This window comes from Capsicum annuum, chromosome 10 (genome assembly GCF_002878395.1).
Source record: "Capsicum annuum cultivar UCD-10X-F1 chromosome 10, UCD10Xv1.1, whole genome shotgun sequence".
Taxonomy (NCBI): domain Eukaryota; kingdom Viridiplantae; phylum Streptophyta; class Magnoliopsida; order Solanales; family Solanaceae; genus Capsicum; species Capsicum annuum.
Genome location: NC_061120.1, coordinates 70,842,062 through 70,907,770, shown reverse-complemented (window position 1 = coordinate 70,907,770; position 65,709 = coordinate 70,842,062). Strand labels below are relative to the sequence as shown.

The window sequence follows — 65,709 nt, the reverse complement described above, 5'->3', positions numbered from 1 at the left end:
AAAAAAAGAAAGAAGAAAACAAAAATAGGAAAAAAAGAAGAAAAAGGGAAAACAAAAAAAAGAAAAAAACACAAAAGAAAAGAAATACAAAAAAAATAAAAAAAAAATGGTAAAGGAAAAAAAGAAATAAAGAAGAAATAGAAGTTAGACATAGAAGATAGAAAAAAGTGAAAAGAAAGAATCAAAAGAGAAAAAAGAAAAAGAAAATAGAAATAAAAAAAAAAGCAAACTGCAAAACAAATGAAAAAAAAAAAGAGAAAAGGGAAAATAAAAAGAAATGATAGTGAATATAAATACCACGGGCGATTATAATGTTTCATTCATCACTCAGGAGTAAATTTCACGGGTGGTCATCCGACTATATGTTCATTACACAAAAGTCATTATTCTTTTTTTTTTGTTACACACAAGCCATTCAACTTTGGCTCATCTTTCACAAAAGTCACTTTAACAGAATTTGTTTAAAATCCTACCTAAAATGTGAGATGAAATTAAAAAATAAGATTCCTTGTATTTGAGGGTAGGTTCAAAATAACCCCTCAAATATACTTTTGATAAGTTTTGATGCTTTAAGCTTACTATATGCAAGTATATTTGACCTTTATGAAATACTTAATAAACTCTAATTGTTAAATTTTACAAAACTCTAGAAAAAAATTAATATCGATTTACATTTAGAGGTTTATTATCTGCAATTTTTTTTATTTATCGTAGGATTTGGTGTAACTTGCTACATTAATTTATTTATTTGTAGAATAATTTTATAGACCCCTTTACAAGTTTCGCTTTAGAACGTTGATCTCTCATGTTACATATGATGTCAGACTTACTTGGATTGTTTTGATTTCTTCGTAATAATTCTTTTAATGCATTTATCACTATGCAAAACTGTATACTTGTAATTAATTATTTTATAAAATAATTGAAATACTGAGGAGTGCAATACTTTTATAAATTTTTAAAATTTTCATTATGCCACCATTATCAATTTTCTACAAATCTTTCAACTTCGCCCCCAGACCCTCCAAAATATCTCTCATTCAAAATTATTCATTTTTTTATTTTATAATAAGCAACATTATTTTATTTTTGTTTCTTTTACTCACTCTATTTACTAAAAATTATTGCAGTTTACTTCGCATTGTCAATGTATTGAAAATAATATTCATAGAAACTATTACAAAATAATTTGAAAATCAGATCTATTTATTTAATAGTATATTAATAATATGAACAAAATAATATGTAGCAAAAGTAAAAAAAAATATCTATAAATTAATCAAACAAAATAGCATATTAGAAAAGTAAGTGAATGAAAATATAATTATTGTATATTTATGTTAAATAGATTTCAAGACTTTTTTTTTCAAATCTTACTTTTGTGCAGTACCGTTAATTTAGTTGGTAGAGTTTGTCAAACATATGGAAATAAGAAGACTCATTATTATTATCAATACAGTGGATCAAAACTGCTTAAAGTTATATTTGAGGGGACATTTTGAACCAATCCTCGAATATAAGAGATCCCTTTTTATTTCATCTCAATAGGTAGTGTTTTAACTAAATTTTGTCAAAATGACTTTTGTGAAAGATGAGGCAAAGTTAAGTGACTTTTGTGTAACAAATTGGATGACCACCCATGAAATTTACGCCATCATTCATGATTTGTACTCGATGTATCCATATTTTTTAAAAATATTAAAATATTATAAAATATAAAATACAATCAAAAAAGAAAATGAGAAAAAAATTAAACAAAAAAGGAAGAAAAGAAAATATAAAAAAATGAAAAAGAAAAAAAAAGAAAGAGATGTAAAGGTTAGACATAGAAGAGGGAAAATGAAAAAAGAAAAAAAAAGAAATAAAGATTAGAGATGAAAGTGAGAGAAAAAATTAAAAAGAAAAAAATAAAAAAGAAGAGAAAAACTATGAATTGTAATTTTGAAAGTAAGGCTAGGGGCACTCTTATTTTGTTGAAACATCGGCTATTTTCCGCAAGTGCCTCATAATAATATTATCTTTTTATTGGCAAATTTTTATTTTTATTTTTGTGATATCTAAGTTATTTAATCTTTAATTAATTGAAATAAACATTTTCAATTCTTTAGCTTGTAAATATTTTCATATTATACTAGCGATTTCACAACTTACTTATTCACACAAAATGTTGATCTTGTATTCTTCATATTTAATGATAATAAATTCCAAAAATATTTAAACATGTGTTATTAAGAGAAAGTTATGAGAAAATATGGGAATAGTGCATGGATATTGTTATGAAATATAAAGCAAGAACAAGAATAAAGAGAGAGAAGAAAAGAAAAGAGACTTCTTTATTTCTCTTAAGGGATGAGAGATCATCTTGAGTAATTTATGAGAATGATTTACAATGAATAAAACCCCTCTATTTATAGGGAAACTTACTCCAAGTTTCTCTTTAAAAGATAGATATTTTAAATCCTGATATATATCAACTAGATCTTGATAGATCTTATCTATATTCTTGATAGACATTCACTATAATATAAATGCATTTATAACACTCCTCCTTGAATGTCTAATTAATAGATGTGTGCCTCGTTAAAATCTTACTAGAAATAATCCCCTGGAAAAAAAATCTAGTGAAGAAAAAAGAGTACACATCTCTAATAATATACATTTTGGTTGCCTCATTTAAACCTTACAAGGAAAATCCAGTGGGACAAAACCTTGAAAGGAAAAAAGAGTACAACGCGTATTTGCTCCCCCTGACGAGAACATCTTAAGTTGTGCTATGCATGCTGCATTATCTTCATATAATATTGTGGATACTTTGTCATATTTCAAATTACATTTTTCTCGAATGAGATGTATCATGGACCTTAACCACACACACTCCCAACTTGTTTCATGAATAGCTATAATCTCAGCATAGTTCGATCAAGTGTCTATGATAGACTACTTTATGGATCTCCAAGTTATGACAGCACCACCACATATGAATACGTAGCATGTTTGAGACAGAGCTTTATACGGGTCAGATGAGTACCCAATATCAGCATGACTAATAGATCGGGGCTACAATCTTTAGAATAAAATAAGTTCATGTGTTTGATCTCATTCTGATGTCTCCTATCAGGGGAAGAACTATACCTTGCTAACAAATTAACTGAAAAGGCTATATCAGTCCTTGTAGTATTTGCAAGATACATTAGTGTTGTGCACCAATTACACCACGACATGGTACTTCATATTTCTCATTTCAGCACATAATCTATTGCTTTTAAAAACTCTCAAAGAGTTTCAATAATATCTAGACCATCGATTTATCCACTATAAAGATAATAAACAAGTTTCCCAGAAACTTTATATGCTTCAAGCATTTTGAATCCTTTAGGAATTTTCGTATATATTTCTGTCAAGTGACAATATTCAACATTTCATGTGTAACATCTTCTAGTGTCCGAACTGCAAATCAAATAAGTGTTATGATTACGAAGATGCATCCTTTCATGTCACTTGATAAATATTTCTACGTCAGCATGCTTAAATAAATGTAGAATTCAGATCCTCGTAATCTTTTACAATATTGCGCTAATATTTTATAAAATAATCACTGATAATCTATCATTTCGTATCAGTTCACAATATGAAATAACATTTTGAGATATCATAACTTCATTAGTTTTAGGTATCTGGACCTCTCATAAGGTTTCATGAAGTGCTTTGTCGTAGGCTCTTCAAGAGCACATTATCTTTCTATTATGATTATATGCTCCTTATTTTTCAAGAATTATTTCATTTGGAATTGATTGGTCTACCACGCTTCATGCATGCGTTGACTTTATCCTTTAGGAACATAAAATAAGAGCACTTGCAGCTTAAATATGAGATGCTTTCGTGAAATACCTCAAATTTCGGCCCTTGAATATTTTTTGAGTTCGAAGCTTTCTGCCCTAGTAACGACTCACCTGATAAGTCGTAATGTGTCCTTACAGGTCATAGGACCCAGTCGTAATGATCCCAGAAGGATTTGCCTAAGTCACTGCTTTAATAACAACTGAACTTAATGAGACGTATAGACTCCTTACGAGTCATAAGGAGGGTATTTCATAATATGTCCAGTGTAGTGACTTCATTAAAACTGTTAAGACTACGACTTGACCCTCTGAGCCATAGTGTCTCATTACGAGATGTAGGGTGCCAGTCATCTGATTCACAGTGAAAAGCCCGAGGAGATTCTGGTTTGGTTACGATTGGAGGGTCCGGGTCGTAAGGTGACCCTACGAATCATAAGGTCATCCGTAATGACTAACAATTTAATTTCTAGCTTTTAATAAGGGTATTTTAGATATTTCTCTCTTATCCTAAACATAATCAACGACCTATAAACCCTATTGAGACTTTATTCTCACCTATAACACAATCAAAACATATCCTCTTCTCTCTCAAATTCTCTCAAGCCAAGTAATCTAGGGTTTCCCTAAGGTTGAATATCCAGGTCCATTCAAGGTTTCTTCTCCATAATTATGAATATTTCAGGCATGTGACTCTTTCCTCATTATTAATTTTGTAAAAGCATATGTATTAAAGTGTTGTTCACATGAAAGTATTTTGATTTTAAAAATAGGGTTGTTAGTTCTAAATGCTTATTGTTGAACAATATTTTTACATGATTTCATTTTGATTATTCATGCTTTAAATATGATTTTGAACTTGTGGGTGCATAAAAATATGATTAAACTGAGGGGTCATGGGTAAAACCCCCAACTTGTTGATTTTTCCTTTATTATGATTTGGGAAATTGTATGCCCTCAACATGTTTGTGAAATTGTCAATGAAAAAGGGCTTCTTGTCACAGAGTTTGGTTTGTGCACTTGTAATAATGCATTGGCATAAAAAGGATAATGAAGTATTTATGTTTTCCTTGAAAGGCCTTGGTGGCCATGTATTAATGGTGGAATTGGAACCTCATGGGTTTGGTTGATTAAATGGGTTTGAGTCCCAAATGATTGATTATTTGAATATCTTTTGACCTATGGGTTTGAGTCCCAGTTGGTCGAATAAATAACATAGCATGATGATATTAGCATACAAACGATGTTGGTATGATGATACAAATGAAGTTGGTATGACAATACCAACGAGAAACCTTAGTGTGTAATTGGTTTAATAAAAATGAGAATATGTTGTAAATATTTTAATTAGGCTTAAAAGAGGGTTGTGTAGCTAACCGTGAAAGGTGGAGGTCCCGGTGGAATGATGATATTAGCATACAAACGATGTTGGTATGACGATACAAATAAAGTTGGTATGACAATACCAACGAGAAGCCTTAGTGTGTAATTGGTTTAATAAAAATAAGAATATGTTGTAAATATTTTAATTAGGCTTAAAAGAGGGTTGTGTAGCTAACCGTGAAAGGTGGAGGTCCCGGGGGAACCGATACTGGAAATTGCGCTAGCCGGTGCAGAGGTCGTTAAGTCTTGAGGGTTCGCGTCCCCTTGCTAAGACCAGGTGGTTCGAGTCCACCTTATTGTTATCATATGATTAGAGGGTTTGAGTCCCTAATATCACATTTCATGATCGGGTGCTTAAATGACCTAAGTATATTATTGGAGGGTTCAAGTCCCCCATGCATATATGTATGATCTTTCTTCGATTCGTGAGGCTACACGTACTGAAGCCCGACCAAGGTGTGAGAACTGAGGCACATATAGCCCGTGGATACTATCATTATGACGGTTAAGCTACACAATCCAGGTTAAGATTTTCAAACGTTCATGTTAAGCCTTGTTCTCTATCCCGACATGTGATACAATATATATGTATGTGAATTTGGTTATATGCATTGGATTTTGAGTGATGTTAAACTGTTGATCAGGGTATGATGTTATCCTTATCCCTGAGTATCATGCTAGCGTTTACCCTGCTAACTATTTTTGGTTGTTGTATCCACAAGCGATGCAGGAATTAGCCATACTTTTACTTCTCCTGCACAGTGATTCGGATTCGGGGTTAACTCGTGAGTTGACGTTGAAGTGGTGAGTTTCCATACATTAGAAGTCTACATTTCATGTTTTGGTCTCTTATGTCTCAGATTATTTAGACGTGCTTTGGCTATAGTCAGGGGAATGTCCCGATATCTTATTGGTATTTAGTTTTGGTACTTTGTTTAAAAGGCCTTGTTGGATTGATTGATTATAGAAGTATCTTTTATTATCTGAATTTATCTTGTTATACGTTTGAAATTCATTCGACAGGGGTGATATTGTGGTGATTGGTTAGGTGCAAGGGGGTGATCTCTGGTCCCTAGTGGACTTGAGATACCCGTAAAGGCTAGACCTTAATTCGAGTCATGATATTTCGGCATTTGACTTGAATTATCTTTTGAATGAGGATCTGATGATAGTTCCTAACTTATTTCATAGCTTCTTATAATCTCCCTTTATGTTAGAAAAACTAGTATACACCTCTATCTTCTTTGAGGAATCCATCTTTGTGCATCATGATATATTCATTAATGGTATACAATACATCAAAATTATTAGATGGACAATGTGTGGTTCCTGACTCAGAATCAACTTTGAGGGGGAATTAATCATAAATTATTGATTTGATACATACAAGTACTTTTGAATATAATATTTCAAACCAACACATGAAGTTTTGTTCTCATTAGCAATGGTTCAACTATTTATCAAAAGCATTTATTCCCAAACCATCATCATCAAGATGAATTGTCTTGATTATACAATCTAAAAATTATGCTCTTAACTTAATTCTGTTGAGCAAACAACTTTATGAATTTCAAACTGCAGGTTGACAATAAACGTACAAGTGATCATCTTATATCGATGCATCTTAACAGATCACATGACAAGTGAAGGTGCCCATATTCACCTTTTATACTTTCTAGATTTTAAGGGATCAAATTCCAACATTAGTTGGTCTAACCAGCTTATCATGAAAACAAGCAACATTAAAAGTTCATGAAGAATTTTCTAATTCTTCAATATATGTTCAATACTCACTATGCATAAATTTTTGAGATGTCCCAATCATTCATGTCAATTTATGAACTTTTAATCTAGTAAACTCCAAGTTTACCATGACATATGCTTTTACTTTAGTAATTTTTAGTTTGACTATGACATGAATAGATTTTAGATTTACTACTTCAGAATTAGATTTCAAAATTATTCAGCCTCTTTCGGAGGTAAGATGTGATATCATCACAATCAAGTGCACGTTTATATTAATAAGCTTTACTAAATATTATCACATTCACCTTAGGGTATGGATTTGTACTTATAATAATTGAAATTCTTATTTTTCGGGAATGGAATAGAATTATGCCATAAGCGTATCAAATTATAATAGCTTAGAACCTCTTTCAAGATCTAGGCATGCAAGTGTGTGAAAATATTATTATTTTGTCCCTTTTCCACATTTATGTGCATTCATTCAAATTCAACTGTTTGTCTTCTTTTAGACATGTTATATACTGCTACCACGTTCACTTTAGGAATGAAACATATGCAATAGGACATGTTTCATGACTTTTCATGAAATACACATTATTTTGCCTTAACCATCATTATATTATCAATATAGTGTATTAAGATTTGAACTCAACGACTTATCCATATAAAGGCGTCTCAGGCCACAAATCGATGGAGCTTGAACCCAACATATTATTTTCATGGTGCATCTGTTCATATCGTGATTTTGGGAGGATGACCATTTTCAAGCGCTCAAACTATTTCTTAGGCTATTCCACAAAACATGTGGTTCCTTAGAATTTCTTCAAGAAGATGACTCAAGAAAATCATAGCCTTAGCATGATTTTGGTTAGATGTTGTGTCACGACCCGAGCCGAGGCCCTAGCTGTGAGGAGCATCCCAAACCATGGAGGCCCGGACACCTTTCTATTTCTGGTAATCATGCACAATACTCAATAATAAAGAAAAGAATGCAGAAATGAAATAAACAAAATCATGGTCATACTCTAAATTCAATTTAACAATACTGGAAAGAAATCCATCAACATCTAAACAACATCTATTTCAGTCTGCGAAATTTCTAGTACATACGAAAACCAATACAATTGTCTAAGAATGGCCTTCCGAAGTAAGGAAGGCTCACCAACTGCACACTTCTGACTGTAAACTCTACGGTTTAGCAGGACCTTTAGACTGATCCTCAGACCCTGAAAGATAGGGGGTCAATAAAATTGTATCGGTACGCAAAGAAATCCAAAATAATGAATTTATATATATAAAATATGTGAGAGCAGTTCATTTAACATCAAGCATGATAGAGTTTAAAATAAATGGGCAAATCATTGATAATCATAAAATATTCTTGTCAATGCAGTTCTAATCTTTGTATTACTTCTGAGTTAGGTGGTCCACCCTACAATTCTACAACCCCACGGGCTAAATGGAGTCCACCCTTAACTCGGCGGCCAAGCCCTCAACCCAAGTTTGCCGCAAGAGTTGAAGTTTCTGATTCTGATACGCCACAGGGCACTAGGCCAGCGTATAATCCCTCTAGGGGACATAATAATCCCGTATCGACAAAACATGATTTCAGTCAATGAGTTTTCTGGACTTGTGCCTTCTTCGGGTAACCACATAACATCTCTTTATGCCTATTTTTAGCTTTTTCTGAACATGTATCACTCTAAGTTCAAAATCTGAAAATCTGAAAGAAAATCCACATTCAGTTTTGTTCTGTGCTACTATGGCATTATCTGAATTGATATTGTCATACCAAGACTTGAAAGTCATGTTTTTGAGCCATAAAAATCATATCACAGTTCTCTTTTTCAAAACATAAAGTTTAGACCACCACACTTCAAACAATTCAAGAAGATTCATTCTTCAAAAACATTTATCAAATCATGCAAAAGTCATTCCTTTCAATCATTTCAACAAACATGTGGTGGCCATGTATTATTGGCAAACCATGCAATTCTTTAATTATATATATTCAACATTTATCAACATGCAAACTCCCTCTCATCAATTTAAAGATCAATCTTAAATCATTCAACAATATTCAAGAACATTGATATCATGCTTCTGAATAACATTCTAAAATCAAAAGGTGCTGCAACATGAGAGGGAGCATAAATAGTTATGTTCTCAATTAAATTATCAACTTCAAACACTTACATGCATATATACGATTACAAATCAATTTGGGGGAAAGGCCTCAAGACCAAATCAATATCCTCAAAAGTTTCAAAGCATGAATCTAATTATAAATCTCAAATCCCCTTTGAAATGTCATGATTTCTAAACCTTTAACATGATTAAGAAGAATTTACTATGTCCATGTAGTTTTAGGAAATCCCACGTACCTTAGTTGCGAAGAATTCGAGAAGAGATTTCGAAAAGATTGGACCTTTAGGCTTGATTGTTCAAATCCTAGTTGCTTTCTCCCCTTGTGTTCTTGAAAGATGAATTTTAGGGATTTTTGAGGACTTAAAACGTTACTAATGACATTAATTTCATTAAAGGATGATTAGGGATGGTTTTGGGATGTGAAAAGACTTGGTTGCCCTTAAAATGACTTAAAAATAAAGTTTTTACGCCCTTGGGCCATAGGGCATGCGACGCATTGCTATGGCCTAAGTTAGACAATGCCACATATTGTTTATCACCCAAAATAAGATGGCGTCACATTACCCATCGGCCAAAATGGGTTGGGCGACGCATTGCCCATTGCACAATAATTTCAGTAGCCTTAGGTGATTTGCTAGGTGACACACTCAACTTTGTAAAGTCATAACTTTTCGCTCGGGAATCATATTTAGGAAAAATTGATATCGCTGGTAAGTTACTTCGAAGACCTTTCATTTGATATATAGTAGGCCCTCTAATTCGTTATATATAAAAAGTTATAGTCGATTGAAGTTAACCCAAGTTTCGACGCTCACTAAAACTAAAATGATAGGAAAGCTTCCAACTCGTCCTTAGGTTAAGGGACCTCTATGATCTCAATTCATGCTCAACTAGATTCCCACACTACATTGATCAATACACTATATTTGCATCGAATTTATAGCTTTTGAAACCTTTACGCGAAAAAAATGACGGTTTACGTTCTAGCCCAAAATGTGGGGTGTTACATGATGTATTTTCTTTCTTTATGGCATATCCAAGACCCATAACATCTAGGTCGATTTCAGAACCCAGAACCCATGAAAGATAGTTCTAGTCTGAACTTTGAAGGGCAACGAACTCATGTTTCATAAACCATATGAAAAGGAAGAAAAATAATACTTTAGTCTTCAAATTGTTATGAACTAATAAAGAATCAAGAAGAATAGAAAGAGAATAATTCTTAATTTATACAACCCGTGAAAATAATAAACTGCCATGTTTCTGAGTTGTACCAATCATAACAAAGAAATCTGGCTAAGTGCCCATGTATAAAATCAATGACAATTTGTATCAATGACTCAGCTATAATCATAACAAAGGAATCTAGCTAAGTGCCCATGTAAACAATCAATGACAATTCGTACCAATGACTTACTGATAAACCACACTACACTGAGATTATACCACAAGCTAGACTATAATTTTAAATCGTTGAAACCAACTTGGCAAAAGTTATTTGCTTACTGTATGCATCATTATCAAAACCATTGTGTGGGCTAATATTTTTTTTATAATTTCTAGTCAATCCCGAAGTGGCCATGTGATACTATTTTCTATCATATTTTTAAGACCTAAGTTACTGTCAGTGACACGAGAACATCAACAACAAAAGAATAATTTACAATAAATTTGCTTCTTATCGTAACACACAAATAATGGGTTAAAACCCTCTGGCAGCCACTATGATTTTTGCTGCCATATTGTTCATGACAAGCGTCACTTATCCTTTTTTTTTATTTATTATAGTCATTGTGATTTTTATCACAATCCCCAAAGGTCAAGATATAAAAGATTGATAATTGCAATAATGGCTTTTATTTTATCTAGATGGTCAAAGATCAAATAAATTTGGTCTTGCCTCAATTATCCAAAAATAATGCGGTCAGAAAGTTGCACCACCTTTTAAATTTTGCAAATGATTTACCTTATCATGAATTACATATATAATAACACTTTATCATCTAGGTTATCCATTTAGATGCAACAAAGCTTGTGATGTCAATTATTGGAAAATCAGAAACACACAGTGAAAGCAAATAAATAGGATCACTTGCATCTAATTAGACAACCAACACAAACACATATTTCATGGAAAGACTAGTTAAAAATAATCAGAAATACCTCTTGAAGCGTGAGTAGACATCTTAAAGCGAATCCGTCTTTAAATCTTCTTTCTCTCAATTAATTAGAGACTCATGTTGATAACGTGTTATGAAATATAAAGCAAGAACAAGAATAAATAGAAAGAAGATAAAAGACTTCTTTATTTCTCATGAGGGATGAGAGATCATCTTGAGGGATTCTTGAGAATGATTTACAAAGAATAAAACCCCTCTATTTATAGGGAAAATTACTCCTAGTTTCTCTCCAAAAGATAGATATTTCAAATCTTGATAGATATCAACTAGATCTTGATAAATCCTATCTATATTCTTGATACACATTCACTATAACGTAAATACATTTATTAACAGATATTCAATTTTAACGCTATCACTTAACTTATATGTTTTTTTTAAAAGCACATAAATATACTCTCTTAACAATTTAGACATTATCTCGTTTATGATTAGTTTGACAAAACTTAACTTCAGATACAACATCTAAATTTTTATATGGCCAAAGTTTATAAAAATATTATATATATTTGAAATTTCATATTTTTTTTGTTAGTAAAATATTGGAGGGTAGGGTGAAAAAGGACTTGGGTTTAACGTGGAGAAAATCACATGATCATAATAACTCAACCCATAAGTAGAAGTGTGCGCCCTCTTTTACGATTTCCATTTGAATAATAACCACTTTTTGCAGAGCTCTCTTCCTTCACATGTTGACAAACAATTTTGATGTAGCTAGATACAACCTCGTGCTAGCCCCCAGCTCATCAAATTATATTAAAAATTTCTTATGTACTTTAACAAACTACACAGATGGTGCATCAAGAGGTAATCAAGGTAAGAGTAGTGCTGCGGTGGTGTTTAGATATCAACTGAATCACTTTTTTGGTCTAGTCGGTGGAACCAGTGAACCACACAAGCCGAGGAGATTTATCATCAATATGATCATTGGAATGAAAATCAGAAGCACGATTGTTTGATTGGATCCACTCAAGGGTTGTTTGGTTGGAGCCAAATTATTTCAGGATTAATTAATTTAAGGATTAGCAATTTCAGATTAGTTATTTCACTCTCAGTATGGGATAAAAATAACTCTATAATCTCCAAATAATTAATTCCAAAATGAGTTATTCCAAAAAAATATTAGATAAGTTTATCCTAAAAGTGATCTCGTGATTAGTTATCTCTTATCTATTGTATCAAACAAGGCCTTAATTTGTTATAACATAGACACTAAAATTTTAAAATATCCTTGACCAGTCGACATAAAGCAGACATACGTCGACAACGAGGTGTCTGTTTTTATATCTTATTAATATTGATAATGTAAATGATTTATGAAAGGATCAAATTTACCGTTCAACTATTAAAAGTGGATCAATTATACCCTCCGTTTGTAAATGGAACCAAATATACTCCCTTAGATAAAAAATGGACCATTTATGCCCTTAAAAACTAACAATTTGCCATGTCATTTGTTGACTCATCTTGAGCTTATATACTCGCTGACATGGCTTATACATCTGCTGACATGATGTTACTATAAAAATAAAATAATAAATTATAGTAGCAACAAGTCAGCAGATATATAAGCCATGTCAACAAGTATATAAGCTCAATATGAGTTAACAAATGTCACGATCGTGAGTGACACCCGCATCAAACTTTCTTGTGAGAAGCAACCTTAATCATCAGTCAATCAACACTTAGCCAAAAAATAAGCAACTAAACTCAATTTTATTGAATAAGAGCAATATTTAATAACATAACAAAAACTAATGCAAAAAAAAAAATCCCCTAGGGACTAACAAATACCGTACCAAATCTCTATCAAATGTCAAAAGACGGGATGCAATCCCAAAAATTAATAAAGTTTCTGAGCCTGAAACAAAGGGACTCAAAAATAATAGAAGAACCCATAATAGCCCGAAAGATGCAACTCACACTTGAGTCCAGAGATGATTCAATTACAGTTGATGTTTCGAAATAGTCGCTGGAATATGATCTGCACTCGACAAAAATAAGAGCACGTGTAGTATCATCACACAAGAAACAACATTGTGTCGATAGGGTAATCAACCAACCCAAAATAACAAATATGGATACATAACCAATAAATAGTACAACAAGACAACCATGAACCCTATCATGCAACTATCTTTCAAGTTTATATTACTTAACCTTGAAAACAAGTACAACATGAAGTCTAGTAAAAAAAGTCAACAAGGATAACTAGTCAAGTCAACTAGACCAACAATAAGATTTCAAGTCAAAAACCATGACGCAACTATCACATATCTACGTACAAATCATACAAGCAATAGACAACATAAAATCATGTCACAACTTGCAAGCAATCCGGATCACTCAAAGATCCTTAATAGCAACAACAGTAGCAATACCATGTATTTTGATTTACACAAGAAATCACCTTAGCAATTAAGCATACAAACTCGGTTCACTCAAAAAACCAATGAAAGTAAGAAATACATAATCTTTGGTTCACTCAAGGAACTGTTACACCCACATGTACCTTGTACAAAGATGTTAAGAATCTTATGTGCGCGCCCACTAGCCATGATCTATAGGGGACAAGTCGTTGTCCATGTATAAAATTTCTGACATCTAGTGTCTGCCAATCTTATATCACCAATCCCGTGGAAATATCTAAATACAGATAAATTCCACAAGATATCACAACAATCATAATCATAATGAAAATAGAAAAAATACTTATAAAAAACAACAAGCTTTCATGTAGGTTCATTGCAGGCGATTAACACTTATGATATTAAACAGTCATTCAATTTCCTTGAACGTGTATTGTATAAGAAATACTAAGAATTAGTTATCATGGACGTACCACATTGAATTTCAACTACATTAAAATCATCACCTACCTTAATCCAAGCTTGCACCAGTCAATTAAGCCCGAGCCTTATCTTTCTGTGTAATTTTCACTTAATCGGGGTCTATAAACTTGAACATAACAATAATCAATCAAATGACCTACTATGTTAAGGATTGCGTTCTAATTCCTAACTCCTAAGGCCACATTATGGTCATCCCACCTATTTTAGGATTTTCCACCATCAGTTTGTCCTAAAACTATCGATTTCATGATTACATTAGTAAATTAATGGCATGCAAGAGTAAATTAATGATTAATAAATAAAACTTAAGGTTTTACACCTAATTTTTCCCTTGCACCAGAAAATTCGTTAATTCAAGCCTAAACCTTTCCCATACCTGTAAACTAGTGATTTTAAGGTTAATTAATCAAAAAAATTAGTTAATGTAGATAAAATACTTACCCTTACGAAGAAAATTAATGAAAAATGAAGGAAAATCACCTATGAACTCCTCCAAAAATGAGTTTAAAATAATGATTTATTTTTGAAGAAATTTTTGTATTTACAGTGATTTACCAGCTATAGCGGCATCACTCACTATAGTGGGATTGACTGACATTGACTTCCGCTATAACGAGAGTCGCTATAACGATGTGCCACCTGCTATAGCAGGAGTGACGAGGTAGAAAATCAAAAATTCTTTAAGTTTTACCTTTTTTGCCATACATCCTTAAACCATGACATCTCAAATTAACCCCTTTGCATCAAGTTCGGTATAGGATGTTCAACTCAACCGAATTCAATTTTGAAAAGTCCTATGAATTTCTTATTGAGTTAGATAACATAAAATTAATCTAAACTTTATTAAATTTACCCAATCCCTTCTTGGATTGTCCTAGACCATGCCTCACTCTAATTTCGTTTGAAACTGGTCTAGCTTAAAATTTTTAACTTTTCACTTTGGAAAAAATCTTGACTCAAGTTTTTGCACAATTAACTCACCCGTAACAATAAAAAAGGTCATTACAACAAATGACATTGCAAAGTGTTACTTTATAGGGGTATAAGTGTTCCATTTTTATAACGAGGGTATATTTGATACCATTTATAAGCAGAAAGTATAATTGATCTATTTTTAATAGTTGCGATTTGGCCCTTTTTTCTTCCAAAAAAATCAAGCGATAACTACATCAATTAGCACATCAGCTCCTAGTTACCCTATTTAGCCTAAATTTAAATTAATTATAATCTATAGCCTCTCTTGCTAATTAAATACAATTCATAGCCTCGCTCCTTTATTTTATCTCTTTCTATATCTTTTGTTTATTTCTTTTTTCCAGTTTTTTTCTTATCCTTTTTTTTCTTTTTCTTCCCTTTTTCCTTTTCTTTTTCTCTTTTCTAGTTTTTCTTCTTTTTGTTTCATTTTTTTCCTTTTCATTTTTTCTCATTTTTTTTATATTTTTCTTCTTTTCAAATTTTTTCATCTTCATTCTTTTTTTGTATTTATTTATTTTTATCTTCGCAGTCTTTTTTTTGTATTTTTTTCCCTTTTTCATTCTTGTTTCATTTTTGTGGTTATTTTTTCTCCTTATTTTTTTATATTTTTTCCTCTCGTATTTTTTATTATTGTTGTATTTTATATTTTATATATTTTTTTATATTTTATATTTATTTGTATCATGCCATATATTTTAAATATATTAATTATTTATATTGAAATAGTTTAGCCGTGAATATATACAATTTATCATTTTATTTATTTACAAATAAGTATACATGTTAATTGTATTTTGTTTGAGACTAAAATATACAAATATTCAATGTGCCATTCAGTGCACAATGTATCGTTAGTATTTATATGCCAAATTTATCATTTACATTTGTATATAAACAAGTATCATTTGTATTTGTTTGGTTCAAGTTGTATAAACATGTATCATTTCATATATATGTAACATTTGTATTCTTTGTATAATTTAACAATTTTATTTGCATAATTTATCATTTGTATTGTTCAATTTGTATCAATAAAATACAATTCGTATCAATGAATATAAATACAAGTTTTCATAGAAAGAAAAATAATATTTCTTTTTTATTTCTTTAAAAATACAAATGATACTATCAACTACAAACAAATAAAATTACAAATACAAATACAATATGTTGTCAACTTACAAATACAAATGTAAAATAATTCTTTAAAAATATATGTGCATCGACGAAAATAGAATACAAATATATTGTGTCCTACCAGACACACAAGTGACGTGATCGTCCAAGTAATGAAGTGGTCCTTACGAGCCGAATATCGATTCCATAGGGACTTTATGTTTAACAAGCAGTCCATAGTGTTACTATTGTGATTAAATAAATGTGAGTTTGTAAGAAGAGTATGGGCTTTGTAACTATAACTAAGTAACAAGAATTAATAGAAGTATGAAATTTGGATTGTAAACAATAGGGGAGAGTTCCAGGATTGAACCATTTACTTTTAATTCATGCATATCTATGGTTTTTAGCTGGTGTTGGTGTTTATCGTGATTGTTGATTTACGGGGTTGATATTATAACTTGAGAATGACCCTCCTCTAAGTCATCTACCTAAATTAATCTCACAACTACATTGTTGAGCGGGATGTGAGTCTTTAATTTAGATGCATTAAACTATCTCCCGATTTATTGACCAAGTGGGGCATCTGGGTATATCCTTATCCTAACCACGAATCATCCTTTAATAATTTATACCTAACAATTAAAGACATGATCCATACTCTTTACATTCTTCATTCTGTCCCTCTACTCCTATGACCAATTCGTTTTGGTACTTATATTTATCCAAAAGCTTATGACGCTTTAGAATAGTAAAACAAGAATACAAGAACAATCACATAACTTAATAAACATATGAACCAATAATCAAACCATAATTACACAATCATGTTTGTAGCCTCAACCTAGAATGAGAGTGATTAGACACTCATATTTTTACAACGAGTCATAATAAAGGAATTCATAAGTAAAACCACAAAGAAACTAAGTAGAGAAGAAAAACCTTAGTATAGAGCCCCTTTGATGCCTTCTCCTCCCTCCAATCTTGTGGTGTTCCAAAAGTGTCGTGTAATTATAACTAAGCACTACTTTTATAGTGCTTTAGGTCATCATGGAAAGCCGACACAAATTTATGCATTAATTACAACATTGCCCCTCACTTAAAAGACATAAAAATCAACTTTTGAATGTCCCGAGAGAAGGCTCGCTGCAAGGCCAAAAGAAAGCTTTAGGGGGTTCAGTGACCACCCAAAGTAAGAGTGAAGCAGTTTGATTTTTACCCTAAAGGGTGCGGCTCACAGGCACAACCCATCATATGTTTTGGGGGGTGCAATATAAGGCACCTCCACAAAGGGGAGATTTCGCTTCGTTTTTGCTCTTATCTTCTCATGTGTTTAGTCCTTGTTTTCCCACTTCTTATGACTTATTTGTAGGATTCAATTAGCTTTCAAAAAACCTTCAATGGTCTCCTACAACATCATATAACAAATATTAGTTTATACAACACAATAGAGCTCATCAAAGTACACTAGAATAAGTATAGCCCTAGCTAGCACCACTAATTTTCTTATCTAAACTTTTTAAATCATTTTATCTCTAAAATTGTTTCAAATGTACCATAGACACTCTAAACTTATAACTTAACACATAAATACACAATTACACCCTTAATATCTCATTAAGCACATCAAGAAGTCCTCAAAACTAAGCTAAACATATATAAATAATGACATCTAGGTGTATAAATACACCTAAGATCAAAATACAAATACAAACAGAATGAAACTACAATTTACAAATACAATATGCAGTCAATGATAAAATATAAATACAAAATAGTTCTTTAAAGGATTTTTTAGTCCTTCAAGCCCACAAAGCTCCCGAGCCTGATGAATTTCACCTAATGGTGTTCCAAAATTATTGGAATATCATGAGTCTATCATTGATCAAAATATGCAGTGACACCTTCTCCAACTGCTCAATGAATGAAAGGGTTAACACTGTCTACCTTTTCCCCATTCCTAAGTATACTAATACCTCCACACTTGAAAATTTCATACTTATTGGCCTTTACAATAATCAATATAAAATTATCACTAAAATCATGGCCAATAAGATCAAACCCTACCTAGCCCATATCATTGGCCAAAGTAAGGCCAATTTTTTTTTCAAGATGAAAGCTTTTGACAATGCTATAATTGTCTAAGAATACATCAACCAGTACTCCATAATAAAACGAAAAAGAGTTAACATGATTCTTAAGATTGATCTAGAGAAGATCTTTAATAGGTTGGAATGAGCATTCATAATATAGGCTTACACTTCTTTAATTTTCCTATTGGTGTTACCAGACTCATAATATCTTACATCTTAACCTTGACCATCACAGTTCTTATTAATGGTAGCAAAATTAACCCTTCAAACCTACCAGAGGTATTAGACATGAGGACCCTATCTCTCTTATATCTTTATTCTTCGCATGAACTCTTTTTCATGAGAATTAACCATAAAATAGATCTACTAAACTAGACTCCTGTGTCTATTAGCTGAAATAATCCCAAACTCTCTCTTTTTTTTTTTTTACTAATGACTCACTCTATTTGCTAAATTTGATATGAATAATTGTAGGACCATCGTAAACACCCTCCTAAGTTTCCATCTTCACTCTGGCTAGAAGGTTAAAGCCAAGAAGTCTAAAGGCATCTTCTCTAAGTATTGCATCAATAATGAGGATTGAAAAAATATGGTTGATCTCTTATTCACTCCAACCCTGACTTCCTTCAGGAAATCCCTTGGATTTTCTATATTTCACCAGAGACCCACTAATAGTGATTTCTTAACTATAAAATGATAGTATGAAAAGTTAAATTCTCAAATGTGGATGATACGACTATTCTGGCAAAAACTTCCTTTAGTAATATCCCTAATTATGTACTGTAATACATCCTTCTCTATAGAAAAACCTATAAACTCATTGACAGATTCCAAAGGAACTTTATATCTAGCACCGCTGGTTCTAGAAAACAGTACACCTTATGGGTTGGAACACCACCATAAAGCCTGAAAGAAGGTGGTTTAGGTAAGCAGAGAACTGCTATAAAAATGACTTTATGCTCAACTACTTAGCATTGAGGTTTACTAACAATCTCTCTTTCTTTTGCGATGAAGTCCTGTACACTATATATGAAAAGAATATTTCCTGGTTTATAAATTCTTCTTCAAGAACATGGAAAGGTATTTATAAAGGCTAGGTTTTTTTTGCAAGAATGCTTCTTAATGGACTATCCATAACGAAAATAAGATAAGCTTTTGGATGGATATGGATTCTAAACAACCTCCTCTGAGCTATCTCATCCAAAGGATTTCCTAGCCCTACAACTCCCACACTAATCTTTCAGATATTTGGCTAATAATTCTTTAGATTTCAACTTATTATCCTTTGTGATCCCTCTAGTACTATCATTTTCATCAACAACCCCTTTTCCCTAACACTAGGGCCACTACTAACTTACTTCCTCCGTCCCAAATTATGTGTCGCTATTTGATCTGACACGATATTTAAGAAATAAGTATTGACTTTGTTAAAGTTACAAAATTATCCTTCTTAAAGAAAGGAGTAATAGTATTTAAAATCAAGTGGGACCACTTTTAATTGAAAAAACAAATTAGAAAATGAGTAATAGTATTTAAAATCAAGTGGGACCACTAAGGGTAAAATTGTAATTATGTCTTTAAAGACTTACAAAATAAGGAAAGACAACATTCTTTTTGGGACGGACCAAAAAAGAAATGACGACACATAATTTAGGACGGAGGAAGTACTAATTTAGAGAATTAATGGATCGAAAATGATATTCACTTACAAAAGTGATTACAATCTTATAGCTAAAAAGAATACAGACTCTACTGATAACTTTAGCTGGATTTGGAAAATCTAAAACCCAAATAAGATCAAATACTTTCTCTAGCTTCTCCAACACAATAGTCTCCAAATTACAGATTATGAAATCATTCCTTTGAAGATATCAACCACATATTTTTTGAGTACATCATCACCCAGGATTTCTGGAAGTGACCAATTGACATGTCCTCATGTAATATCCTTATGAATCTCAATTGGTTCTCTCCCTCTAAGGGGTCGTTTGGTAGAGTGTATAAGATCAATGCAAAATATAGTGTATTAGTAATGCTTGCATTAGTAATGTTTGTATTACTTATGCTTGTATTAATTATGCATGTATTATTTCTTATACATTGTTTGGTTTGATTATAAGAAATAATACATCTTACATAATTTCTATAAAAGAAATGTTTGTTTACAAAAATACCCTTCTTTGATTTTGTACACTTTTTTGCAACAAAATTTTTTTGCCATCTAAAATATAATTAGTATTGTTGAACTAGTATATAGAGGTTTCGGATTAATTGCAAGACCTTCGTCTTTGCGCATGAAATATTATGCCAACGGATTAACATAATCAAAACAAAAATAAAATATAAGACGTAAAATTAAGAAATAGTCTCATTTTTTTTAATCTTTTTAAAGACCCTCGAAGCAAAGCAAATACATGTTACAATTATTTAAATCAATTATTCATTGTTGTAGATTAAAATGGTGGGAAAAAAAATTGTGAAATATTTTGAAAAGATTCACTATTGCAAATTAAAGTGGCGGGAAAAAGAATGGTGAAATATTTTGAGAGGGAAATTGAGGGGTATTAAGGTCATTTAATAAGTTAATGCATGTATTAAAGATTTTGCATTACTAATACATAGAAAATGGGTGGTATTATTAATACACACCTTAATACATAATAGAGTGTATAAGTAATATTTGCATTAGATATACATTGATTTAAAATTATATCAAACAAGGTATTCATAATACACAGTAATTAATACACGCATTATTTTTGCCAATACACTCTACCAAACGACCCCTAATTGGGATAGAACTTGGAGAACTCTAAACAATATTAACTACGACATGAATATATCTTGGGAGTCCCTCCTCCCTTTTTGTGTGTGGGATATTTTGAAAAATAGGAATAACAATCTATTTAATGAGCACAAAATGAGTAGCCCAATCTTAACAAGCATACACCATCGCCGTGGAACACATACGTAAAACCCAACTAATCATGTCCCTTCCTAAAAGGTTACAATTAAGATCAAATAGAGCCTAATCCTTAGCAGTGGTGGATCTACAATGATAGGTAGGATTTCCCAAACCCCCTATCTGCTATGGCAGATCTCGTAAATATATTAAAAAATATAATATGTAAATAAAATACTTTTGGTGGGAATTCATACACATAGTGACAGATAATTCAACGACATTCGAGAGACGTTTGAAGTGCTTACCTTCCAACTCAATGTGCAATCGATTCCTGATGGGTGCCGTCGTTTTGTTTGAACTCTCTTTCTCCCACTATTCTAAGAAGGACAGTGATAAATATCTTACTACCCTATTCAACAAAATTTATCCTATAATTTGTATGGCTAATGTAAATTATTTTCTTCATATTTAAATATATGATCTTTAGATAATTGACTCAAACTAATTTTGTTGATATGATAAGTAGGGTTATTAGAACAAGATGATTCTGTAAGTATACACTAACCATATTTCTTTTGTCCAATTATTATTACGTATTAATTTATTTTATTGAAAATCCACAAGTTTAAAATGATGGGGGTAATTTTAAACTCAATACTGATAGTTCTTGTGTAAACAATCCTGAAAAAGGTGGTATTAGGGTATTTTGTTAGGAATCTTAAGGAAACTAGATCATTAGTTTCTCGAGAAATTAGGGTATTTATGCCTCTTGAGATTAATATTGATTTCAGGGAAATTATTCTCACGCTTAAAGAAGGAAACCATCACTATAATCCAGTTATTGATGATTATAGGTTGATGCTTAAAGAAGGAAAATCGTTAGTGCACCACAATTACCGTGAACAGAACGGAGTTACACATATGCTAGTGAAGCAAGGTGCTAAAATAGATGTTGAGAGGATCTGTATATTTGTAGTTCCATTAATGTATGCTGAAGCTATCTGAGTAGACATTCTTAAAATTAATTATAATAGATATACTTCATTTTTTTTGAATCGGATCGATGGTCCGTAATGTAACTAAACTATTATTTATTTATATAAATAGCATCTTTTTTAATAAAAAAAGAAAATCTTACAAAGAGTATACTCTTTTAGTGGATATTGCTATTATCAATAGGAAACTATTATAGAAAAGTTAAATATAATATAAAAAGTCAATTCTAGCAAATATCAACCTTTGTAGGGAAAAATAACATAAACATACACCTTAACTTATCATATTTACCCAAATCTCCATCCTTATACAGTAATTATAAAATTTCTACTAATTATATATCTTCATTGGATGTATTGAGAGCTAATTATATATCTCGATAGATTCAAAATAAAAAAAATGTCAAGAGCTAATTATGTATTTTACAAAGAAAAAAAATGTATTTTCATTAAATGTATTATGTAACTAAATAATAAAATCAAAAAAATATATCATGACAGAGTCCATTTCAGAGAATCAGTTTGGTTTTATGCCTGTTCGCTCGACGATAGAGTCAATTCACCTGGTGAGAAGATTGGTGGAGCAGTATAGGAAAAGGAAGAGGGATTTGCATATGGTGTTTATCGATTTGGAGAAGGTGTATGACAGAATCCCTAGGGAGGTTCTTTGGAGATGCTTGGAGGTGAGAGGAGTGCAGGTGGCGTACATCAAAGCTATTAAGGAATGTACGATGGAGGAAAGACTCGGGTGAGGACGGCGGGAGGAGACTCAGGGCATTTTTCCGGTAGAGACAGATTTGCACCAGGGATAGACTCTCGGCCCTTTCCTTTTGGTGTTGGTGATGGACATGTTGATGCGGAGTATTCAAGGTGAGGTGTCGTGGTGTATGTTATTTGCGGATGATGTAGTGCTGATTGATGAGACGCGAGGGGTGTGAATGAGAAATTGGAGGTTTGGAGGCAAACTCTGGAATCTAAAGAGTTCAGGTTGAGTAGGTCCAAGACGGAGTATTTGGAATGCAAGTTCGGTGACTCGAGTTAGGAGGACGGTGTGGTGGTGAGGTTGGACTCTCAGGATGCTTATAAGAAGAATAGTTTTAAGTATCTTGGGTCTGTGATTCAGGGGGGTGGCGAGATTAAGGAGAATGTCTCTAAGCGTATTGGAGCAGGTTGGATGAAGTGGAGGCTCGCCTCAGGAGTGTTATGTGATAAGAAGGTGCCCCTTAAGCTTAAAGGTAAATTCTACAGAGTGGCAGTCCATCCAGCCATGCTGTATGGAGCTGAATATTGGCCAGTCAAGAACTTCCATATCCAAAAATTGAAGGTGACGGAAATGAGGATGTTGCGTTGGATGTGTGGTCTCACTTAGGGGATAGAGTCAAGAATGAGATTATCTGAAAGAAGGTAGGAGTGGCTTCGGTGGAGGACAAGATGAGAGAAGGCAGGTTGAGATGGTTTGGGCATGTGATGAGGGGGAGCACGGATGCTCTTGTTTGGAGGTGTGAGAGACTAGCTTTGGATGGCTTCAGGAGAGGAGGGGTAGAGGTAGGCCAAAGAAATACTGGAGGGAGCTGATTAGGCATAACATAGAGCAATTGCAGCTTACTGAGGATATGACCCCTAAACAAGAAGGTGTGGAGGTCACAGATTAGGGTTGAAGGCTAGTATAAGTGTGTGGGTTGTGGGTAGGTGTTAAGAGAGTGTGGGGGTGGTAGTTCTCTTAGGTCTGTGAGTGTATTATTTAGTATTAGAAGAGTATCCGTTTTCCTATTTCTTATTTCATATTGCTTGTACTTTACTTATTTTGTATTTTCTTGATATTTATTGTTATTATTTTATCGCTTATTTCTGTTGTGTTATAGATCCTGTTTCAAGTTGCATTACGACCTTGCTATACTATTCTCTCTCTTGAGCCGGGGTCTAGCGAAAAAAACCTCTCTACTTCTTCGGAGGCTACGGTATGGACTGCGTATATTTCACCCTCCCCAGATTTCACTGTGTGAGAATATACTGGGTTGTTGTTGTTGTATATCATGAGCTAATCATGTATCTTTATAAAAAAAAAATATATCATCATTGAATATATCAAAAGTTAATTATATATCTTGACATATTCAATCTTTAATAATTGTACAAAATATTAAGTTTATGTAATTAAACTTTAAATTATTGAAATTTATGTTATTTGCCATTATACAAATTACCATTAGAGAGAGGTTTTAGGGTAGAATGAATCATCGTATAGTTATTAGTATGTTGTTGATAAAAGAAAATCGAATCCTTTTTTTCAAGAATCGAATGAGCACAATTCGGCGAAAACAATATCTGAATGCTACACTTTTAACAGACATCATTTCGCCAAAACAATTATTTTTTGTAAGTGGGTGGGTGTTGACTTATCATCTTCTCCTGCAATATCTATACAAAAAACAAATAAAGTAATTCACAAATAGTTGAAGTACCAAATTTCTAAAGAAATATTGTATTTTTTTTTTTAGAATCTTGAATACTGATGTGTGATGATTTAGACAGATTTTCACTGCTGCAATAATGGTGGACTATTTTCAGGCAAGTCTTTTCATATCTTTATTACTGCTTTTTTTTTTTTTTTGGTTTAATCTTTATTACTGCTAGTTGAGCTGTGGGTGTGTGGGCTTTTAAAATATGGTAAAAAGTTGATTCTTGGATTTCTTTGTTGGTTTAGTCTTTCACCAAATGCCATAATATCCTCATTTGCCATAATTGTCACTTCCTTTATTTCTTTTTTTGGTATGCTTTGAAATGCTTTTACCTGAGCCGAGGGTATACTGAAACAACCTCTCTACCTCCCAACATAGGGACAAGATCTGCACACACTGTATCCTTCTAAGACATTATGTTGTTGTGATAATATCCTCAATTGTACAATTGATTTCTTTTTTTTGATCTGCTTTGAAATGATTTTACCTTAGCCGAGGGTCTACTGAAACAACCTCTCTACCTCCCAATATAGGTGTAAGGCCTGCATACATTCTACCCTCCCAAGACATTATGTAGTTGTGATGATATTCTCAATTGTATAACTGATTTCTTTTTTTGATATACTTTGAAATGCTTTTACCTGAGCTGAGGGTTTACTGAAACAACCTCCCTACCTCCCGAGATAGGCGTAAGGTCTACGTACACTCTACCCTCCCAAGACATTATGTTGTTGTGATGATATCCTCAATTGTATAATTAATTTCTTTTTTTGATCTGCTTTGAAATGCCTTTACCTGAGCCGAGGCTCTACTGAAACAACCTCTCTACCTCCCAAGATAGGCGTAAGGTATGCGTACACTCTACCCTCCCAAGACATTATGTTGTTGTGATGATATCCTCAATTGTATAATTGATTTTGTGAGATAGTCATTGATGATACAAATGGAAGAACCCAAACTAGCTTAGGCATATAATGTATTGCCTTATTCTTGATTTTGGTTTCCTCCTGAAATGAAAATGTCTGATTCTCTTTACATTCTTTATCAATTATGTTTGTTAGGTTGTGGTTTGCCTATAATACGTGAACATTCAACAGAAAGTCCAAAGTAATCAAAACTAGTACTCCCTCCCTCCCATTTTATGTTGCACCGTTTGACTTGGAACTGTATTTAAGAAAAAAAGGGAAGACTTTTGAAATTTGTGGTCGAAAACAATTGTTAGATATTTGTGTGGTTGTAAATCATTTGAATTTTAAAGTTAATTGTTTCTAATTATAGTAAGGTGGCATTCTTTTTCGGACGGACCAAAAAGAAAAGGGCGCCACATACAATGGGACGGAGGGAGTAGTTCTTTCTTTCATGTATTGACATATAGTTATGATCATACGATATTCTTTTCACTTCTTTTTGGTGGTGCTAGTATTGATTAAAACATGTTCAATCTTAATTGACTAGGCAGAGGAGGAAAGATATTGAGAGATATTTTTATCCCCTTTCCCTTATCTACCATTTTGTTGTTTATTTTATGTTATTTGTTTGATATACTGTTATCTGTCCTGAGCCGGGGTCTATCGGAAACAACCTCTATACTTCATCTGTGGTAGTGGTATGGACTACGTACACTTTATCCTCCCCAGACCTCACTTGGTGGGGAATACACTGGGTATGTTGTTGTTGTCCATTAGGACCTCGAAATTCTGTGAGTCTTAAGAAAAGAATAAAGTTAATGAATAATAAGTTTGTACTAACTACGAAGTAGTACTTCTTTTATTTCAGCCAGTCCCTTGAGGGTAATCATTGCCGAACGCAGCCGGGTATTTAATTGAAAGTCTCCATTTGGAATGATATGGACAGGTCTAAGGAGGAAATAGCGGCAAATGATGTAGCTGCAAATGCGCTACCTAAAACAAGGGAGTGCGCTATTTCTGTTGGACCATCAATAGGAAAGAGTACACCTACCAGTCATAAGTTGCCGAAGGGATCAACTTCTGCCAGTTCAGGGATGTTGGACAGTGATGGTATGAACAGAAACGTAACGTCCATGAAGGGGCCTCAGTCCCACGGTAGAATCTCTTACTCATTGAATAGTTCAAGGCTCACAGTTGAAAAATTGTGCAATTACAAAATTTCTGAACCAGCTTCCCGTAGATGCTCCAATAATCAAGAAACCAATCAGAAACCACAAATTCAGTGGCAACGTTTCTATCAATCGGGGGCTGGCTCTAGAATTTTGAAGGGGGATGGGGATCCTTCATCCATGAACAAGGCTGTTCAGCAATCAAGTTCCAAGGAGTTGCCAGGAATAAATTTGCTAGCGCTGAAAATGCTGAAGCATGCATCCGACAAAGATATCAAAGATGGCTCTAGCGGGATGTCTTCCCAATCAACAGAAGACCACAATTTAATCATCCCAAACAATAGATTACTTCTGGGAAATAGTCAATCAAAACTTTTATCTACATCTAGCTTTTCTCAGTTTTTTGCTAACCGATCTCTTAAAGGCAAAAATGTTTTACAAAAAGCCCCTGCACTTCATAAAGAAGTTCATACTCCCTCAAGTCTGCGGAATGAGAATAAGTTTGAGCAAGCTTCCACAAGAATGGTATCATCTGATGCAGTGTTTAAGCCAGATGGTAATTCTAATCAAGCATCCTTTAATTGTAGTGATCACAGAAGACCCACTTCAACTTACAAGGGAGTTACCTTGAGAGAGTGGTTAAACTTGATGGGATCACAGATAAACAAAACTGAGCGGATTCACATATTCCGGCAGATAGTGAAGTTGATCGATATTGCGCATTCCGAAGGAATTGCATTCCAGGATATACGGCCTTCCTGTTTCATTTTACTGTCACCTAATGGTGTTAAATATATTGGTCCATCTGTCCAGATAGACTCCACATATGTCGTGAACCAGAATACTAATGGGAAAAGGCCATCCAACGTGGAAATGCTTGCTAAAAGTAACTTGGGATCAAAGCAGCAGAAGGTCAATGTGAATGTGAACTTGATGAGACAGCAGCCTGATTATGAAGGCACATCATTTAAGGCAGGGTGTCGACTGGAGTCTGACATTAATCAATTAGAAAAGAAGTGGTACACTTGTCCTGGAGAACTCAATCACACAAGCCTAGCATCATCTAATATCTACAGTCTCGGGGTTCTTTTCTTTGAGGTAAGTGATTAGTTGCTGGGTTCATAATCATTCTACTTCAAACCACTAAAAATTTCTCTTTCTGTTCATTTGTCTCTCCTCTTAGATACAAACTTAGGTTCAGTTTGTTAGTCCAATCCATATTAGGCAAGAGTTATACACCTTAAAAGTCACAATATATGATGATACATGATTGCTCGTTCTCCAAGATTCATATGTCAGTGAGGAATTATAAAATATCACTAAGTATTAATGTCACATATAGATAGACGGTGGACAGTGTGGAGGAAAGAAACACTAGATATTTTGAAGATATGCAAACACAATCCAACAGATCAAATTTTATTGTATACTTTTGTTCTGTTTTTGGTGTAAAGAGTAGTTTTTAAATGATGCAGAATCAATTATTAGCCTCTTAGAATCCCTATAAGGTTATCAAAGAATTTCTTATAATAAAATGACCTTTCTCCCAAAAATAGAAGTTAAATTCTACAGTTATGGTCAGAATGTTATGGTTAAACTTCTATAACATACAACAGTGAGGTGTTATAATACCTGAAATATCTTTGGCATGCTAGATGTTAATTTATGTTAAAAGTAAAATTTAAGATGATGTCAAATGTTGGTTTAACTACATACATACTTTCACTGTTGTTGTTTGGAAAGAAAGGAACAGATGTTTTGAAGATAAAGCTAACTCATTCCAACAGATCAAGTTTAACGTTAAGCTTTTGTTTTCTTTTTGGTCTAAGAAGAAATTTTAAATGAAAGAAGAAATTTTAAATGAAGCATAATCCATACTTACCCTCTTAAAATCCCTATAAGATTGGTAAGTGATTTTTCTTTTGCTTTTTGCTCACCTATAATACAATTACCTTCCTCACCAATAAAAAGGATAAATACATCCCAAACAAACAAGAAAGAGAAAACCAAAAAAAGAAGGAAATTTTTTTCTGATGAATCATCTACTCTATTTCTATTGCTCTCTCAGATTGATGAATACGGAGAAGACATGTGAGAGAACCTCCCAAATCTTTTCCAAGGAGCCTGTTCTCTAAAATTTGATGCTTAGTCATTATGCCGGATAGGAAGGGGTGGAGGAAGTGGATTAGGGTAGACGGTTAGGGGCTGAGAGTGCGTCGGTAACAATAGGGGAGCGTTCTTTTTTGTGGCTGAAGTTTCTTGATCGTGGTGTTGAGTGTTGTGTATGGTTTCGGATAGATAGTTTTTTAGTGTTAGCTGGTGGATGTAGGATTATTTTATGGTTAGTGGTGTTACTTTATTTTGTAGATTATACTAATTTATATGCATTTATTTTGTGTTTGTTATACTGCTATCGGTCCAAAGTCAGGGGTCTATCGGAAACAGCCTCTCTACTTCATATGAGGTAGTGGTATGGTCTGCGTACACTCTACCTTCCCCAGACCCCACTTTGTGGGAATACACACTAGGTATGTTGTTATTGTAGTCATTATGCAATGAATCAGTGTTGCATATGCTCAATTCTTTTTCGAGTTTCAATATATATATCTTGATTCAACTGCACTCCTTATCAATTATCCTTTGTGCTTATTTTGTTAATTTTCAATATTTTCTCTTTTTCCTCTGACAAGTATGTGTAGCTGTACACACTCCGGCTAATTTAGTGATTTTTTTCTCCCAATTCTTTTAAATTGGGGGTGGGAACTGACCTTTTTTTTTTAACTTTGTATTTTGCCAAAGGGGTGAGATAAAATATCTTTTTTCTGACTAATTCCTGTTGTTTCTTTTAGTTGCTCTGCTATTTTGAATCACCAGCGGCACGTTCCGATGCAATGTTGAATTTGCAAAGTCGCGTTCTCCCTCCAAATTTCCTTTCTCAAAATCCCAAGGAAGTTGGCTTTTGCTTTTTGCTGCTTCATCCTGTACCTTCTTCTCGTCCTACAACAAGGTATTATTATGTTTCTAATTTGTATTACTTTCTGCTATCTGGACTATGCTGAAACAATTCAACATTGATGTACCTACAAGACAGCCAACAATACAATATCCTAAAATGGGTTATGTGGAAAACATTGTGATTCTCTGTGTGAACTCAGCACATTTTCAGCTTTTGGCAATCACAGGTTCCTCGTAGTTTATAGTGTTGTAATTACTACGGTATTTTTTCTTTTCGGGTGAGAAACTGGTTTTGTGTTCGAGAGCTACTTCTATATAATCTCAGGGGCGGACCCACATGGAGCCCGGGGGTTCCCGAACCCCCTCTCTCGAAAAATGACACGACGTATATGGGGTTAAATTTGCAGGTTACACATTGAACCCCACTAGTGTGTAGTGCAGTGGTTAAGGGAGACAAAGTTCCCCATCTGGTCCGAGATCAAGCCTTACTAGATGGGATTTTCCTTGTGTTTTTTTACTTCAAACGCTTCTTTATCATTTTTCTTTTTAAATTACTCTCTTTGTCAACTTTTCAAATATCTTTATAGTATAAGCTTATTCAAATTTTAAAATTTATAGATATCTATTATCTATAAGGTACTAAATTAATATATAGTAATAATTCAATCAATAATTGATTTCAAAGTAAATATTGCTATAATAAACCTTTTAATAAAAATATTTAATTTAGATAAAAATTATTCATTTTAAGCTCGCTCATATAAGGTCCGACCTGTTCATTTCTAATCCGACCCGCTAATTTGCAACGCTTTCAACATGCTACTTTTTCGTGAACCCTCTAGATGAAAATTTTGGGTCCGCCGCTGGATAATAAAAAATGGTGGAGTTATTGGGGCTTGAGGCATCATAGCCATTTCTCTTGTTACCTTGTTATAGACACCCTCTATTCCCGTTTATGTGACCCTGTTTCCTTTTTAGTCTATTTGAAGAGGACCTCTTTCTAAATATGTGAAGAATTTAACTTAAATTTCTCAGTTTACCCTTAATGACTAGATTTTAGCATCACACAAATGTTATGGCATTTTTAAGAACACAAGTTTCAAAAGTCTTATAACCACACAAATGTTATGCCATGTTTATGACGGGGGGAGGACCCACCTTATGGCAAGGGGTGCCACCCTTACATATATATATATATATATTTATATTTATGTAATGACACAACTCCATCACCAAGCACATCACGCCTGTTGGTTAAGCGCCTCTTTAATGTAGTTTTCACCCTGAGATCGAACCTCCCTAGCAACAAATTTTTTTATTTTTTTTAAAAACTGTAAAATTGCTAAAAGTTAGCATGCCTAAGTAGGGGAACCCCCAAAACCTCACCCTAGGCCTTTAAGGTCAACCAAACCAACCAACCAACATTCATCTATGCTACCTTAGTCATTAAATTACTTGAAAGAAATTTGGACTGTACTAGTCAAGCTAAACCTAAAGTCCTAATATTTAAAAAGTTAATCATTATTCTCTCCAGTTTGTTCATTTGCTCTCTACGTTTCTATGTCAAATGTCGATACCACTTATAAAAAATTCCGCGTATGCCACTGTTTATGACCACAAGTTTCAAAAGTCTATTGTTTTCATGCACAGTGACATATGTTCACATACATTGGAACAGAGGGAGTAGAAGATATCACACCACTAGGTTAGACTGGTACTCTAACATTATTGTAGTAAGGAGCCAGTTTGATGCTATCCGTGTAAGTTTTTCATAATTATGAGGAATATAGGAAAAAAAATATTATTGAATTGTCTAGCTACATAATTACACTGAGACTCTATTGATAGACACTACATTACAATCCTTCTTAAGTAGGATTTGCTATACTATTTCTATTCCTACTCATATTCTGACACCCCCCTTCAAGCTGGTGCATACAAGTTATATGTACCTACCTTGTTACAAATGTAATCAATAAAAGGACTGGTGAGGCACTTGGTGAAGTCTGAAAAAATCTACAAATTAATCACTTAACTTCACAAATTTTGTAACATCTCTTGAGAGTATCTTTTCTCCGACAAAGTGACAATCAATCTCAATGTGCTTAGTTCTCTCATGAAACACTGGATTTGATGCGATATGAAGGGCCTTCGGATTATCGCGCACAAGTTCCATCTTACTGATTTCTCCAAATTTTAGTTCTCTCAGCAACTTTTTGATCCAAACTAGCTCACAAGTTGCTACAACCATTACTCGATATTCTGTTTCCGCACTAGATCGAGCAACCACACTTTGTTTCTTACTCTTCCAGGACACCAAATTACCTCCTACTAAAACACAATATTCGGACGTAGAATGTCTATCAGAGGGTGATCCTGCTCAATCAACATCTGTATATCCAATGATATGCTCGTAGCTTCAATCCTCGAAGAATGGTCCTTTACTTTGAGCTGATTTTATGTTGGAACCAGCGCCACGTGTACTGTTTTGATGATTGACAAATCTGATAAAGGGACATGGTAGCTAATATGTACAACACTGATCATATAGATAACTGTTTTTGTCTGTTTCTGCTTGCTAGCTCCGTACTGACATGCTAGCATGTTTGTTATCCAATGAAATTGTTTCTCTCCAATGCCCATCCTCATGTATATATATTATTATGTGGAGAGAAACCTAGCTTTCAGCATAGTCTTTTCTTGCAAACTCTGCTGGTTCTCACCATTGAAGACAAAGCTTCAACAACCTAGAAACTAGCTTACTCATAGTGAAATATGTATCAATTTCTAGGTTGATTAAATCTTTGTATCTTGTGCTTAAAGTTGTAAAAACACTCCTCATCTTGAGGTGTTGTGTGGGTAGTCATCTTTCTATTTCTTTTTGATCTGATGATTAGCTAAAGTTAGCTATTGGGGTCTTCACTTTAGAGTTACTGTGAAGAGGTGTTGGAGTAAACCTACTGTTCTGAGACTACGTTTAGCTAAAGTTAGCTAATGAGGTTTTTCACAGTAGAGTTATTGTGAAGAGATGTTGCAGTGGAGATACTTTAAAAAGGGTTGGGGATTAGGAGTTAAATTCCTAGATTACATAAGGTTGTAATTGGTTCGTGGCTTGGTGATTAGTGAAGATAGTTGGTGAAATCCTACTGGGGTAGGTCGTAGTTTTACTCTCTTGAGCAAGGAGGTTTCCATGTAAACATCTTGTTATTTACCTTCTTGCTATTCTTATTGTGTTCTTGTTCTTCGTTTTCCTCATACAAGGACCAAGGATCAAATCAGGTCCTTGTTGCTGTGGTGGGCACATATAAACCATCAATTGTTATCAGAGCGGTTCTTCCTATAAGGTTAACACCTGAAAAGAATCCTGTTTTCGATGGCAGTCCCATCAAGTTTGGAGGAAGGACAGTCAACAACCAAACCACCAAGGTTCAATAGCCCATACTATGGGTGGTGGAAGCCAAGGATGCATGATTTCATCGTGGCTGAAGATAGTGAATTATGGGACGTTATCTGTGACGGACCTCATGTGTCGATGGAAGTGATTAAAGAAGGTGAAACTTCTCGATCTGCTCCCAAGAGCAGGAAAGACTACAATGAAAGTGATAGGAAGAAGATTGAGAAAAATTACAAGGCAAAACAAATTCTTGTTTGTGGAATAGGACCAGATGAGTACAACCGGGTCTTTGCTTGTGAATCTGCAAAGGAGATTTGGGAAGCACTTCAGAATGCTCAAGAGGGAACAAGTCAAGTTAAGCAATCAAAGATTGACATGCTTACCACACAGTACGAGCTCTTCAAGATGGCTGAAGGAGAATCCATTCAAGATATGCATATTCGTTTCACGTCCATTGTGAATGAATTCAAGTTCTTGGGAGAAAATATTCTAACTTACGAACTTGTAAGAAAGGTCTTAAGCATCTTGCCTTCTTCCTGGGAAAGCAAAGCAAAGTTAATGCTATTTCGGAGGCAAAATACTTGCAAAAAATGACAATGGATGAGCTTATTGGAAATATGAAGACTTATGAGGTTAAGCGCCAACAGGATTCTGAAAGTAGGGATTCCAAGAAGGAGAAAAGTATGGTTTGCAAGGCATCAAGGAGTGACTCTAGTAGTGATGATAACACTGGCTTAGCCTATGTTACTCGTATCCATTAGGATCGAGGGAAAAGACATTTTTGAAATTGGTTAAAAAAAGGGCAGCCCGGTGCACTAAAACTACCTCTATGTGCGGTGTCCGGGGAAGGGCCCCACCACAAGAGTTATCGTACGTAGCCTTACCTTGCATTTCTGCCAGAGGCTGTTTCCAAGGCTTGAACCCGTGACGTCTTGGTCACATGGCAACAACTTTACCAGTTACTCCAACTTTACCAGCAATTTTTGAAATTGGTTATTGTTGTTTATTAGTTATTATGACTTCTAGCCTGCCATTTGTCGTTCTGATCAATAGATACTTGCACTTTTGCGCTGGTAACCTTTTATCTTTGTCGTAGTTAGTTTTAACCTCTCTAATTGCTGGAATCTCAGGCGCAGCATATTTGTAAGTGTCCTCAAGTTAATTTGTTTTATTTGTAACTGCATTCACGATACGACTTATCTTTGCAGGGAGATCCTGCAGTCTGAATTAATTTTTGGAGCTGAAGAAGTATGCAAAGTAGATGGTGTCCCATCATATATTGAGAAGGATGATGATCCTGATTCAGAAATCTTGCTCCATTTCCTAGTTTCACTGCAGGAGGAAAAGCAAAATAATACCTCCAAGTTATTACAAAGAATAGATTGCCTAGAAGCTGATATCAAGGATGTTGTGAGAAAGGATGCCCCTAGAAATTCAGATTGGGTGGAGACAGAATTCAACAATATGCGGCAGGGATCCTGCTTTAAACATCTTAATTCGACTGACTGTATTTCTAGATCGGTTTCTATTACAAGTATGAGCAATGAAAAGCTGATGAAGAATATTTCTCAGCTTGAAAATGCTTACTTCTGCATGAGATCCCAACTCCAACTTGTAGAAAATGATACAGTAGGTCGAACAGACACCGATTTGTTAACGAGCCGTGACAGGTTGTTCCAGGTTTCAACAAAAGAGGCGGAGCCAATTGTAAAATCTGTTGATCGTGTTGGAGCCTTCTTTGAAGGTATTTGTAAATATGCTCGCTATTGCAAATTTGAGGAATATGGGACATTAAGAAATGGTGATCTTCTCAACTCTACAAATGTGATCTGCTCCCTGTGTTTTGATCATGAAGAGGATTATATAGCTGCAGCTGGCGTGTCAAAGAAAATCAAGATCTTTGAATTTGCTTCACTTTTGAATGAATCTGCGGATCTTCAATATCCTGTGGCTGAGATGTCAAACAGATCTAAGCTTAGCTGTGTTGCCTGGAATAATTATATGAAGAACTATCTGGCTTCAACTGATTATGATGGCATAGTGAAGGTGCGTACATATTTCACTGAATTTGTTGAAGGGATGTTAAATCTTCATGAGCTATGACAACATTTTTAAATTCTTACCCACCATCAGACTAACCTATAAATACTCAAGGTATTCTTTCTGGCATTATCTTTTCATAGGAATGTAAGAGAATATATCTCCTAGCTAGTACAACAACAACATACCCAATATAATCTCGCAAAGTGGGTTTGGGGAGGGTAGAGTGTATGCAGACCTTACCTCTACTTCCAAGGTAGAGAGGCTGTTTTCAATTGACCCTTGACAAAGGAAAATTAGTCCAAAGCAGTCCAGAAAAAGAAGTAATAGAAGTACAAGTTAGAACATATAGTAACAAAAGCACTAGTCCAGAAAAAGAAGTACAAGTTAGAACATATAGTAACAAAAGCACTAGTCCAGAAAAAGAAGTAATAGAAGTACAAGTTAGAACATATAGTAACAAAAGCACTAGAAGTAACAGGACTGCAACTACAACAAAATAATATGATAGTTGAAGTTCAAGGTAACACATAACATAACAGAAATCGAAGGACTAGAAACTCCAAGAGCAATACCACAACTGCTTGTAGGGACGGATAACTAGACAACCCACTGTTACCTACTAACTTTCTACAATCTCCTATCTTAGGTCATATCCTCAGTAAGTTGGAACTATGCCATGTCTTGTCTAATCACCTTTCCCTAGTACTTCTTCAGTCTACCTTTACATCACCTGCAACCATCCATAGCCAACCTCTCAAACCTTCGCACCGGGGCATCCAAACATCTCATCTTAACATGCCATAACCATCCCAATTTGTTCTCCATTGAAGCTACTCCTACCTTGTCCCGGATATCCTCATTTATAATTCCATCTCTCCTAGTATGCCCACACATCTACTGGAACATCATTTTTGTAACTTTCAACTTCCGGACATGATAATTCTTGACTGGCTAACACTCCGCCCCATACAACATAGTTGGTCTAACTACCACTCTGTAGAAATTGTCTTTACGTTTTGGTGGCACCTTCTTATCACACAATACTCCAGATCCAAGCCTCTATTTCATCCACCCTGCAACAATGTGGTGAGCGACATCTCTATTTGGATAATAGACCCAAGATACTTGTAACTTCCTCTGTTTTGGATCACCTGTGGATCAAGCCGCACTTCTATATGCACTTCATACGTTACGTCACTAAATTTGCACTCTAAGTATTCTGTCTTGGTCCTGCACAACGTGAAGCCTTTCGACCATTCTGCCTCCAAATCTCCAGCTTAGTATTGACTTACCGCAAGTCCCGTCAATCAGGACTATGTCATTTGCAGAAAAACATATACCATGGAACCCCACCAAGTGTGATGCGTTTGTTGCTTTCTTCGATCAAAGTGTTTATGGAAGTATGAATGCTATCTGCATCTAATGAGTGCTGCTTCCACCAGAACTTTATTGTTCTTGCCTTTGATGCACTTCACTTGATCCAAGTCATGGGCCCTCTTTTCCCTCAAGTCTAACCGTATAACTTCTTATCCCCGCTTTTGTCCATTAATTCAACATATAGGCGTTCAATAGCCGCTGCCTTGGCCATCGTAACCGCTAACTTTATGTCCTTCGCCACCTTATATCAGTCCCTATTCGTATGCTTTTTCTCATCTTCCTCGCTTTCCACCAACTTCGCATGCACCACCTTTTTAGCATTCACCTTTCCTTGGATTTCTCCATTCCACTACCAATTCCCTCGATGCTCACCCAGTCTACCTCTCTCGAGAACCCTCAACACCTGTCTAGCTTCTTTCCTATTGCAACTAGACGTCCTATCCTACATATTGTTTGCATCCCCACTATTTCCCCAAGCCCCTTACCTATTTAAGTTCTCCCTATCTTCCGTGCACTGGCCAATCTACCCCATTTATTCGCATCCCTACTACTCTTCCTTTTGATCTCCAAATCCATCGTCATGAGTTTATACTGGGTCATAAGGTTCTCACTCGAGATAACCTTGCAGTCTTTTAAAAAGATCTTTATCATAAGGAGCATATAGTCAATCTTAGTCTTAGTCACTAGTCAGTAGTCAATGTACTATGGAAGAATACCAAGTGCTCCTACTTCGAGAATTTCAAATTTGCTACCACCAACCAAAAAGCTCTTGCGAAATTCAAAAATAAAACTCCTCTTTCGTTTCTATCTCCAAAACCAAAACCTCCATGCACATCGTTATAACCTGTCGGGACAGGTGCTTGTCGGATTCATGAAAAGTAGTGTATTGTAGGAGAATCCGATACAGGTGCGACATCAAAATTGAAGAGTCCAAGCAACTTAGCCTCTCACCACCTTGTCCAAATCATCCCAAAAGCGCTTCTTGTCCTCCTCGTCCAAGTACCCTTGCGGTGCATATGCACTAAAAATGTTCAAAGTAGACCCTCCAAGGCTAACTTAATTGCCATAATCCCGTCGTTGACCATTCTGACCTCTACCATTTTTACCACTTGCTTCCTTAGCTCAATATCTTCTAAATTTCTACTCCATTCCTGTTTCTCGCGCCTCCCGAGTACCATAACTTATAGATGTCCACATCCTGTGGCGTAGTTGCTACCCATTTGTTCTCCTGGACACAAGCTATATTAATCCCCTTCTTCATGAGAATCTTCACTAGCCCTATGAACTTCCCCGTTAAGTTCCTATACTCCAAGACCCTACTCTTAGCCTAGTTCCCTCAACCCACTTATCACCCTCGACCCTCGCTCCTCGCTCCTGTCCCCAGCCGAGAACATGACACTAGTCTACCATTGGATACCAAAGCCACTAAAACACATAAAAACTAATCGAAGTTTTACACTAAAACGGGCAGGAATCAACACTAAAGAACAAGAAAAAATCTAAATGCAAGAATCAATATGACCGAACTCACAATCCAAGCAAGCCAGAATCTAAAGGCAGAATGGAATAAGAAACGAAACAACAATATGCACAGGTATGCACACACAGGAAGTTTAAAACTGGGGTGTGGGGTGGGGTAGGGTAGGGTGGGGAGTGGGGGGAATCGAGCAACAAACTAGAAAACAATGTGCAAGGAAACGAGACAGAGGCTCACTCGCACAAGATAGAAGTAGAAATCATACAGAGTTGATGGAACCAATCAAACCAACTAAAATCAAAAATAGAATTATTTGATAACTCTAATAGAAAACAGTGTGAAACAAGTATGGCAAACGACACAATTTGAACAGGAAACAATTAATAGCAAACAGAGATTTGAACAATTACTTAGAAACAGAAAACCAAGAAGAAATTTGAACAAATAACTTAAATTGAAGGCAGAGGTGAACCAAGAAATAAGCTCAGGTGGCAGAATTAAAACCAGAAATAGCAAATGCAAGGCAAAGTTGAAACAAGAATAGAAAACAGCGGGCCAAATTAGAACCAGAAATAGCACACACAAGGCAGAATTGAAACAAGAATAGAAAACAGAGGACGAATTGGAGGATATAACCTGCACTGCGATTGAAACCATCCCCACCGAAGTCTTCAGCACAAATTGGAACTAGATTCTGAATGAAAACCTCGAATCAACACTGGAACAATTAGTGGTATCTTGAAATAGCAGTGTAATAGCCTTAGAAGTCAGGAAGCCAAGAGTGAAAATTGCAGTTCCCTCAACGCAGCTGTGTACGAACCCTAGAAACCAAGAACCGAAGAGCCCAAGACTTTCACTCCGCGCGTGTGTGTGAGAGAGAGAGAGGGAGAGAGAGGAGAGGGAGAGAGAGGGAGAGAGAGAGGGGGAGGGAGGGAGAGAGAGAAAGAGAGAGAGAGAGAGAGATGATGGCGAATGGCGGAGATGTTTGCCGGAAGGGACAAGTTTCAAGTACTCACTCAAAATTGGCCGTGAAATTTGTATGAAGAGTCTGAACAAACCGACTGACTGATATCTCCTAGCTAGTAAGTGCATTATATATCACAGAAAGGTATATCAGCTATCTAGCACGTGCTTGCTGTTGAAGTTGAGTATTTCATTCATTTTGTTGCCATGTCTTGGTGTAAATATTGTGAATCTAGATATGGGATGCAAGCACATGTCAAGAATTTTCACAACATATGGAGCACCAGAAGAGGGCTTGGTCTGTTGATTTTTGTCAAGTGGATCCGACAAAGTTTTCCACTGGAAGCGATGATTGTTCTGTAAAAGTGTGGACTATTAATGAGGTACTTTACCCAATCCTAGGTTGCTACTTTGTCATGAATTTGGTATCTTCATTTAGTTTTGATCTACTGAAACCCACTAAGAGTTTGATCTATTTCATTCGGTAGAGGAGTTCTGTGGATACAATCTGGAATCCTGCCAACATATGCTGTGTGCAGTTTTCTGCTTACTCCTCTCATCTGCTGGCTTTCGGATCTGCTGATTACAAGATCTACTGCTATGATCTTCGCCATACCAGGATTCCGTGGTGCACATTATCTGGACATGAGAAGGCTGTTAGCTATGTAACATTCTTAGATTATGGTACCATGGTTTCTGCATCCACAGATAACACGCTTAAGCTATGGGACCTAACGAGAACAAGTTTGGAAGGATTGTCCTCAAATGCTTGCAGCTTGACTTTCAAGGGACACACCAATGAAAAGGTATTTAGTGGATATTTTCCCTATTATGAACGTCTCAATACTATAGGTTGTTCAATTTCATTTACTCTCCTTTTTGCTTCGTACAGAACTTTGTGGGATTATCAGTTTTAGATGGGTACATTGCATGTGGTTCTGAATCTAATGAGGTATTTATATTTCATCATTTTCTCATCTTTACCAGTAGGCTCCATTAGGATTTAGGGATATATAGTTTTGATTTGAATCACTGATAGTTTAATCTTCCAACTGTGGTAGCTAAAATTATGTGTATTTTTTTTGAGGCTATTATGACCCGTTTGGATCTGTCTTTCTCATCTTTGGGTTTTCGTTCTACCATGCGGTTAGCTGGATGGTTCTCTCTTGGATCATCACCTACTTTTGTCCTTTACCATCCCCAACATCTCAAGGTTGTGAGCTTCCAGCATTAGTGTCAATCTATTTCTTTACTTTAACATTCTTCTTGCAGGTATATGCTTATCATAGATCTCTACCAATGCCAATTACCTCTTATAAATTTGGATCTGTTGATTCTAGCTCTGGCAATGAAGGTGACAGTAATGGACAATTTGTTTCAAGTGTTTGCTGGAGGAGAAAATCTAATATGATTGTTGCGTCAAACTCCACTGGATGTATAAAGCTGTTACGTTTGGTATGAATTGAAGCTCATCATCCTTATCTTCTGAATCTGTACCAAGATAGCAGACGTGTTCTACATCTAGCTTCAGCTGGAATTGAGAAAAATTAAGGTACTTCAGTTATATTCAGTAAAATAGGTTGTTAAAATTAGTAGTTCCCTTGACATATTACTGAAGTGGTCCAAAACACACAATATTTTTTTTTTTTAGAATTATTATTATTATTATCATTATTATTATTTTTTGTGGATACAATGTTTTGAGCATTTCAGGATTGATAATTCTGGGTGTTGAACATTGAACTGAATTTGTACTCGTGGTTAAATGGGATGGACTTCAAAATAGGAGATGACTCTAATGTATTCCTTGCCTGTCTTGAGAGTCTTCTGGTAAATACAAATGGAGATGAAGCAGTTGTGGCCTCTGTCGCTGCTTCTGTTGCATAGAAATGACATCAGCAAAGTTGAGAAACCAGCTAGTGAGTATGCTTTATATGATTGAATTTGCCAAGCTGAGGTATGGATCACAAATTGGAGGAAATATCTTTCTAACTTCAATATGGTGTGAGCTGTCTATATGGGGTTAAAATGCTCCCAGGCATCTTTCTCGAGGAGAACTTTTTCTAGACTTTTTCATTTGACTGTTTTTTAAGTTATCCCCCCTTCAACCATAAAACCCTAAATTTTGTCCCCAACCTCAAGCTAATGCCAAAGAAGCTAGTTCTCTTTTCATCTCCTCCTTCGATCTTTCCCCTTCCACCAAGTCCCTCTCTTGGTTAACCCTCTCTAACTCCCCCACCTCAAGTATGAGCTCTTTCATTTTCAAGTCAACAACATCAACAAACCTAGCGTAATCCCATAAGTGGAGTATGGGGAGGGTGGTGTGTACGTAGTCTTACCCTACCTTGTGAAGGTAGAGAGGTTATTTTCAATAGATCCTCGACTCAAGTAAGCATAAGAAACATCAAGTATGTAAAATAAATAATGAAAAAGAGAACAATAGCAACAACAAATAGTATGATTAATGAATTGAAGGAAAACAACAAGTAATGCTAAAATTGAAAAATATGATAGCAGGAGAGCAGTATTAATATAACTAAAAGGAAAACAAGCTCTCCTATCTACCAACCTCTTCTACCTTAATACTCAACCTTTATCTTTCTATCTAGAGTCATGTCCCCTGCAGCTTACAGGAATGCCATGTCGTATCTAATCACCTCTCCCCAGGACTTCTCCGGTGTACCTCTACCTCTTCTTATATCCACTACAGCAAACCTCTCACACCTTCTCGTCGGGATATTTATGCATCTTCTCCTAACATGTCCGAATCATCTCAGCCTCGCCTCTTTCTTCTTATCCACACCACAGAGGCCACTCCTACCTTGTCCCGATAGCTTCTTTTTCGATCCTCTCTCTCTTAGTATGCCCATACATCCATCTCAACGTTCTCATTCCGCTACTTGCATCTTCTAGATATGTGAGTTCTTGACCGACCTACACTTTGCTCCATACATCATTGCTGATCTGACCATCACTTTATTAAACTTAACTTTTAAGGCATGGTGAAACATTCCTATCACACTAAACACCAGATGCAGGCTTCCCTGCTCCAATACGATGCGTAACATCATCGTCAATCTCCCAATTTCCTTGGATTATTGGCCCCAGATACTTTATCTTTCTTTATTGGGGATGATTTGTGCATCAATCCTTACTTCCACGCCTGCTATGTGTGTCATGTCACTGAACTTGCACTCCATGTATTTTTTCTTGGTCCTGTTCAACCTGAACCTTTTACACTTCAAGGTCCGTCTCCGAACCTTTAACCTATCGCGAGCTCCGTTGCGTGTCTCGTCAATCAAAACTATGTCATCTGCGAAGAAGTAAAGAACAAACACCATGTCATCTCTCCTTGGATACGCTACGTTTTCATCCATCACAAAGACAACCTGCTTGGATGACATCTCTACAAATAGAAGCAGAAAAAGAATCGGGCTAAGAGAGGACACCTCATGCAACCCCATCACCTCTTTTATCTTCACTTCAATCCTCCCAAACACCTCTCTAGTCTACACCCTTATATCCCTCTTAAGCATCTTTTTAACTTTTTTGCAAGTCGAGACGACGGTTTCCTCGCCACCACATATTTATTTCAATACCTTGCACCTCTACCCCCAGAAAAAACCATTTAATATGTACAGATTCTGAAATTAGAACTCAAGAGCTGTAATCCAGAACGCATAAACTTCAAATCATGAATTGACCTTTGAAACAAAGCTTTAGACAATGTTGAAGCTTTGCATTTGGCGATTTCTGTACTCTGTCAATGCACGTAATTAGATTTATGTGTTGTTCTTTTTCTCTTTTTTCCTTTTTTTTTTTGTTTTGTTTTGGGAGATTGGAGTGTGGAAGCAACTGTTCTCTATTTATATATGGCCCTCCAAAATTTTTTTTTTGTGTATATATATATATATATATATCCAAGCAGTAACATGCGATTGTTGTATTGTTTTTGGTACATTTCCGGATTCGTCAAATTATGAAGGAACAAGGGTGACATTCAGAGTTGCAATAACTATAGGGGTATCAAGTTATTGAGTCACTCTATGAAGATTTGGGAGAGAGTGGTCGAGGTGAGGCTGAGACGGATAGTGTCTATTTCGGAGAACCAGTTTGGATTTATGCCTGGCCGCTTGACGACGGAGGCAATTCACCTGGTACGGAGGCTAGTGGAACAGTATAGGGAAAGGAAGAAGGACCTGCACATGGTGTTTATCGACTTGGAGAAGGCATACGACAAAGTCCCCAGGGAGGTGCTTTGGAGATGCTTGGAGGTGAGTGGAGTCCCGGTGGCATATATCAGAGCAATTAAGGACATGTATGATGGAGCTAAAACTCAGGTGAGGACGGTGGGAGGAGACTCAGAGCATTTCACTGTCTTGACAGGATTGCATCAGGGATTTACTTTTAGTCCCTTTTTGTTTGCTTTGGTGATGGATGTGTTGACGCGGCGTATTCAAGGAGAGGTGCCTTGGTGTATGCTTTTTGCAGATGATGTAGTTTTGATTGATGAGACGCAGGGGGTGTGAATGATAAATTAGAGGTGTGGAGACAAACTCTTGAGTCTAAAGGGTTCCGGTTGAGTAGGAGCAAGACAGAGTATTTGGAATGCAAGTTTAATGACGTGAGGCTGGAGAATGAGGTGGTAGTGAAGTTGGAATCACAGGTGGTATGTAAGAGGGATAGTTTCAAGTATCTCGGGTCTGTGATTCAGGGTAACGGTGAGATTGACGAGGATGTCTCGCATCGTATTGGGGCGGGATGGATGAAGTGGAAGCTCGCTTCGGGGGTGTTGTGTGATAAGAAGGTGCCGCCCAAGCTTAAAGGCAAATTCTACAGGGTGGTAGTCCGTCAACCAAGTTGTATGGAGAGGACTGTTAGCCAGTTAAGAACTCCCACGTTCAAAAAATGAAGGTGGCGGAAATGCGGATATTGCGTTGGATGTGTGGGCTGACTATGGGGGATAGAGTTCGGAATGAGACTATCAGGGAGAAGGTTGGTGTGACTCCAGTGGAGAATAAGATGCGGGAAGTCCGATTGAGATGGTTCGGACACGTGATGAGGAGGGGCATGGATGCCCCGGTTTGTAGGTGTGAGAGGCTAGCTTTGGATGGTTTTACGCGGGGTAGGGGTATACCGAAGAAGTACTGGGAAGAGGTGATTAGGCGGGACATGGAGCAGTTACAGCTCACTGAGGACATGACCCTAGATAGGAAGATCTGGAAGACGCGAATTAGGGCAGAAGGCTAGGGTCAGTTTGGGTCGTTAGTGTAGGGAATTACTTGGTGGGAGTATTATTCTTGTTATGATACTTTGTTTCATGCTTTATTACGAATCTGTTTACTTTTTTCTGTTTACTATTACTTGTGGGTGTCGTATTTATGTTATGCCATCTTGTTCCATGCTTTACTATGAATTTGTTTAGTATTCCGTGTCTCGAGTCGGGGGTCTATCGGAAACAACCTTTCTACTTCTTTAGAGGTAGAGGTATGGACTGCGTACATCTTACCCTCCCCACTGGGTTTGTTATTGTTGTTGTTGTCAAATTATGAAGGAACAGAGAGCTATATATATATATCCAAGCAGTAACATGCGATTATTGTATTGTTTTTGGTACATTTCCGGATTGGTCAAATTATGAAGGAACAGAGAGCTATATCTATATATATCCAAGCAGTAACATGCGATTGTTGTATTGTTTTTGGTACATTTCCGGATTCGTCAAATTATGAAGGAACAGAGAGCGTGTTGAGTCTAGTTTGTACTTAAGTGTAGCATTGGGGCAGATGATCTAGATTTTGTTCCTAGTGTTTTCCTCAATTTTTTGCATAAATGATATCACTTTGTTGAACTCTCCTTTTTGTTGCTGCAATATGCCAGAATTTGAGTTTAATTTTGCTTGAAGACATTTTGAGCAATATAAAGTGACCTTTAATCTTTTAAGAAATATTAGCTATCATGCTGATTTAATAGTTCTAGATCCACAAGGCTAAGTTTTTTCTTTGCTTTGACATTTGCAGATCGTGTCTTTGCTCAAAAGTCTCGGTAGACATAGTTCACTTCTTTTCAGTTGGTAAGCTAAGTTATCTGTCGTTCCACAGGCTAAAGCTGTTACATGCCACGTACTGATTCAGAATTCGTCTCCGTAACTTATGTTACATTGTTCTTTATCAGTTACCTTGTGAGCAAACATCTGGAGATGTATGTGACTGGTAAAGGATCAGAACATAATTTCCCGGAGGGAAAGCTCTGAAGATCCCAGCCTCGATGTCACTGCTGTCAACCTGGCGGAAATGGAGAATCCATCGAGCGGACAATCCGGCTGATGAATGATAAACTTGTCTGTTGATTGGATCGTTAGACGACTCTGTCAAACTTCTCACATACTTCTGTTGGTGAAAGTAAGCTATGGCTTCTTTCGTGTCCTTATTCTCTTGGCTTTCTTCAAAAGCAACTCTCCCTGTTAAAACCTTAAAGCATATCATCCGTGAACTATGCCCGACTTCTCAGAAAACGTAATACTCTCCATTCCTCGATTTTCTTTGAGTGGTATCCATGCTTCTTGCAATCTGGAAGCAGTTAACTAGCTTATGAATTATTGGAAAAACAGTTAGAAAAATAACTTAACAGTCATGTGTGCCATGTTAGCTGCTTTACTGTTCTTCCCTCATTATTTATTCGATAAGTTGTCAATATTGCTTAAGCTTAAACATTGAGAACCGGAGTGTAGTCTGATATTTCAGTCATATTAAAATTATCAGCAGCATTTGAAGTGTTGGCCCTCATGTAGTTATTGCTATTTCCAATGTTGAAGATACACTTTAGCCTCTAATTGAAAAATAGTCGTTGTCCTATAATTTCAAATTGTTATGGAATTTTGGAATTTGCAACTGCATGAGTGGCTATCTGGCTATCTTTCAACGATACAGCTGAAAAGCGGTCAGTGACTGCTATCTCTACTTGTTATTGCTATCGTTTCCTGTTTCCTGTTGAAGTATTGGCAATGGCAAAAGACAAGCTCCAACCCCTTTGGCAGTCCACAGAGATTCATGAGAACCTGTTATAATCTCTAATACCCTATTTCATCCTTGAACTATATCCAAAACGCTTGATATACACCTCAACTTATTCGGGTCCTATTATCTGAACTAATTAAAAGTATAATTTTGATACTTTTACTGCTACGTGGCACATACGTGGTACACACGTGTGTCTACGTGACCCTTCAGTATGTTGTGCCACATATGTACCATGTAGACACTAAGAGTGTCAAAATTATACTTTTAATTAGTTCGGGATAATAGGACCCTTTTAAGTTGAAGTGTATCTCAGCCGTTTCGGGTACAGTTCAAAGGTGAAATAGAGTATTATCTCATCAAAAAATAATCTGGCATCCACCTTTATGGTTTGATAGTTTTAGTGCCTGTTTGAGATTGACACTTTTGAGAAAAAAAACACTTTAAAAAAAAAGAAAGGTGTTTGGTAAACTTGTAAAAGTACTTTTAAAAATAAGTAGAGACATTTTTTCTACTTGTGAGAAGAAGCAGAAAATTATTTTTTAATGATAATGATATCCCTATCACACACACATATATATATATCTTACAAGTTTGATTAACGCTTAATTTATAAAAATTTTCATTTCATATTTACGTCATAATTCTTTATGATTTATATATTATTATTTTATTTTCACTCATTCTTTTAAATAAATTTAAAAATATCATTGATGATCATGACTAAAGAATATATAATTTTTTTTATTTTTTATTATTAATGATAAAAATTGACAGATGAATCACGTTATAAGATTGTATTTTGACAACACATGTAAATTTTTTCTCTGATACTTAATTATAAATAAATAATACATGAAACGTGACATATTTGTTACAATATAGTGTGTGTATATATATGTATATGATAATTTCTTATTCGCAGTTGATTTTGACACAGTAAAAATATATTAAAAAGGATAATAAATAACAGATAGAAGAAATATTATTTAGTGGACTCGGGTTATCAACAATGATTGGTTATTTAGGACCATATAAAGGGGAGCGTTATCATGGAGCGTTATCATCTCCCTAATTTCAAACGTAATTCTAAATTCAAAAATTCAAATTGGACTCTTAATTTCTTTCACTTCAGTTTGAGATGTCCAATTGGAAAAACATTTGGAGTTTGAAAAAAATAGATTTGCTCTCTTACGTTCAATGCCATCTTTTAAATTCGACACACAAGTTCATCTTGTTACAACTACTATGGCTATACATAATTTCATATAACAACACTCTACTACTGATAAAGATTTTAACTATTATGATAACGAAGACATCATCACAGAGATCGAAGAAGCAAACTAGCCTTTTGGTATACCTTCAGAAATATAAGACAGATGTTCTACAAGTATGGAGATATTGTTTGATAAAATTAGGGATGAAATTTTTGAAAATTTTTGTGATGTATGAAGGACTAATTATTTTTGTCGGTAATTTTTTGATATGTAGTGATTTAATTTATAAAATAACTTTTGCATTCATTTTTGTTTGATTTTTTATGCAATATTTAAATTATTTAAGAAATATATCATCATTTATTTTTTTAATGTATTTATGTATATAAATATTGATTGAAAATTTTAGAGTACGTACTTTTTAATTAAATAAATAAAATTTAATTAAAAATATTATAATAGATATTTAAAATAAATTTTCTCTATAAATTGATTTCAGTAATAAAAGTCTATTGATAGATGTCCTTTTTGGTCATTTGTCTCAAAAAATCACTTCTTGAAAACGATTAGCGAAACACAATTTGATTATCCAAAGCACATTTCAAGTGAATTTACCAAACACAAACTAATTTTTTGAAAGCACTTTTCTAAAAAGCTATTTTATTTAAGTGCTTCTCAAATAAGCAGTTTTGTAGTAGCAATCCCAAACGGGCTCTTAGTATGGTCCGATTTTGATTATAAGATAATTACATTATAATTTACTATCAATAGAAAATGGAGATAGTAATAAATGAAATCTCTAATAATAGTTTAAGAAAGGTTTGTTAGTTGTAAGGGTATATTTGAGCCATAAAGGTAGATGGAGGGACATTTTTCGCCCAATAGATAAACAAAGAGTGTTTTGAACTAATTTCAACAATTAAAGGGTATTTCTGACCCTTTTTCGTGACTTTAATAACATCTTATTATCTTACAACGTCTAGTCATAATTCATTTCAAGTATAATACCCAACCTTCAGTCAATACTACCGGTTTACAGAAGGAACATAATTAAACCTCAATAATTAATGGTCTGCACAAGGAATCCATACATGAACAATAATTATAATCCAGTTCACTAAAGAAACCATCAAACTCTGTGAAATTACGGTGTACACACGTGCTAAGGATCGTATTTTTGCCCACTATCCATAATCTGAAAGGGAAGAGCTCAGTCCATGTGCCAAACATACTAGACAACTAGTGCTTTGCCATTCTTATCCCAAACTAAGTGTTATACCATCCTTATTACAACGTTCCTACGCGTATCTTCCCTTAAACATACGACTCGTATTCGAACTAGTGCATACTTTCTTTATTTCTACTAAGGTTACGAGTTTCTAGGTCCACTCGTAACCAGATGTTACGAGTCGTGAGATGACTCGTGACGACTGACGGTTAAGTTTCTATAAATTCAGTTGAGGGGTCTTTTGGTCTTTTACCCTTTAAAATTTCCAACCCACGACTTATATCTTAAGAGAGGAGCTATTTTTCTCTATTCTCAGTCAATTAACAATACTTCTTCTCCTCCCATTCTCAAGAACAACAAGGCTAGGGTTTCTTCCACAAGGAGATCTCTCAAGTCTCTAAGTTCAGATTCTCTTTACAAGTCAAGTAAATTCAGGTATGTGGGATTTTGAACAAGGTACTCTTTCATTCTCGTGCTTGAAAAAAATTGATCTTTAAAGTTGAATTTACATGTTTTAATTTGGGTTCATACCCAAGTTCTCATCTTTTGAAGTATAACATTATCATGTGATTGAAGGATTTAAGTGCATAAGAATTTTCATATATTCATGTTTTGAATTGCAAGATTTCTATTATGATCTGATTTTGATTAGTTTGGCTTGAATTTTGATGAAAGATTTCTATATAAGTATTGATCATGATATTTTGTTATAAGTTCTATGAAAGAAAGTATGAAAGGTAAGCTTAAGCATAAGCACTGCGTTTACAAGAAACCTAAGTTTTTAAGCTTCAATTACATGTACTACAACATTATTAAAGTTCAGCTTGATCGTTTGATATAAGATAAGACTTGAAATCTACATGTATTCTTTCTGATTATGATTTAAGTAAAGAGAAACATATTGGGTTTTAGTGTATAAACCCTTACGCTATTTTAAGGTGGATTTCTTAAGTATGAGCAAATATATATATTTTTGAGAGTAGTATTTAGCATCGAGAAGGGAATGTGGATGAGCGTATCCTAAATTCCCCAAAAATACGAGGCCATCGTAGGTCTAAGTCCTAATATGGGTTAAATTCAGTGATCACTTAAGTTAAGGTCCTATTCCGATGGCAAGGGTAGGACAGCTCTCCTTAACATGGATAAGACGTTTGACTTCATGATTGCTCACATGATTAATGTCGGTTAGTAGAATCTTTCACAAGAAAGACTAAAAGCAAAGATTTTAGAAACTAAGTGTAATGACTCACTAAGTTTATTCAATATGCCTTATTACTCATGTTTCATGATCATACAGTTTTCAGATTTACTCAATTCCAAGGTGAGTCCTCTACACTTTGCATGCATGGTTTGAAAGTACATATGTATAAAATCAGTTTCTGTTTTACTTATGCATTCACCCCCATATACTCAGTATATTCCAAAGTACTGAACCACACATATATGTCTATGTGCTACATTGTCTTATAATATAGGTTCTAATGCTCGTTTCCAGCAACACAATTGATCACGGGCATCACTTCTTGCATCCTAATATTTGGTGAGCCCTCATAGTCCGAGGATTCAGTTCATCGGATTCTTAGCTGTTGATGAAAGTTACTTTAGTTACTTGATTTCAGATTTCATCTGGGTCATCTGGGATCTTTTCCGGTGGCTCTCTAGTTAGTAGTAGAAGCTTGTAAAACTACGTACCTTTCAGTTTAAAGAGTTTGTTTGTGACTTCAAGACTTCAAGTTGAAAATAAGATTTAAGTTGCTTCCTTCCATATTCATATGTATGTGTTAGTACACTTTTCATAAGATTTTCAAAATATATAGATGTCAAGTGTCAGCTTAGGGCTATTTGTAGTCCTAGCCATCGTGTGACGTTCAGGGGGTACTCCTGGGTCGTTACAATCAATAATTCAACAATCAACAAGCAAACAACTTAACCTTCTTGTAGCATAGATGACAAAATATAATATTACACCAATTTTAACAAGAGGATATTTTTTTTTTAAAAAAGGAAAAATTACAGAAAGTAGCATACTTAAGACTATAATTACAATAAATAGCAACACTTTTGTAAAATTACGGTTTATAACAAGAGTAACATTATTTTACTCATTAACTAGGCATATTTTACTCTCACTACTTTAGATTTTTTTATTTTCACTCCGCTATTTTACCTCCCCCAAATATAGTCATATTTTTACCCCTTTTTTCATCTTATTTTTTATTATTTTATTTTATTTTCAATTTTTGTTTCCACTTTACTTTCTATCTTCTATTTCTCTCTTTTTTTTTTTCCCTTTTTCCTTTTTTTTTCCTTTTTCATATTTGAAGATAATTATCTCCATGATCTTCAAGATTTCAAAATAAAACATCATTACTGTCTTTCACTTTCTTATATCTCTATCTTTTTTTTCTTGTTAGTTTTTTTCTATTTTATTTTTTTATTTTTGATTTTTTTTCCTTTTTTATTTTTTCTTTCCATTTCATTTTATCTCTTCTATTTCTCTTTTTTTTTTTCCCTTTTTCATTTTTTTTTCTATTTTCATTTTCTTCTTCTTTTTTCTATTTTTTTTACACTTCTATTTCTCTTTCTTCCCTTTTTCCCCTTTTCACTTCTTTTTTTTTTCATTTCTTTCTTTTTATATTTTTTTTTCATTTTTTTACTCTTCTATCTCTAACTTTTATTTTGAAAAGACAAATATGTTTATCACATACATATATTCAAAAAACAAACAAAATACACAGCCATACAGATCTAAATATGTATTTACAGTACAAAACATACATATGTATTTACGAAATGCATATCATATTCATATTAAATAGTAACAAACATAGCTATACTATATATCTTCATATGTACTTGTGAAATACAAAGGTGACTCATATAAAATAAGAATATACATATGAATCAAGTATGTATTTTCTGTAAATACATATGTAGAGCTATATGTATTTTATATAGTATTGGATTTATCTTTGAACTGTACATACTATGTCATTTTAGAGGGTAACATATGTACTTATTTATTTTCTTTTACTATTTAAGATACGTATCATGTATTTTTTTATTACCTATATGTATATGTCTATTATTATCATTTTTGTTATAGAGATTTTGTGTCCTATATGTTTATATGTACATGTGAGTCAGATATGTATTTCTGTAAATACATATGTAGATATATATATGAATGTTTTTACCGTAAATACATATGCAGATCTGTGTGTGTATTTATTTCATATATTTTTTGAATATGTATACATGATATAGATATTTGTCTTTTAAAAATAAAAGATAGAGATAGAAGAGTTAAAAAAAAAAAATCGAAAAATAAAAATTCAAAAAAAAGAAGTGAAAAAGAAAAAAAAAGAAGAAGAAAAAGAAATATAAACTGTAAATAGAAGTGCAAAAACAAAAGCGAAAAAAAAAGAAGAAGAAGAAAACGAAAAAAATATGAGAAAGGGAAAAAAGAAAACAAAAAAATAAAAATAAAAAAATAAACGAAAAAGAAAAAAAAGAAGAGAAGTAGAAGAGAGAAAATAAAGTATAAATAAAAAAATAAAAAGGAAAAAAGAAAATAAAATAAAAAAAGATTAAAAAAATGAAAAAAACTAACAAAAAAAAAATAGTTAGAGATATAAGAGAATGATATTTTGAAATTTTGAAGATCATGAAAATAATAATCTTCATATTTGAGTTTGATTTGGAAAAAGGAATCTACTAATTTAAATAAGAGTAATTTATGAGAATTTAATTAGATGAGATAATTATTTCTTATTTAACTCAACTAATTTGAGTAAAACAAGGGCAGTAAATCTTGTTGTATATGTATTTGTATAGCAACAGTTTACTTAAATACAAAATACAATTTGCAATTTTTCATAATTCTGAAACTATTACTATAAAAGTTACAATTAAGACTTTATAGTTGATATTTCTAAAATTTTTCCTTTTAAAAAAATATAATTAACCAACTTACATTGTAAAAAAAAAGCTCAAAACTTACATCACAAACTTTTAGCCCAAAAATGTAATAGCACATTCCGGATAAGAAAACTTTTTTGTGGCTACAATAGTTCGCACAAAATTATATTTCAGTAATATTTCTTCCACTATTTCATTATTTTCTTCTAACAATGTTGAAAAAATTCGGTATACATTATACATTGATATACAAAACTTTTATTTTTTTCTTTGCAACAACGTTAAGAACTTTATATACAATATTATACACCAATATACAACATTAAAAAAAATTATAAAAGGTGTTCATACACCCATATATAATATTATACACTATTATACAAAAAAAAATTGACTTTTTCTTCCTTGAACCCAAACATTAGATTCATTCGACAACACCACAAGAATTAGAACAAATAACTAGGGGTGCGCATTGGTTGGTTTAGTTCGATTTTATGTATTATTGATTTTTAAAAATGCTAAATTAATAAGATATTTTTATCGGTATTCTTTTTATCGATTTTTGGTTCTTAACGATTCGATTTTTGGATTAATCAATAAAAAAATACTCATAAAATAAATATATGTACTTTTTTTGCTTCTGAATAATTATATCTAATGTTTTTGATGCCTATGTTAGTGTGACATAAGACAAGACTCAATTAGTAAATGTAACCGACTATATTTAAATAATTCAAATCAAACTGGCTTAATAAGTATGTACTATTGGAACTAAAAGTCATGATAACAATAGACTAAACTGACCTTGACTAATTCAATCCAATAAACGTATAAGTTTTTGTAACTTTTAGCACAAGAACGAGCAAGAGAATCAATTTCCACATCTAGGAAATAAAATGTCTATAGTATGTCTTGATCTCTCAAGACTGAGTAGAGGCAAGAAAAATATCACAGTTTGTTGGATAGTAATAAGTATTATATATAAGTAGGAGTAAAGTAGTATAATTTAGTATAGTCTTAACCAATAACTCGATATTAAAAATCAAAACTGAATCAATAACCTGATTAAATAATTTATAAAATCATTAAAAACTATTAAACTAATTATCCAATAAATCAATAACATTTTTATCATTTCGATTTATTGATTGATTCAATTTTTGCAGACCTCTACTCTTAAGTAGAAATTAGGGGTGCGTATCGATCGGTTCAGTTTGATTTTGTGTATTATGTATTGGATTATTAGTTTGTAAACATACTAAATCGATAATCAAATCAATAAGACATTCATTATCGATTTTTGGTTAATCATTTTTGAGTCCTTAACGGTTCAGTTTTCGGTTTAATAAATCAAAAAATGCTCCTCTAATTTTTTTAATTATCCCTTATTTTCATTTGTTCTACACTATCTTCATGCATAAAGTCCACACAATTTACAAGCACTAAGATCACAACTATAAAATACAAAAAATATGGTATGTATTTAAAATCTAAAACCACTGTTATATAGTTACGGATAAAAATATAATTTTAATATAGTCTTATTTGTTTACTGGTTTAATATTAACTAAAAGCTTAAAATCAAGAAATCAAATCGATAGCTCAATAAAAAGTTTTACAAAATCGTTTATAAATCATTAACCAAATAACTCGATATTGATAATTCAATAACTTTTTTATCGATTTGATTTATTGGTTTAATCGATTACACCTATAAATAACCCCAAATTTCAAATTTATGCTCCTCAATATATAACCAATATTTTGCAATAATATCCAATTGAAATAGAGCTTAATTATGAAAGTTTAATTTTCAAAATTTTAAGCTTTGTGCTTCAACATGACTGAACACCAATTTTTAATTATGGTTATGTCAAAATTTTAATATATATTAGGTTAGTTTGATAGATCTTTTTGTTGAATTGTTCTACAATAAGAGTAACATTAATTTATTGAAAAAAGCGTGAGTAGAAAAAATATGCAGTAAAGCAGCAAGAAAAGATATGCTAAAATATCTGCACAATTTTGCTTCCAACCAAAAAAGTTCACAACTCAATAGATTTAAGCCCTACAATATAAAGTTGTCATGAAATTGGGCCAGTTCAATTACAGTATAAAGGGCAAAGTTCAAAAATAGCATACTTAAGACCCTAATTATTAATTTTATAGCAACAGTTTCATAATTACATTTTGTAGCAACTTGTATTTTGTATTTTAAAAACTGTCGCTATAAAAATACATATACAACAAATTTACTGTCCTTAATTAACTGAAATTGGTTGAGAAAAATATGGTATAATTACCAATCAATTAAATTTATAGATTCCTTTTCCATTTAAACCTCTTAAAACCGTGATTTTCGTTATATGTTGACATCACTAAACAAAATTCAAATTTCAGTTTTTTCCCATTAACGAGTTCATCCGAAAAAAAGCAAAATCAAAATTTGCTGAATCTTTTCTGAGTAATTTGTTCTAATCCAATTGTGTTTCTGAAATTCAACCATTGTTGTTGTTGAATCAAATTCGACTGAATCTTCTTCAAAATCACCAATAGTTTCAAAACGATACATTAATTTCTTTGAATCAAATTTAATTGTAGATTCTTCAGTTCAATTTGTTCGAATTCAACAATCAGTTGAAATTCAACCATTACTATTGTTTAAGGTACATAATCATTATTATTTTTCGGTTCAATTTTTTTTAACCATTACTGATGTGCCTATCTAGTTTCTGTTGTCGTCGTTAATTTGTTTTTGAAAAATTTGTAAACGAATTTCGAGTTAGAAGCAATGCATCAGTAAATTCAACGTATAGAACAAAAAACTTCGAAATTCAAGTATCTGTTGCAAATTTCATCTTAACAGTTATTTCATGTATTAAAACTTTGGAATTCATCTATTGTTTTGGGGATCGTTTGTTGTTATTTTGATCGTTTTAACAATTGAATAAATTGTGAAGCTTTGTAGAATTTTTTCAATTTGTTGTATAATCGATTATGAATATATTATAAATAAATTTATATTTGAAGTTTATTCAATTGTTTTCAGAACTCCTAAATCAATGAATGATCGAATATTAGCTTTTCAATGTGATGAAATTCTATTTTTTTTTGTTTTGCTTATCAGAATTTAAGAGTATAACTATATATATGAAATGATCTTTTCTATCTATTTTCCTTGTGTTCGATTCAGTAGTTTCTGTATTTGGTTGGAAAATTTTCCTGTGTTTGGATTTTACTTTAAACAAATGTTGTTTAAATGTATTTAAAGCCTAAAAATACATATGCTGTGTAACTTTGTTTGCAATTAAAGCTGAAAAGTGTATATGAAAAGATCTTTTATGTCTGTTTTACTTGTGTTTGATTCAGTAATTTATATATTTGGTTGAAAAATTTTATATTTTACTTTAAACAAATGTTGTTTAAATGTATTTTTAGCCTAAAAATAGATATGCTGTGGAACTTTGTTTGCACTTAAAGCTGAAAAGTGTATATGAAAATATCTTTTATATCTGTTGTACTTGTGTTTGATTCAGTAGTTTCTGTATTTGGTTGCAAACTTTTGATGTGTTAGTAATGGAGATGTTGACGGTGTAAAATTGTTTGTGCTTAAAGTTGATAATTGTATGATGTAACAAGTGACATCTGATAAATATGTATATTTGTTTATTTTTGGTTAGATCATGTAGAAATGGAGAGCATACCAGTTCTTGTGAAGCACTCTGGTAGGTGAACGTATGAAAAAAACTACAAAGATTACGTCACTGATGCTATACTTTTGAGCACAACATTATCATTCATTGAGCTGCATGATATTTTGGCATCATATTTAAATGTGGACTTAACCAGCAGACGTATTCTAGTGGAGTATCAAATCACTGGTAATACAGGTCAAATACAAATACACGATAATATAGGTTTAAAGGTTTTTATATTGCAGAAAAAAGAGATACAAGAAATGAATTGTCTTCCTTTATTTGTAAGCATTTTGGAGAAAGTTGTAGGGAGCAACTTTGCAAGTTCATCTGTGTGTGTTGCTGAAAGAAAAGCCGGCTATAACAATGTTCAAGCAATATTAAGTGCATAGAACGAAGGATCTTTGGTAGTTTCTGAAGAAACTACAACATTAGATGTATTTGAGATGGATACGGTTGAGATGATTATCTCCGACCCACATCACAACTTCAACTGTAATTCAAATTTATCTATAATTCAAATTCTCATTTATAATGATAATAAATGAACACATATTAAAATATATACTTATTAGTTATGATCAGGGTATACTTTTAAAATGCTTAATTTTAACATTGTATATGTATTTTTAGGGTAAATACATTTGATGTATAATGCATATGTATTTTTAAGTAAAATATCAACATTGCATATGTATTTTTATGCTAAAAGATATTTTGATGTATAATCCATATGTATTTTTAAGCAAAATATCAACATTGCATATGTATTTTTATGCTAAAAGATATTTTGATGTATAATCCATATGTATTTTTAAGTAAAATATCAACACTGCATATGTATCTTTTGTAACTAAAATCTCACAATAAAATGTAGAACTGCATAAAAAACTCAAATTTATCTTTAATTCAAATTCTTATTTATAATGATAATAAATGAACACATATTAAAATATATATTAGTTATGATCAAGGTGTATTCAAGGTGTATTTTTGAAATGCTTAATTTTAACACTGCATATTTATTTTTAGGATAAATACATTTGATGTATAATGCATATGTATTTTTAAGAAAAATATCAATACTGCAAATGTATTTTATAACTAAAATCTCACAATACAAAGTAGAACTTCATAAAACACAAGTTTATATTTAATTCAAATTTGCAATTATATTGATAATAAATGAAAACATATTAAAAGACATATTAGGTATGGTCCATATGTATTTTTAAAAATGCTTAATCTTAACACTGCATATGTATTTTTAGGATAAAAACTTTTGATTTATACTGCATATGTATTTTTAAGCATAATATGAACACTATCATTCACTTTCAATTTAAATTTAAATTTTAATCCCAAAAAAATATGAAAATATTTTAAATTTAAATTTTAATCCCCCAAAAAAATATATAAAAAGATTTGAATTGAGAGAAAAAATTAAAAAATAAAATAAAAAGTGAGGGGTGGGATGTGCTGGACGGGGCTGGGGTGGGGGGAGGTGGCTGGACAATGGTGGGATGGGGGTGGCTAGACGGGGGAGGGGGCTGGATGAAGGTGAGGGGTAGGGTGTGGGTTGCTGAATGGGGGAAAGAGGTTGGGGGAGGGGGGCTGGATGGGGGTGAAGGGGTGGGGTGAGAGGGTGGCTGGACGGAGGGAGGGGGCCGGACGAAGGTGAGGGGTGGCTGGACATGGGGATGGGGGTGAAGGGTGGGGTAGGGGGTGGCTAGATGACTACACAGAATGTAAGTTTCTACACTAAACATGTTACATACACAATTGAATGTTCAAGAACACTACTCCAAAACATCCTAGCCTCAAGAATTGACTCACAAAGTTGGCAAACTCTTGCACATTATTCAATCATAGATTTCATATAACTCACCCAACCATCATCAAATATGTTCCCTCATAATAAGAGAGTTACCCATAATCATTTCTATAAAATCAATTTATACAAAATGGGAACAAGAATCAAATTTCGCTCACTCTCACGAAGAATTCACATGTTACATAAGATGAACCACAAGCTTTCCCTTAGTGTAGTACTCCACTAATATCAGAATAATGAATCTTAGGATCAAATAGGTCTTTAGGGGTTGTAATGAAGGCTAAGGGATAGGTAGGAACTATTTTGGCCAAGATTAGTAGCTATCTTCCCTAAGCGCTTTAATACATCACACTTTTCATCCAACTCACCTTTAACAACTAATTTCCACCACTTTTGTCTATCCCTATCTTTTGTTTTGCCTTATCTCATTAAGCCTATTCATATATACTATAGTGGGAGTATTGTCTATTAATTCATAATTCAATTTTATCCTTATTCATACCCACTTAATGTTTCGCACTCCTATAATAGCCACCCTCAACTTAAGCGATTTGCTTTAGTTGAGGTGTACAATGTACAAGGAGGATCAAGGCTAAAAGGGTTTCATTGTAACATAACTGGGCGAAAAATAGGAATTTCCTTAGCACAATTTTCTCTAACTCCCAACCATACCAGATCAATTGTAGACACCAATAACAATTACTTTGGACCTTCACTTTCACCTTCCTCCAACTTAAATTCAAACTCTCCAACTCAATTAATTTTACACTAATGTGCTTAGGAGCTTTGGATAAAATTAAGGTCAATTAAAGAAAGGGATACAAGATACATATGAGGCTGCCAAAGAAAATAAGCTAAAGGATCAATGGGGTTAACTAGGATTATGCACAATGGTAGGTCAGAAAAGGAGTATAAACATGGATATCAAAGAAATGCCTACATCATCTCCTAAACCCACTCTTTATTTTGCTTTGCATACACACCAGGAAAGTTCTAGACATCACATATAAAATGAAATATACAAAGACCTCACACACACATGGCACATACTCAACTCAAGTAGGATCATTATAGAATCTCGACCAAGCAATAAAATGAATTCAACATTAAGCCAATTAGTACAAGAGTCATAATCTAGAGCCTAAGAGTCTCAAAGGTAGTAATTCACTCCATCAACATGATATTACAACCAAAACACTTGCATCATGCAATCATACATAGTACCAACAAGAACATATCACTTATTCCTAACACAAAAATTTTAAAATTACTCCTAAAAATGAGAATTTCCCCACTCCATACTTAAAAATCTACTTTGTCCCCAAAGTATACTTTAAAGTAGAGATAGAAATACTCCTTGAGGTCTCTAGGCCTAGCTAGTAGTATCTTCTTGCATCAAGGGGGTTCGGGGACCCCACACTTAGTCTTAGCCATGCTCCTTAGCTTAGGTTTTTTGGTACTCAGACTTTTCATCAACCTGTGACTCAATAAAACAAAAAACTAGTGAAGTAAAAACTAAAAATACTGAAAATAAAACATACATTAACTTGGGTTGCCTCCCAAGCAGCGCCTGATTTAGTGTTGTGTCACAATTCACATTATTTTTCCTCCACCTTGAGGATATGAATTTTACCCCTAACATCTCATCCATCTTTTTATTTCTCTTATACGGTGGTGATACAAAGATTAATGGATCGAGTAATGGATGGTGCATGGTAAACCACTCGGCCTTAAAGTGAGACGTGTTTTAATGTTGCGTATCTAGGGATAAATCAAGAATATAGGATTCCTGTTCCTCATCTTCACACTCTCCCACCATTTTAGATGATTCGAAAGACAAGACATCATCTAAACATAATATAAAAAAGTGCTTTGAGTGAGTCCCAACCAATCCCACTTCAAAATTTACACTATCCACAATACCCTTACTTTTATTTACCTTCTCAATTTCAGTCTCAAAAGAAAGATAACTGTAGAATGGTAGAAATTCTTGTGTCTGTTCCAAAAATTGGCTAGTATTCTCCTCATATTTTTATTTTCTTAGCATTTGTGGATAGGGTGGTAGTGGTATCTCTTTGACCTGTTCAACAACTTTAGTTTTCTAGTACTCAAACTTCTTCGAATTATCAGCAACTTTGTCTGCAATCGGTTGGGGAGTCAACTCTGCATCTACCTCCTTAGTTGTCTTTTGAGCTTTGCCCACAAACATACCTTAATTAGGATTAACACCACACATATCTGCTAAGTGATACATATTACCACAAACCACACACCATCTCTTGGTATGCTACATAGGCCGGAAATAAGTAGGTCCCTTCCAAATGCTTCCATCAAGATCTGGATAAAAATTCTCTTGGTGGGATCCTCCACAAAAATAACAAAAATCATCATTCCTCGAAAACCATCTATACCTGGCTGCCATGTCAATAAGTGTGATAATAGAAAGTAAAATGAAATAAAAAGAAAAAACAATTAAACTATGTACAACTCAATATAGATAAATTAAAAATAAGATAGCTGCCTAATTATAAGTCCTCGACAATGGTGCCAAAAACTTGTTGGGCCCAAGCGCACACATAAGTGTACGTGGTCTCACCAAGAAGTAAAGTGACCCTTTAGAAGCCAAGTATCGATCCCACAGGGACTTGTTTCGAAAAAATCCTATTCTAGTTTACTATTGAGATTAAAGCGGTGGCATTTAAAAACTAAAGTAAAGCAAACAATGCAGAAAATAAATGGCTTGGACAATCAACGAGAATGGAAACTGGGGTAAAAGCACTACAAACAATCATACTATGCTATTGAACTTAATTATCTAAGTTACTTATCTTGGTTGATGAATCGTAGGGTTTATCGCATGATCACGGTCTCCCGACCTCTAATCGTCTACCTAACTTGGATATTACAACTACATCATTGAGCGAAGATGTAATAATCCAATTAAATGCATGAAGCTATCATCCTACATGTGAACCAAAAAAGGCTTCTAGGTATATCCCTATCCTAGTTGTTAATTCAAATTCCTTATTTTATAAAAGAATAAGAACCTTGTTCTATCTATCCCCATGTTCTATCTTCTTATTCCCCCTCCCAGGCTCACAAAGTCGACAATGGATGTATCCTAAGGGTAGATAATCCTTAAAATAGTTATAACAAGGATAAATAAACAAAAAAATATGACAATCAATCAAAAACAAATCAATTCAAAGCAATAGTAATCATGTTCTTGGCCCAAACCCTAGAATAGGGCTTTTAGCCACTCATGGACACAGTCGTAATCATGATAATTGAATACAAGATAAAGTCCATTAAAAAGAGAAAGTAAAAGAATAAAAACCCTAATTAAAGTATTTTCTATCCTATATCCAAGATTCAAAGTTGTCTAAGGTGTATAACATCAAGTTCGAGTGTTCTATTTATAGGAGGACAAAATTGCCAAATTTTTGCACTGGGTGCGCGTCGCGGAGCTTATAGAGGGTACTAGGGTGCGCGACGCGCCCTCATCACAGATTCACACTGTTTTGGGTATATTAGGAAGCTATGTATGTATGGAATACGCTCTATAGACATGGTTTGGGTTGGATACACGCAATGGACATCCAAAGTGTATTTTTTACGTTAAATCTTATCCCGTGCTTTTGTTGAATCATTCCAAGCCTTTTTATTTTCTTTACACTTGATTTACAGGTTATATATTCTTCAGATATAATAATCATCAACTCAACAAGCATTATATATCATCAATCACTATGGATTAGAGCTCAAAAAAGCTCAACATCCAAGACGACGAACTAGAAACTTAAGCTAAGAGACTAGTTTTGCCCCTTTTGATCTTTAACTTAGTTTTGACTCTTGGCTTGATTCAATTAAGATTTTAACACTATAAGAAAGTTTTCCCACACATATTTACACAATAAAACCATTAAGAACTTATTCAACACATTAGAATCTATCGAGATCAACTAGATAAACACCTAGCTCAAGCGAGTAACACTAGTTTTCCTGTCTAGACTCTAAAAATTCAATTTGAATCCAAACTTTTTTAAAAACACCTTTAAACATTGCAATTACATACTTAAACACTTGGATTAGTATTTGTATCATTATTTACTCATTAAGAGCATGAATTATCCTCAAAATAAGTCTAAATAAGCTAGGATAACAACACTAAAGTGCATAAAACCACCTCAGATCAGTTATGTACCATTTATAGTTTTTTGGACGAGCTGATGGATTTCACCCGTTACCTTTTGAGTTTCAGGGTGTCACCTTACTAACCCATATCTTGGATCCCAGTTAACTATTACCTTTTGGTCTCTAGTTATTAGATGACAGTTAATAATACAGTTAACAATCTTACTTAGATAGTACCTAGTAGCATGGATCAACCGTTAATCTTCAAATTACTATTGTAATTTTCTTTTCCTAGTCACTACTCCTCTCTTTGAGAAAGTAGCAATAATCTAGATGGGATCTTAACATTGGCAACCACTAAGAAATCAATAAGAATGAAGAAAATCCGATACATGCAAGAATCTTTATCTTGAACAACTTGGCACTTTATCTACTTCGTTAATCTGCTACGGTTCCCACAACCCTAGCTAAGGGAATTAGCTGTTCATAGTGATGAGATCAATTATGGAATCCGCTGACAAAATTACAGAATCAATCTCACAATAATGAAAGAAGAAATCCCAAAGTATTAAATTGAATAACAAACCACGAACAATAAGATGTTTGAGAACTTGTGACCCGACCCGACCCGACCCAAGGCACTATCGTAATGGGAGTCCCAAGTTCTAGTGGGACTGGAGACCACCCTTGTTACCCAACCCAACTCTCAGACGCTTGACCTAAGTTGGCTGAATTTCAAACACGTAACAAGATAGTGTAACTATCCAGATTACAGACTTTGGGATAGGTCTATGGCCGAGACCAACCCAATCGAGTCCGACCTTCCTATACCAACCGTCCAACCATACCAAGCCAAACCAAACCATAGATCCAACCATAACCAAATAAGTTCCAAAACATAATATGATTAATCCTAGAATAAAAAGTATGCCCTAAATAACTATATGGTCAACCTATATCATTCCCAATATCAATATCAATGCTAAGACTGACACCAATACCGATCCCGCCCATTCCAACCCATAGCAGTACCAAAAAATCCTTTAAACAAAAGAATACAAATATCTAGTTGGGACATGTCCCCAACCATAGACAAAACCAATATCTATAAATAATCCTGAGTATGAAATAACATCAATCAAATGGAGCCTTCTGAATAGAAGAAAGCTCACCACTTTAATCTAATAGTTGTCCCCAAATATCCGAATGCTAAGCAGGAGGAGTAAAACGGTTGGCTCTTGCATCGCATAGGGATAGAGCACCCAAAGAAGGGTTAGCAGGTGAACGCTAGCATATACTCAGGATAAGGATAAAATAATTTCATTTATAAAACCAAGTAAAAACTATCCATATGCAAAAAACCATACGTATATATATATATATAACCATATTGAGAAAGGGAATCGGGTTTAGCATGCCATTAAAACCTTTACCCAGGCTGTGTAGCTTTGCCATCCTAAACCACCCATGGGCTATAGGGGTTTATCTCTTCTTGCTGAAAGGTCCCAAGTGAGTGAAGCCGTACGACAAAGGAAGAAAACCTGGATGACTAGTACATCCCCCAAAATATAAAGTGTGATATCATACACAAGGTCACTAGGACCAAACCTCATATTGGCAAATATGAGTTTCCAGTTTAGATCCGTCCGGGACCTCTACCTTCCACGACTTTGCTACATATCCTTCCTTTAAGCACAATTAAAACCATTTTTCATCCAAACCATTATTCGTATATTATTAACCAAGGCTATTAGTAATGGTATTGTTATACCAATACTAACTTACAAGTATTGCCCTTAGCCAATCCTTAGGGGATTTCCATATACCCCACATGATTTCCAATTAACAAAAACTATGGCCATCAAGGCCTTTCCAATCTATTCAAAACCATTTAAACCATTCATATCATTTGGTGTTCCATTACAAAGTTTAAACCATGCATAAGTGCTGTTGAAAAAACCAATATTATAGGGAAAACATTGTTATAAGCATTATATCAAACACATTGGGGGCATAGTATTTCAAAAATCAAAGTCTAGTACCAAAGAACCATTCCCATACAACCAATTATCCAAAACAACCATTAATCCATATAAAAGTATAATTAAAACATGGGAAAACCATAACCAAGCATTTATAACCAAAACCCCCAAATCATATTTGAAAACCCAAAATCGTACAACATTTAAATCATAAAAACATTATATAAAACCATGGCTTTAGTTGGAACTAACAATGAGGGAAGAGAAAATGCCTTAAACCAAGATGATGATGGAAAGAATCACCAAGAAAAGCCCCAATATACTCCTTAAAATGAAACCCTAGCTTCCTTTACCTATGAACTCTAGAGAGGATTTAAGAGTGTTTTACAAGTATTTAAGAATAGAATAATAGGGAAAATAACTTCCCAAGTTCAATATAAGTCATGGGACCTTACTAGGATAAGTTAGGAAATGTCCATATTGCCCTCACTTAAACTGCATTAAATTCCCATCATAGGGTACGACTGACCCTTACGAGTCGTACCCATCCTGTACGAGTGGTACCCACCTCTCATACCCTAGGATTTCCCCATTGGACCTAACACTATCAAAGGTAAGACACACCTAAATCCAAGTCGAATTCAAGTGTATGACTAGTATAAACCTTACCCTTGGCAGAATAGAATCCAGGAAGTTTGAACACAGACCACCATATGAGTCCTGGGTATGACTCATACCTTATGGATCATGGTGAGCCACTCATACTCAGATCCAACTTAAGTTACCAAATCTAAGGTTAAGTAAAGGAACCAAACAACCCGTATACACCAGTACAACCCATACCACCAAGTCGTATCCAAGTGTATGACTCATTCCCCTAAGTCATATCTTGCCCAGAAAGTAGAAATTAAGGAATTTTTCTAAGGTCTAGAAATTAGGGCGTTTCAGTCTCCCCCACTAGGAACATTAGTCCCCAAATAACGGACAAGGTAGGGGTAATCACGCGCATGATTCATTTGCATTATCAAATATATTTCCAATCTTTATCAAAGTTTGAAAACAAAGAGTCAATGGTAGTAATCTTTCCTTTAACAAACTCAAAATATAAAGATGTGTTGAAGACACATACCTTCTGCACGTATCCCAGGACCAGAAAACAAATGCGGATACTTGGACTTCATATCCTCCTCCTCTTCCCATGTAGCTTCTTCTACTTATGGTTTTACCATAGAACTGTAATCGAAGACACACCTTGGTTCACAATCGACGAACCTTCCTATCCAAGATCTCAACCAGGAACTCTTTATAAGACTGAGAGTCTAAGATACCCAACCCCTCCAAAGGAACAATCAAAGAAGGATCACCAAGATACTTCTTCAACATGGAGACATGAAACACCGAATGAATGGAGTCCAAACTAGAAGGCAAGTCAAATTCATAAGCAACATTACCAAACCTTCGTAAAACCACATAAGGACTAATATATCAGGGACTGAGAATCCTCGTTTTGCCAAACCGCATACTCTCTCCATGGGAGATACCTTGAGGAACACCTTATCCCCAACCTCAAACTTTAAGTCTCTATGCCTTACATCCGTATAGGACTTTTGGCGACATTGGGAAGCCTTAGGACTATCCAAAATCACCTTCACCTTTTCCATAGTTTGATGGACCAAATCCAGACTGAATATATCTGCCTTTTTTT

The 65,709-nt window shown here is 34.1% G+C and overlaps 1 protein-coding gene across 23 annotated transcripts; it reads left to right on the top strand.

The window, feature by feature from the left end:
- The first annotated feature begins 24,101 nt into the window (after window positions 1-24,101).
- LOC107854487 (protein SUPPRESSOR OF PHYA-105 1-like) lies at window positions 24,102-45,829 on the top strand. 23 transcript variants are annotated; one of them, XM_047397973.1, is made up of 11 exons: window positions 24,102-24,187; window positions 24,762-24,797; window positions 26,465-27,863; window positions 29,615-29,772; window positions 34,323-35,160; window positions 39,211-39,357; window positions 39,463-39,780; window positions 39,867-39,926; window positions 40,247-40,526; window positions 44,995-45,047; window positions 45,149-45,829. In XM_047397973.1, exons 3-9 carry the CDS (start codon window positions 26,535-26,537, stop codon window positions 40,433-40,435), a joined length of 3,039 nt encoding a protein of 1,012 aa, XP_047253929.1. In that variant the 5' UTR covers window positions 24,102-24,187; window positions 24,762-24,797; window positions 26,465-26,534; the 3' UTR covers window positions 40,436-40,526; window positions 44,995-45,047; window positions 45,149-45,829. The 23 variants fall into 23 exon arrangements, with proteins under 23 accessions (XP_047253929.1, XP_047253932.1, XP_047253940.1 ...); XM_047397976.1 differs by lacking the exon at window positions 24,102-24,187 and adding an exon at window positions 24,428-24,613 and having other exon boundaries at window positions 24,728-24,797; XM_047397984.1 differs by lacking the exon at window positions 24,102-24,187 and adding an exon at window positions 24,433-24,605 and having other exon boundaries at window positions 26,469-27,863.
- Window positions 45,830-65,709: the final 19,880 nt, after the last annotated feature.

Bases quoted from the DNA above. Each gene is read 5' to 3' on its own strand.
- LOC107854487 (XM_047397973.1), top strand. From the start codon at position 26,535: ATGGACAGGTCTAAGGAGGAAATAGCGGCAAATGATGTAGCTGCAAAT. The intron at 39,358-39,462 runs GTACTTTACCCA...TTCATTCGGTAG, and splicing joins AAGTGTGGACTATTAATGAG to AGGAGTTCTGTGGATACAAT. The intron at 39,781-39,866 runs GTATTTAGTGGA...TGCTTCGTACAG, and splicing joins AGGGACACACCAATGAAAAG to AACTTTGTGGGATTATCAGT.